The sequence below is a fragment of the Lolium rigidum genome, chromosome 5 (assembly GCF_022539505.1).
Source record: "Lolium rigidum isolate FL_2022 chromosome 5, APGP_CSIRO_Lrig_0.1, whole genome shotgun sequence".
Taxonomy (NCBI): Eukaryota; Viridiplantae; Streptophyta; class Magnoliopsida; order Poales; family Poaceae; genus Lolium; species Lolium rigidum.
Genome location: NC_061512.1, coordinates 214,714,138 through 214,778,755, shown reverse-complemented (window position 1 = coordinate 214,778,755; position 64,618 = coordinate 214,714,138). Strand labels below are relative to the sequence as shown.

At 43.1% G+C, this 64,618-nt stretch overlaps 2 protein-coding genes, 2 long non-coding RNA genes and 1 pseudogene across 8 annotated transcripts; 3 read left to right on the top strand and 2 right to left on the bottom strand.

The window, feature by feature from the left end:
• Nucleotides 1-6,730: 6,730 nt before the first annotated feature.
• On the bottom strand, nt 6,731-11,051 carry LOC124658212. The gene is made up of 7 exons (XR_006989071.1): nt 10,924-11,051; nt 10,142-10,288; nt 9,768-9,859; nt 8,353-8,437; nt 7,816-8,013; nt 6,999-7,159; nt 6,731-6,898 (listed from the first exon to the last, which is right to left on the bottom strand). It is a non-coding gene; the product is annotated as an uncharacterized LOC124658212 (long non-coding RNA).
• A 152-nt stretch (nt 11,052-11,203) lies between these two features.
• On the bottom strand, nt 11,204-13,143 carry LOC124658213. The gene is made up of 3 exons (XR_006989072.1): nt 13,051-13,143; nt 11,492-11,602; nt 11,204-11,371 (listed from the first exon to the last, which is right to left on the bottom strand). It is a non-coding gene; the product is annotated as an uncharacterized LOC124658213 (long non-coding RNA).
• Nucleotides 13,144-20,430: 7,287 nt separating this feature from the next.
• LOC124651155 lies at nt 20,431-22,945 on the top strand. Of its 5 annotated transcripts, XM_047190287.1 has the most exons (6): nt 20,434-20,556; nt 20,834-20,988; nt 21,720-21,829; nt 21,936-22,077; nt 22,452-22,637; nt 22,815-22,945. In XM_047190287.1, the coding sequence occupies exons 1-5, from the start codon at nt 20,487-20,489 to the stop codon at nt 22,599-22,601; spliced, it is 627 nt and encodes a 208-aa protein (XP_047046243.1). In that variant the 5' UTR covers nt 20,434-20,486; the 3' UTR covers nt 22,602-22,637; nt 22,815-22,945. The 5 variants fall into 5 exon arrangements, with proteins under 5 accessions (XP_047046247.1, XP_047046243.1, XP_047046242.1 ...); XM_047190291.1 differs by having other exon boundaries at nt 20,431-20,556; nt 20,861-20,988; nt 22,452-22,945; XM_047190286.1 differs by having other exon boundaries at nt 20,435-20,556; nt 22,452-22,945.
• A 906-nt stretch (nt 22,946-23,851) lies between these two features.
• LOC124657060 lies at nt 23,852-28,527 on the top strand (annotated as a pseudogene).
• An 874-nt stretch (nt 28,528-29,401) lies between these two features.
• LOC124653303 (glutamate receptor 2.8-like) lies at nt 29,402-36,736 on the top strand. The gene is made up of 5 exons (XM_047192375.1): nt 29,402-29,663; nt 30,698-32,034; nt 32,574-32,877; nt 34,587-34,993; nt 36,111-36,736. The coding sequence occupies exons 1-5, from the start codon at nt 29,402-29,404 to the stop codon at nt 36,606-36,608; spliced, it is 2,808 nt and encodes a 935-aa protein (XP_047048331.1). The 3' UTR covers nt 36,609-36,736.
• Nucleotides 36,737-64,618: the final 27,882 nt, after the last annotated feature.

Below are 64,618 nucleotides of genomic sequence, written 5' to 3'. Positions count from 1 at the left end.
CGAAGCTCACCGAGAGCGATGAGATGAATATGATCGAGCGCAAGTGGTTCGGCGACCCCGATGAGGATGGTGCTCAGCAGGATGGCGGGCCGTTCACGTCGGATAGCCTCAGCTTCGGCAGCTTCTGGGGACTGTTCCTCATCACCGGCGTCACCTCGCTCCTCTGCTGCACGGTCCACCTTGTCAGGTTCGTCGCGACTAACCGTGGGGAGCTCGAGCCACACTTGTCCTGGAAGGGCAGGATCTGGAGGTTGGCCAAGATCTTCGATAACAAGGACCCCTCGTCGCACACCTTCAGGATCAAGGACGATGGTGGTTCCGTGGCTGGACGGACTGACACCGTCGCCTCCCCTCGTATCGCGCACAGTGAGTTTGGCAGCCCGCTCAGCGCACCGTACACCAGCGAGTGGTCAGTGGGGACAGCAAGCCCGGCGACTGGAGAGATCGAGCTTGCCGCCGGTGGCGAAGATAGGGTAGAAGTAGCTGACAGAGGACGGTAACTGATCACTGCCATTCTACAACTCCTTTGCAGTCAAATGACAGTGGTTGTTTGATGCTCTGTGTCAATAGGGGATTGAGATGACGATGGACAGATAGAATGCATAAGTAAGCAGTGATCAATTACTGTAAACGGTAGATAAACAACTGTGACTGTATAGCAACATAAAAGTTGAGGAGCCACCTGTTTCGCTGGCGCTGTTCCACTTTTTCTAACAACAACCAATTCTAACTGCAAACCGATTACCGATCAAATCTTGCTAAACAGTTATTCGTCTGCTCGTGTTGTGCGCATTTTCCCTTGCTACGGAAGGGCCTTAACTTTGATCCCTGCAGAATGTAATGAGTAGCTGCTCCCATGATTTGTCAACTTCTGCGGTTAGCAGCTGGTAACTAAGTACGTACTAAAATTGTTAGCTAAATTAATATTTGGGAGACTGCCTGGGGCTTGGGGGTATTAAGATAGAACCACCACTACTACAGTGCAGATAAGCCAAAAATGCAAACAATTAAGCCAAACCCATAAAGAAAATTCCACAAAATCCCCTAAAATCTCAAGAGTGACAATTTTATAAAAAGAAGAATTGAATCAGAGGCAAAATAGAAACTATAATTTTTTTTAACATAGACATTTTTTGCGGTGGACACAGATTAAAATCTCAAGAGTGGACGACCTTGACCCGCACGCGCGCGCGTACAGATGAACGAATCCGTCCATGGCTCGTTTCAGTCGTGCGTGGTTGGTTGCAGAGGAAAAGCCGGCAATCCTCCAAATTAAAACGCATCTAAATATATCACTATCAAATTAATCTATACACGTACCTCAAACCGCCTGCATATCTGCATCTTGTTTTCCTTCTTCTTCTTTTCTTCTCTACTCCGTACAGGATCTGTGGCCTCAATCCATCTCCACTACTGCTTGGCCACACCGTCGTCAGCAGCCGCGTGACCAGATCAGGCCTAACAACTGCTAAACTCATGCATGATTCCTCCAATGAAGAAAACCACGAGAAAATAATCACGCAATGGACGAGTCGCTAATTCGGATGAATTACCTGCTAGCTGCTAGACAGGCCGGGACGGGGCGACATCAATAAATCAATCTCTTTAGGGTGCGTTTACCACCTCCGCACGCCCTCCGCCGTCAGAGCCTCTCTCCTCTCCTCTCCTCTCCGAGCAAGAGTCAAAGTCTAAGTCGGTCGCACGCGCCAGCCGCACGCGGTGGGTGGCGGTAGGCTTCTACTTATAGGAGAGATGTGGAAGGGTGTGTCGGAGCTTGGAGTTTGAGGGGAAAATCGTACGGCGGCGTGGCGGGAATTAAGCTGGCGTTTGGACGCTGGCGTGCATGCAGTTTCTAGTGATGCCTAATTTCGTTCAAACTTGGCGCCCATATTTTTAATCACCCGGCTCCTAATTTTCGTTTCAATTGGCACTCCCTTTGTTTACCTACATAGTTGAAGCACCACACCCAGCCCGGTGATTAGTTGCCAGTCTCGTAAAACCATGAATTAATCAGGGGATAATTTATTGCCTAATTTATCAACCTCGCCTAATTTTTGTTCCATGCATTGGCGCTCCATTCTGTACATGCAGAGTTGAAGCACAACAACCAGCCGGGTGATTAGTTCCCAATCTCTTAAAACCATGAATTTATATGAGATAATTTATTGCCTACTTTATCACCCGCTCCTAATTTTCGTTATCATTGGCCCTCCCTTGTTTATAGCAAATAAACATACCTATAAGTAGGAACTGCTCAACGCATCGCTCCTCCATTTATTGGGTGCCGATAAAAGCGTGATTTGTTTAGCCTATATCAACTCAACATTTATTGGTTTTCTATAGAAGTGGGATTCGCTAACCTATCGCACCCTTGGGGCCATGGATTCTTCTGCATGCAACAACGTATCCCAGTTGATAACATGGCAAAATAACCCACTACTCCCTCCACAATTTTTGGGAGTACTTCCTCCATAGTAGTACTACTACCAGTTTATTTCTCTCAATAAATGACACGCCGGGACCTAGGTGCTGGCTTATTGGGTCAGAAAAAAACGCTTGACGTGTTGTTCACGTTGGATTATCTCATTTGTGGCGGTAACTAAGGTATGAAGGCCAACGATCTAGGACGGAGTGGCCCGTGTCGCAGCTATCTCATTCCTTTGCAAGCAATGATTAGTGGGTTATAAATGGGAATAGGATCGGCCGACAGCAAATGTAGGCACATTTCGTATTAACTACCGATAATTAAGGTTGTGTTGAGTCTAACTCTTTGGGATTCAGTTCTCGTTCGGCAAGCAATTATTTTTCACCATCGCTTCGAAGGAAGAACAAGGGACATTGTTTAATCTTTCACAATAATAGCGTGGACAATTCAGTAGAAAAAGCAAGTGGGCACGTATGGTATCAAATCGCTAATTGGATGTGCGCTCGTGGTTATGGGCATTGGGAACAAAACATACTTGTACAGTCTAAGTCGGTCGCACGCGCCGGGCGCACGCGGTGGTTCTACCCCTCTCCATATTTATACACACGAGGCCAATGCCACAGTCCAATTTCATTCAAACTTGACGCCAATTTTTTAATCACCTGCTTCTAATTTTCGTTTTCATTCGGGCTCCTTGTTTAGATGCAGAAATGACGCGCAATAGCCAGGCGAGCGATTAATTGTGGACTTCGTAAAACCAGGAATCATAGGATAATTTATTGCCTAATTTATCAACCGAGCCTAGTTTTCTTCTACCTTGGCGCTCCCTTGGTTACACGCACTTGAAGCACATCAGCCAGCCAGGTGATTTGTTGCCAATTTCGTAAAACCAGGAATTAATTACGAGATAATTTGTTGGCGCTCCCTTGGTTACATGCATTTGAAGCACAACAGCCAGCCAGGTGATTTGTTGCCAAATTCCTAAAACCAAGAATTAATTACAAGATAATTTGTTGCCTAATTTATCACCCTCTACTAATTTTCGTTTCTAGTTAAGCTACCTTGTTTGCAAGGAATGGAAGACATTTGTGCGATTTAACCCCATGAAACCAGGAAAGTATTAAGTGGAGTCGGTGAACTAACATCCCTAAAATAAGAAACTGCTCAACGCTTGGCTCCTCTGTTTATTGGGTCCCTATAGAAGAAGCTTCATTTGTGAGCCAATATCACCGCACCATTTGTTGGGTGCCTATAGCACCCCTGGTGCCATAGATCAGCCTATCCTAACTACCAATTTGAGCTGATATCAGGCCAAAACAATAACCCACTAATAGGAATAACATATTTGCTTCCATGATTTGTCGGTGTACTATGTAGGCCCTCCATACCATACCATTTTTTTGTCTCAATAGATGACACGCTGCGACCTAGGAAAAACCTTTTGAGGCTTTGTTAACACTGCATTTTCTCTCGTTTCGGCGGTAGTTAAGGCAGGAAGATCAACAATCTACGAGTGGCCCACTCTTAGTGGGTTTTAAACACGAAACTTGTACACCGATAGTCTAAGTCGGTTGCACGCGCCAGCCGCACGCGGTGGTTCTACCCCTCTCCATATTTATAGACTAGAAGACACCTCGGATTCATTTTCGTTCGAATTTTCATATTTGGCGCCACTTTTTTTCAACCCTACAACTCGTACCGTTTTGCCGCTATTTTGATTTCCGTGGCCATCAGTTTCAGGAGAGAAGCAAAACGGACACGGAGCGGGCAATTAATCACCCTCCAAACTACTAGCAACTGCCTTATTTGGGAGAACGCAATTTGTGAGGCAATATTCCTTCTCCTTTATTTTACCCGGTTGGTTGTTCGGGGCACATGAAATCAGGAGTGTACTACGGCGGAGTGGCATGCTTTGTTTCCTCTCAAGTCAATACACGTCCAACAAAAGGAGATGCCTTATATCGAATGGTTTCTTGGGATGCGGCTTGCCTCGTTGCCTCTTGGTGCGACGAGCCGTGCGACCTTCCCTTCGTTCATCGTGCGGCTGCTCCCAGTTTTTTCAATCCCGCCAGATATTTTTTCTGTATTTACTCCGTATGTCCACCTCCCGCTCCACCCCGATCTCCACCTCCCGCTCGTTCCCATCCACTTCTTCCTCCTTGGCTCGGCGTCTCTGCGGAGTGCAAATGTCGTCATCTTCCTGCTCGTGAGTTGTGACCCCTGGGTGTGGCAAGACTCCGTCGTTGTGCATGGATGCGTTGCGCATCACGAGTCGGAGGTTGTATCTGATGGAAAGCATAGGTAACGTTGTGCTTGTGGGGTGGTAGCACGGAGCGCGACGAAGATAGACCGGACCTGGAGGACGTGGCCATGGCGGCGGGTGTTTCTGGAATAGGAGGGCGGAGTCGTGACTCGCGGCCCGGACCGTTCCTCAGCTGCAGCGGCCTCGTTGGGGACTCAAGATGTAGAAACGGTTCAATCTTGCTACAGTTACAAATCAAGATCCCCAGGGCCAACAATCCAGATTATCTTTATGAACCAAACACGCAATCGTTTCAACAAGAAAGGTTTGCAGAAAGACTATCGACACAAGAAATCAAGCATACTATACAAGTGTAGGTGCACAATATCAAGTGCTTAATACATCTACCAAATCTTGAGATGTTCAAATTGTCTTTATGAACCAAGCAAGATTCAAGATAAGCATGTACAGTACTACATAATTTTGTTCATGGGGAAACATCAGGAGTGCATCAAGGATCATGTACGCCACCTTAAGTAAGAAACACCAGGCGTCCAGCACAAATTAACTTCAAACATTGTCAAAAACTTGTATTTGGATTTAAAATTCTGTATCAATACAACTCATGGACCACGAGCAAGTCCGGCTTGCCAAAGTACATGTAGCTTACAAAACTAAAATGGAGACAACGCACCAGGTTCACGACATCAATAAGCTAGCTCATGTCTCTAGGCAACAAACATCAAACACGGAAAAACTGAATAAATAGTTACTCCATCTGTTGAAGATGCTCTAGGTCAGCATTTTGACATAACCAACTGCAAGCAACATCAAAGAGGAAAGCATGTTAGCCGGGCTGTTCCGACGTACATCGCCACTTCACACCTTCACAAGCGGCACGCCAACCTGCTGCTCCGTCGCCTCCAACTGCCACTGGTTTAACAAGCACACCTCCTTTCTCACCTGCATGACAACGGACCATCGAAAGTAACACCTCCACATAAGGCAACTGGGCATGCATAAGATAAGATGGCAGACTGAAATAGCAGGAAAGTAGCGAGTGGTTCGAGCCAAGAACCACAAGAAGCTATAACATGTACGAGATAATTTTACAGCCACATCGGAGGTACAGTGTCCGAGTCACCATCTACATGAAAATGCCCATATCTAAAAGGAAAATCATATGCAACTCAATGGCCATATGGTACATTCAAAAGGAGCCCATGCTTAAGCAAGGAAGGCAACTTGTTCTAGGCTTCTAGCCAAGAGTGAACCCGGATGCTTTTCATAAATTCATCTCTTCCAATGTAAAAATAGATGGTTTAAATATAATGGATCACATCGACTCCATAGTTTCTCCTAACGGTGGAAAAGTGCTTGGTAAAGCAAGAAACGGAAGTCACCTGGGATTGTTGCCACTGTCGAGTGTTTAGTGGAAATATCCCATCCAGACCTACAGAATATCAATTAAACGTTTCCTCTCAGTACCAAACATACCATCCGGATTGAGAGGAACGAGACACAGATTAATGCGTATATGATGCCAGGGATATAGCGAAATACGGTGAGTAGCAAGAAGATGCAGAACTTCATATGTCTTGAGATATATACAATAGGAAGATCAATATTGATGGTGGTATGCTACCAAGATATAACATGGTACTATCACACTGTTGTTACCAAAAAAATTGGATCACCAACACATTCCAGACGTCTAAAATGATCAAGGAAAAGCATATGAAGTTTAAAACGGCTGCCGCATCTGGTGGGGAATAAATCTCGCTGGTAGGATAAGTTGTGGTAAATATGCATTACTAGAGCATATTCTTCCAATTGGTACAAGGTGGGTTAAATTAAAAGCTCAATCATACCCATAATGACAAAGCCAAATCAGCCATAAAAATGAAGAAACCCCTGGCCATGCATCATGTATTGATGAACTATACCAGGTGCCAAAAGTTAGAACTATAAAAAGGGGGCCCAACAGCCAGCACATAACATAGTATTATTTAAATTAACATGGGAGCTGCACAGTAAAGGAAGTGGAGGAACTATTTAAGGGAAACTATACCATCTTGAAGCCGCAGCGACCTCAGGGTCACCAAATGCAGACACCGGGACCAGGTGCACCTCCATCTCCAGGAAAACCACCACCCATTCCCTGAGGCATACCACCACCCATTCCTCTAGCGAAGCCAGCCATTCCGCATGGCGTGCCTCCTGAGAAGCCCCTGGAAGATGCATCTCTAGATGAGCGGCTTGACAACTACTCCTTCCTAGCCTTCTTATAATCGGTTTGTTGAAAGAACATGTCATGAATTCAGATCTGACCATGAAAAAAGGTACGCCCTGGAGTGCGCATTTTAGTACGGAAATAACCTCTTCCTCAACATGCCGACGAAGCTGGTCACACTCAAATTTCTTTCTTCCGTCTACCGTAACCTTTCATCGTTCCTGTGGTGCTGCACAATCTTCTGTGGATCGGGATACACCTACAAGATCACCAACATCACACTCATATAAAAACATGCAATTTACATACATAGAGAACATAGTTATTGAATCATACTCGACCTTCATAGCTACCGAATACACATAAACCTGAATTGAAAGCAAGACAACCAGAATAAAGCAACCAAGATAAAACCAAAAGTACATGCTAAATCATGCCCACAATAAAGCCAAACAAGCCATAAAAATGGAACTTTGCAATGCATCAAGTACTGAGGTGACTATGCCACATGTCAAAAGTTATAACAACAACACGGCAATCAATAGCCAGTCAATCACGTCATATTAACAACTTCTTCCGTTCTCTAAAACGAACAACAGAACATAATTCGCCATAAAACTATACTATCAACACGTTTAGGAAGGACTGCTGTACTATCAACACATTTAGCACATCGCATTCAAACTTGATTTTCATATTCAAAAAGAAATGAGATAAACTTATCAGCGCGATATACAAATTACTTTAACACAAATACTGATTTTGTAAGTAGTAATACAAACAGAGGACACCAATCACTAGTTCACTCTATTTACCATCATCATACACTTCACGCATATATACTAGTTGAGTTTATCAAACTGCCATGCTGACATGAAGTTAAAATATGGTGGATTTAAGGAATCCATTACCAACTTTTTTTCAGTTACTCATAGCAATTGCTCGGGGACGTGGTCGTGAGAAGACGCCTGCAGCAGCTCCATGTGGACCGAGGCTGACCAGCGGGGATTTGTGGCTGAGACTGCAGTTGTTGCTGTTGTAGGTGATCACTTACGCCTGGCAGCAGGTTCCATTGGCCTTGACCACACAACGCACCCTTGCAGCAGGAACAACCTGAAATAGAAAGAGGCCAGATAAGGGAAAAAATATCTCTAGGATAGAAATTTGAAACGAATCTTTTAGAAGTACAGTTATCTCGAGCCGCAGATATGTGTTCATTGGAAGTACAAGGAAATAATCAGAGTTGTGATAATCATCTCTAGTGCTAGCATAAGGATAATGTCCATTAGCCTCTAGTGATCCAATATGGTCAAGCTGACAAGTTTTCAAAATCGAACATAATTCAATGGTAGAAGGAGAATAGTCCAACTCATGTTCGTAACTCACAATTAACAAGTACATGGGAGAAATGCAAACATACGTAAAGTGCTCCATGACCAAGTCTTCCTTTACCTAATGTGAAAGAGAAACGAGTAACTTTGTGTATCCGACAAAAATGGACTTCAAGCCAAGATTAGAAGTGGACCCTCCAGTTTCCCTGCCAAGCAACCCAAATAGCTAATGTGGAGGGGGAAACGAGTAAGCAATAATGCCAGAGGCCAAAATAGAGAAAAAAAATCTAACCAAATTAGAAGTGTCAAACCATAATCAAAAGTATAACTGACAAAAATGGACTTAAGACCAAGTAAAATTAGAAGTGGAGGCACTCAGTTTAACAATTTTGAATGTTGTGAGTATTCCTTCATATTAGTAAACATCACAGAAGCCACCAAGTATAAGCTTGATCGGACACAGAGAAGGAACATGTCAGAAGTCTTTCTATGCAACAAAAGTAGGAGCTGATCAGTTTAATAGTTTTTGAATGGTTTGAGTTTGTCTTCATTTTAGTAAGCATTTCTCAGGTTAGCGACACCATAAGTACCAGCAAGAGATTCTACAAAAATATAGTAGCAAGAGTAAAGGTTTCTTTGAACAGAAAAAATTTAGTTGTAAATGGTGCACACACAACAACAAATCTAGTGTGTGTCTCTGTCAAAACTACATGCTGCTGATATCGGTGGAAAATTCTCAACTAGAAAACACCAAAGCAGCTATCCAATAGATGCGTAGCACTACTTGCTGGACATTTTTCTCCTACTCATAGCCATGTCTAGTAATCCAGCTTATCACTTTTACAAGGCCAGTTCACTGTTGCACAACACATACACAGGAGGAAGCACGGAACAATACTAATATGAGGTGAGAAGAATGTACAGTGAACTCATAAGGGCAAACAACAAACCTTTCAAACAAAGGTTCGCTCATCCAAACAAACCTATGAGAAACAAGTGTGCACAAATGCAAACAAACCTATGATAAACAAGATCCAGCATAATTTCAGAAGAGAAAATGATGTTTCCTCAGATTTCCATTCACCACAAGGTGAAACAGATGACAACAAAGTAGTGGAGATCTGAAAACATGATTGTCTAAAGCATGATAACACATAATAGTTTCTAAAGATGATAGGAAGAACTACTTGATTATTCACTTTTCTGGTTCCTTGATATGTTTTCATATATATGGGGACAACGGAACAACAAGGGAATACAACCTATTTTGCATCAGATGTTTTCATATGGGGAGTATTTTAGATAATAGACATTATCCCAGCGACCTGTACATACAAATTTTCAATTAACATCTGTGTTCGGATCACAATAGAACAGTAATGCAAACAACAACTCAATTTGTAACTCGAATTGGTTGTGAACAATGCAAACAAGATACATACTATATCTTTTATTTGTCCCAAAGATATCAGATTCATAATCAAATACATACACTAAGTGCAAAAAGCATATGCATGCGTAGTAGCAACTTATTACCTACATAATTCAGACCTTGGATTTTCTGCTTCTCGTTTGCTACTTGGCCTAGCATAAAAGTATATTCAGCCATCCATGTTCTATATACATAGCTGGAGAAATCAAGTAACACCGATATAAGATACACATTATGGGAGAAGAGCAACTAGAGAAGACATCACTGGTCAAGTAAAATACCATCAATCACTAGTTCACTTTACCGAAAATACTTATACAACCACTGATTTGTTAGTAATATAAATAGAGGACATCAATCACTAGTTCACTTTATTTACTGGCATCAGACACTTCACGCATACTAGTTGAGTTTATCAAACCACCATGCTGACACGGAGTTAAAATATGGTGGATTTAATAAGGATTACATTACCAACCATTTTCAGTTACTCGTATCAATTTGTTGGGGATGTGGTCGTCAGAAGACGTCGACAAGAGATACAGGTGTACTGGTTCACCAGCAGGGATTTGTAGCCGAGGCCGAGACTGCAGTTGTTGCAGTAGGTCCCCTTGGTGCCAACAGCCTGAAATAGAAAGAGGCCGGATAAGGGGGGAATTCTCTCCACCTCCAATAACATCGATCCCTAGGTACTGCTTTACACATCAACCAGGACAATATAATTCATGTTTCAGCTAAGGAGCCTGTAAAGCTGAACATAGCTAACACAGAACAGATGCACCTCAGCAAAGCGGGGTTCTATATATCAGTTATCGCTATATATAGTAATTAGGGAAACTAAACAAAATAACCATTCAATTAAAAAAACCATCCAGTGTCATTTATACCATGTTTAGGTTCTGACAAGAAATTATATAAACCATCCATAAAACTGTAACGCTAAATTTTATGGAGCATCCATAGAAGGAAGCAATCTCTGGGTGGCCACCTTGATAATTAAAAGTACAATAATAGATTGTATATTGTAATGCAACACGGTGGCTTTCAATTATCTGGGTGTATCCAAATATGAGAGGAAACTAGACAATTGTGCAATTTAATTGTTCATAAATGATATAAAACAGGTGTAGTCGTGAACAGGGCCATTTCCAATGGTCAGAGTAATCATGCACTAAAGCATTGACAGTGGGCAGCAAAAATGATAGAATTTTTAAATCACATAGCACATAAAGGAGACAGAGGGGAGAAGAAGAATCACACCTATACCGTGCAGCCAGGACAGAGATGAAGCCGGAAGTAGGTGAAGCCGAGGGCCATCCAGGACTAACGCGAGACGAGAGAGACGAAGCCAGAAGTAGGTGAAGCCGGAAGTGGCATCAGACAACACAAGCATAACAATAATTAAAACTAGTACGTGATATAAAAAAAGTCGTTCCTGGCCATCCTTAATGTTTTCCATCAGCACACAGAGACGAGAGAGGTCAAAGGTTTATGCCTCCGGAGTATGTTTCACGAACAAAGACCCATACCTAGGTTAATTCCGATGATAATAGCCTTCCTTGCTGCCATAATCTCAGCTTGGAGTGCACCCTGAATATTGTCAAAGTCCTCCCAAAACGTTGAACAAAGCTTCTCCATCTTGATTCCCAAAGACAGGCCCCCGTCCACCAGATTTGTTGACTCCATGAAAAGAGGCAGCAATGTTGATCTTTACAACACAAAATAGGGTGCTAATCAACTTGATGAACATAAAAAATACCAGAAAGAACCCTACAGATATAAAATTATGGGAAACTTAAAATAACATAGCACAATAGGTGCTCCTTACCATGACAAATTCAATTCCATGTGGCTCGGGTAATTTAACTATCTTGCTTTATCCCTTCCGAATGTATGGGTACTGGTATGACGAATCAGTTTTGATGATGCCTTCTAACACCTGAAATAGCACATCAATAGCTGATTACTTACTTGGGAGGCAAACCCGCAAAAAACAAAGTTACCTACGAGACACACATGTAGAGAGAGGATGAAAGAAGGATATCAGAGAGGAGCATTTCGCCAACTCTATTATCACAACAAAGAAAGGCTTGGTTACACACTCCGGCCAATTCATCGCAAATAACATTAGAGTACTAAACAGACCAGACACAAGTCAAAAGATATATGGATACTAGCTACAATTTTCATTACACTACACTGCAGACAGGGCAAAAACAACAACAAATCGATCTCTCAGCAGCATACAACAAGGAAGATAACTGATACAGAAATGTGTTTGTTGGAATTAATTAAGAGCATCAAGTGTAATGGCTCAATAGATTCAACATAACTCAAAAAATTATATGAGTTATCAATGATCTAGTGACAAAGGTAGATCAAGTCATTACAGACCATGGTTTAGAAAAGCATTGCGAAGTGTATGCTTAGGCGTAAAACTAAGCGCATCGCTGGGGCAGGGGTAATTTGCACGCCTCCCAGCTGTCAGTATGGGCGGCGGAGAGGCCCGAGCACTAGGGCGTGTAGAGTGGTGTCAACGCTAGCGTGGGCGGCACTGTGGTCGCCACCAGCCGACGAGCTGCTCCTGCTCAGTCTGCTTGCCGCAAAATGTAAATAGGGCTTAATCAAACAATGTAATGTGCACCCGTGGATCACACCAGAACAGCCAACGTTTTCACACAGTAGCTACACACTTGGAATATAAAAATTATATCTTGACTGAAACTGATCATATTTGAGTGCAAATGCATCTCTGCATACATGATCGCATGAACCATTGGCACTTATATGTACACAGCAAGCCAATGAAAAAAGCACATTAATTATGCGCAAAGCAAGCTAGAAGACAACAAGTTTATCTGCAAACACTTAAGTATACAAATATACAATTTGAGAAGATACCTAGATAAATAACATAGTATCATGCCCCTAAACATATAAGCAGTACACCATGGACAATTATCAAAACACAAAAACACACCGAAGATTATCCGAGTAAATGAAAACTAACTTAAAGCTAGCACCCCAATAATATGTAGAGTTGTAACTAAACTGAACAATATAATTCAGTTACTATACAATGTTTCTCTGATATTTCTAAAGACTAGTCAATTTTAATTAAAATTGAATGAGACATGGTTCTCTGAATGCACATGTCCTTGTTAAATGTGAACACCAAAAGTGTATGAGAGTGCAGCATTCTTCAACAACATCTGTTATCCATCTCCCAAATTTCTTGAAGACGAACTCATATTATGGACTCCAGAGTGGCTCCACTTAACCCACAGAGATAAACCAATAAAACTTGTCACCAAGTATCCGACTGAAATGCTGGAAAATTATGAACAATATCACCAACGTTCTACACTGCAGCAAGGGGCAATTCACCTGGTTTCAGGCTGAACTCGTGGCGCTTGTAGACGGTCCAGGCCCCGAGGACGCCAACGTCCGTCAAGTTCCCAGGGTCATGGTTAGTTGGCCGGCTACATCGGCTTCGTCATGGTCCAGCCAACGTGCCACGGCGCTCCCTGGTTGATATGCAGTACATGTGGAGCAAATGAATTTCCACGAGAACACCCCCCTGCGATCAAAACAGGAATTCAGGGCCACACAATGAACACGCAAAAAGGGCACTAATATATTGAAGAGACAATTTTTTGAGAGATGAATTCAGCGATACGACAAACTTGCAGTTATATACAAGCACCAATAACACATCGCGGCCTAAAATCTCGCGTTTTTAGGCCTGGACAGGGAGAGGGGTTCGCAATCGGGGATCTTACAGCGGACATGGGTGAGCTTGACATCGGAGCCATGGATGAGGGCCTCCATCTCCGGCGCCGGATTGAGCCTCGCCCACTGCTTCGTGTCCATGTCAGGGAGTCCATCCCAAGCCAGGGAGGCCAGATCGCGCGTGGTGGTCGGAGAAGAGGAGGATGCCGGCACGCGGCTGGTCGGCCAGAAGCAGGTCGTCGTCGTTGTTGACGTCGGAGGCGAGCAGCAGGTGGGCCTACTTGTCGTTGTTGACGTGCCGCCTAGGATGTTGGGGATGATGGCCAGAAGCCGAGCGACGGCGGTCTGGTTCGTCGTCGACGCCGGCCGGCCGGCCGGCCCGGCAGGGGATATGTCTAGGGTTTGCGACTGAGGGCGGCTGCAGGGAGAAGGAGGCGGCAGCTCGTGAGGAAGGGATCGACGATGGAGGCGGGGCATGGGTGGCCGGCGAGCAGCAAGGATGGGGCTCCGGTGAGCAGCGAGGCTGAATTGGGCGGCGGCAGCTCGTGAGGAACGAATTTAAGCAATGGCAAATTTGGTAGTTGAGCGATATATACGTGCCCAAACTTTGGCATTTGGCATTTTGGTTTGGCTTTGATTGACATACTAACTAATCACCGAGATTTCCTGCCCGGCCGTGATATGCACCATTTATATCAATCGAATCCTATCACGCTCCTAAAACTAAGCACGATCCCAGGCACAAACATCGCCATCACTCGGCCCAAATTTAGTACTCCTCCGTCTTTAGATCATCTTCTATTTAACGAGTATAAGTAGGCGATTAATTCGTTCCTAAATATTAGCGAGAGGGCTCTAATGCCAAATTTTGGCGGACTGTGCGTGTGTACTCCTCCTCCGTGCTAATATTTCGGTTTGCCGCCACCTTGGCCGGATGATTGACATAACTAATCATCGATGTTTTGCCGGTTTCGTTGGGAAGCTATATATCAGTGGAGCTAGCTAGCATGCCTAGGGTTTATTTACCTCATCTCCATCTCTCCATCCCCCGATACCGATGCAATGTCACACATTGTTCCATTTTTGTTTTGTTTTTGCAAACGAGTAATGCGGCTATCTAACTGCGCCGCTCTTAATCGAGTCAGATCATCTAAAAAATGTACACCCTCAACTACATAAAGGATATCTTAGATTTGTCCGAATTTAGATATATATACACGGAAGCACACTCGTCATGGAAATGAGGTCAAACCACTACACCAAATCACCATGGTAGACTCCATAGCCATCAACCCTAGATCAATCTTTAAACCTCGTTGTGTACATCTATAAGACCGTCGAGTTCAACTTCTAAGTCTTGTACAATCTTATGATCCTACCAATAATAAAATCTTACAGAAAACTCTTCATCATTATCGTCGTGTCTTTGATTCGAATATGTTGCTCTGAGCCTCTTGCCGAAAACATAAACCCATCTCCGACCTCAAGATTGAGATTAACTTCGAATTGTGCAAAAAATCCTTAATCAAATAGAGAGTCTAATATTAATTAAGTTTTATAATAATGTAGCGCAAATGAAATAATAGAGGGCATATATTTTTGAATAATAAATTTTATTTTAGTTAACTTTTGTATTAATGTGTCGCACATATAACAATTAATAGAGTGTAATTGTTGTAAGAACCAAATACTAATTTCGAATAGCTAGGTGGGGGTTTCATATGTGTAGGAAGTTCCCTCGCGGTCAATTCCACTACTATTCTACAGGAGTCATGCTTAGAGAAAACCTAGATATTCGTGGCCTTTGTAGTCACCATAATCATGCTTGTAGCATTTATAATTACCGTTGCCGCCACCATTGCCACCCCATATGACTATCTTCTTGCCACCGACACTTCTATTCCACCTCACTGACCCTAACCACCCTAACCACCACCACCACCCGACACACGGGATGCTAGTTAATCTCGGACCCATAGCATAAAATAAGGGCATGTGACGACACATGGAACGCTAGGTGACCTCAGATGCCAACGGATGGTTCTATCAGTTTCTACCGGGCATGGCATCTACAACACCGTCGACTACATCTTCAGCAATGCCGCCGCCGTCTTCCTAGATTGGACCGTCCAAAACCATCTTTGATGGCTAGCTAGAGAAACACCATGACAAGTGCAGGGACACACCGACCCGATTCCGAACACGGGCACCACCATGCGGGGCAGCTCCATCGTGGTCGCACCGGAGCTCGCCAGACAACGCAACATTTGCCATGACCAACTACCTTGGACGGACATGGAAGCTATACTCGCGCATAGTGGTCATCGGTTGTGACGCTGCCAACTCCTACGGTGAGGGTGATGATGCTAGAGGCATGACATAGGTTGTTTCCCTAGTAGACATATATCTCGTGTGCTATGCGTGGGCGCGTTGCAACTGGTTGATGGCACACCGATCAATGATGCCCCCTTAGGGAGGCCGCATGCTAGACAATGCATGGCTAGCACATAAAATAATGATGCTCATAATCAAGAGATCACGCACAGATCCGTAGTGGTCGAAGGCGATGATCCATATTATTACTCGGTTTTATTAGCATTGTTTCCGAGGTGTCTATCGTGGGCCCCACGTAGTAACCAACGTCTAACCTTTGAATTTGTTAGTATATCAAGATTTTGCGTGTGGAGAAGGACCTTGTTGGTGGTTTAGTAATGGCAAATTCTGTTCACCCACATAAACGTATGTGGGGACTATGGCATGGACATCGTCGAATGAAGACGATCTAGGGAACACCACTTAATATGTTTTGGCCCCTACTTTCGCATGAGCCAGAGTACTACGCTTCTTTCTTTTGCAGGGGAACGAGATCACAACTTAGGGTATGATTGGTTGGTTGCATTGGCAGCTAATGATCCACCCGCTCCGCGAGCGAGGACATTGTCCATAATGCATGTCGCAGAAACAAGTGAATAGACACTCTAGGTACATGCGATCTTGCGGCACGTATTATGGAGCGGAGGGAGTACTTTAGATATTATCACCACCAACATATTCACCTAGACCAGTTCCCACCTCATAGGTGTTGCCCCGAGTGGCGGAGCCAGCCAACTTGTACAGCCTGGGCAAAATATAAAGACATGAATCTAACTATCATTTTTTTGCCAATGAAAACCATGTACACAACTATCAAATTTGTTAGTTTTTTTCCATTGAATTCCGTGACTGAGCCCGGGCAGCTGCCCCAGCTCGTCGGGGGTGGCTCCGCCACTAGTTGCCTCTTTTGCAGAGTCACATTACCATGTATATACATACATTATAAATTTATAATAGAGTGTAGTAATTGTAAGAACAAGATAATTTGGGATAGCCATGTGGCCCTCACGGTCAATCCGCTACTAATCTACAAGTGTCATGCGTAGAGAAAACCTAGACATCCTTGGCCTTTGTCGTCGCCACAATCATGCTTGTACCATTTATAATTACCGATGCTGTCACCATTTCCATCCGGCCTTACCCATTTGACTATCTTCTTGCCACCGACACTTCTATTCCACCTCACCGGCCCCACCCACCCCTAATTAACCGCCACCACCCCGACACATGGAATGGTAAGTGATCTCAGACCCCCTAGCATAAAATAAGGGTGTGGCACGACACATGGAATGTTAGGTGATCTCGAACGCCCGCGGATGGCTCTACCAATTTCTGATGATGGGCACATATAATAATTAATAGAGTGTAATTATTGTATGAACCAACTAAATATTTGGGATAGCCCCATGGGGTCCGTGTTGGAAGTTCCCTCACCGTCAATTCCGCTACTATTCTACAAGTGTCGTGCCTAGAGAAAACCTAGACATCATTGGCCTTTTTCGTCGCCACAATAATGCTTGTACCATTTATAAGTACCACTACCGCCACCATTACCATCTAGCCTGACCCATCTGACTATCTTCTTGCCACTGACACTACTAATCCCCCTCATCGGCCCCAACCACCCAACCTCCACATCACGACACATGTAATGCTAGGTTATCTCGGGCCCCTAGAATAAAATAATGGTGCGTGACCCCAACCACCGGGTATGGGAATTCGGCGGCACAATTGACTACGTTTTCAGCAACACCACCATCGTCTTCCCGAACCGCACCCTCCACATCCATCTCCAAATGGCTAGCTTGGGCAACATCATGACGGTGCGGGCACACACCGACTCGGTCTAGAACACGGGCACCACCATGCAGGGCTGCTCCATCGTGGTCGCACTAGAGCTCGCCGACAACACGAACTTTGCCACGCCCAACTACCTCGCCGGTCGTGGAAGCTATACTCGCGCACAGTGGTCACCGGTCCTGACTTTGCCAATTCCTCTAGTGAGGATGACGAAGTTGGAGGCATGACATAGGTTGACATAGTGCCCGTGTGTTATGTGTGGGCATGTTGCGGCTAGTTGATAGCACCTCCATCAATGAGTGGCAACACGTATCGATGGTGACCCTTTAGGGAGGTCGCCGACTAGGCAATGCATTTCTAGCACATAATCTAATGATCCTCTAAACGATGTGATCATGGAGAGATCCATAGTGGTGTCGTAGTCGGTGATCCATAGTATTACCAAATTTTATTATCACTGTTTCGTGATCGATGTGTCTATTGCGAGAAGGTAGCAGATCCACATCGGAGTTGTGGGCTTGTCCGCCGGGCACGGTGGGTTTGTCGTGCACCTAGTGTAGTAACCAACGTCAAGCCTAACAATCGTCTTGCCACCGACACTTCTATTCCACCTCACCGGCCCCAACCACCCTAACCACCACCAATCGACACATGGAATGCTAGGTGATCTCGGACCCCTAGCATAAAATAAGGGTGTGTGATGACAAATGGAATGCTAGGTGACCTCGGACATATGCGGATGGTTCTATCCGTTTCCACCGGGCATGCGACATCTACGACACTGTCGACTACATCTTAGGCAACACCTGTATCATCTTCTGGATTGCACCCTCCATAGAAAGCTCCAAATGGCTAGCTAGAGCAACACCGTGACGGTGTAGGGACACACCTAACTGATCTAGAACATGGTATCCCCGATGCAGGGCTGCTCCATTGTGGTCACGCCGGAGCTCGCTGGTAACACGACCTTTGCCGCGACCAACTACCTCGTCCGGTCGTGGAAGCTATACTCGCGCACGGTGGGCATCGGCCGTGATGCTGCAAACTCCTACAGTGAGGATGACGAACCTCGAGGCATGACATAGGTTGTTTCCCTAATAGACATAGAGTGTGTGTGCTATGTGTGGGTGTGTTGCGGTGGCAACATGTGTCGATGGTGACCCCTTACGGAGGTCGCAGGCTAGGCATTGCATGTCTAGCTCATAATCTAATGATCCTCAGATCACGCAGAGATCCATAGTGGTGTGGCAGGCGGTGATCCATAATATTACCAGGTTTTATTAGCACTAGGTCGTGTTCGAGGTGTCTATCGTGAGAAGATAGCAGATCCATAGCGAAGTTGTGGGCTTGTCCGCCGGTGTGGTGGGTCTATCGTGCGCCCAATGTAGTAACGAACGTCTAACATGTTTACCGAGTAGATCAAGAGTTTGCATGTGGAGAAGGGCTTTGTTAGTGGTTTAGCAATGTCAAATTATGTTCACCCACGCAACATATGTGTGGGGACGACGACATGGACAATGCTCGAATGACGACGATACACCTATATCGATCAACATTCTAAGGAGCACCACTTAATACGCCGAATGCGTTTTTTTTTTCTAAAGTAAAATCCATGACACCCTCCAAAATCACGGAAATTAACCCCAGAAATCATTTGAGAGGTTATTCTATCTTCTTTCATATTTAAGTGAATTCTGACCAGATTTATACTAGATTTGGATTTTACCTGAAACTTGTCTAGAAAATCCAGGATAATTATATTTCCTTTTTTTTTGACATGGGATAATAATAATTGTACTACTTCCTAAATCAACGTAGAAGGCCCTAAAATTTTGTACCATGTATGGCTAGTACTACTACTTTAGCTTTCGGAAATGGGCGGGAAAGAGGTTAGCCGAAGTAGAATAATCGTGGGTGGGAGTCCATAATCAAATTGGGCCAAAGTTGTGCCCGTAGGCCTTGTTTGGGTCACACGTTCGGTAATCAACAACCCTAATCCCCATTCTCCACTCGCCAATCCGCCGCCACTCCTCCCTCGCCGGCCGCCGCCACTCCTCCCTCGCCCGCCGCCGCCCCGAGCCTCCTCCCTACGACCCCACTTCCTCCCGCAATAGATCGACCACCACCGCCCCAGCGTCGGCCACGAGAGAGGCGGCGCAGCCCGGACCATGGCGTCGCGGCCTGCCTGATCGCCGGCGTGCGCGTGCACCATTGCGCGCGGCTCCGTCGATCACCTTGTCCGATGCAGTTCTCCACGCTGGCGAGGTGTCTCCGGCCACCAGGACGCGTCGGCCGCCAAGTCTCCTCGGCCTATGTCCTCCACGCGCTGGAAGGAGGGAACGGCGCTGTTCGGTGGTCTCCCCCAAGCCCGCAATTCCGGCAGCAGCTGCACCTGCTTCCTCCGCCTGACCGCCTGTGATGTCCCCGACGGACGGCGTCTCGTCCGACTCCTCCGTCCAGTCCAGAGACTTGCTGCGGGAGACCTCCACATCGTGGAGGATCAAAGCTCGATTTTTTGTCTGTATATATGCCAGCCTAAGGGCTCTAGTTGAGTCCTCTGTAATTAGGATGCACACCTATGTTTAGCAGCATTAGGCCTGTTCAGTGTTGGGTAATTAAACCATGATGCACGAAAAAGAAGAAGTAGCTACATTAGTGTTTGGTAATTAAACCATGATGCACCAACAAGATAAAATAGCGACATGAACATTGTTGATGTTAATTTCCAGTGCCTTGCCCTGAGAAATATGAGCTCTATTTTTTTGTATTATGGTGCTGATATCTTGCCTCATTTTAATTTCCAGGTTCTGGGAGTCTGCACGTGGCCAGGTGATGTCATTGCAAGGAACTGAAGGTAGGCGTCCATGGCATGAAGGAGCTTGCCCCAAGTCGCGAGCTGCGGAAGGCTGTCGTCCTCCATGCGCTGCAAGGAGGGCGTATCGGCGGAGGAGGAGGGGAATGGACCAGAGACTTGGTGCAGGATCAAAGGTCGATCCCCCCCCTCCTGTATGTCAGCTTAAGGGCTCCATTAGTGTCCTCTGTAATTAGGATGCACACCTCTGTTTAGCAGCATTAGGCATGTTTAGTGTTCGGTAATTAAACCAAGAATCCTAAAAGAAAACGTAGCTAAGTAGCAGCGGTGATGTTTATTTGTAGGAGAATGTATTTTGTATAAAAGTATTTCCATTATTTTTCAGTGCTTTGCTGTGAGAATATAAGCTCTGTTTTATTATGGTGCTGATATCTAGCCTCATTTTAATTTTGGGCTTCCTGGACGTCTGTGTGTGGCCAGTGATGCTATTGCAAGGAACTGAAGGAGGTGGGTTCAGAGGCGTCCACGGTGTGCAGCAGCTTGTCCAAGGCCCGCCGCGGCTACCTGGAGGATGCCGTTTCCGGAGATCATCGACATCAGCAACAAAGGTCAATTTTTTTCTCTTTGGTCGCCTATGGTTTTGGAAGTGATTATTTTGATTGTTGTTGAGGTATTGTGCCAATCGTTGGTGTGTGGTACAACATGTTGATATATTGTGTAAAACACTGAGCTTCATTTACTTGTTGCCGTACCTTTGTTCTGCCCGTTCATAATTCATTGCATATAGAAATAGAATTTTTAACCTGCTTTACTATTCAGCTAAATGAGTCTGTCTGCCCACTTATTGTATTTGTTGAAATGCAAATTAGCGCAATTGTTTCTTACATATAGCGCAGAAATTTGTAGAGGGCGAGAATCTCTGCATTTTTATGGTTAGCATTGAAACTTGATAAATTATTATGTTTCCGCAATTGTTGTTGCTCTGGCCATAACATTCAGTAGTGTACCCTTTCCTTTTTATTTTAAAATGGGATAAACACAACTACTCTTTCGTGATGCACATTGCAGAGCCATTGTGGTTCTGGGACCCAATGCGCTTTCAACAACTAACTAGCACATTTCTGGTAACTTCAATGTTTTGGTGCAACCCTTAAGCATCTTTGTGATAGTGATGTTGCTGTTATTTATGGTAGGAGGCATCTTATTTCACTCTGAACTTTCTTTTGACAGAAATGCCTGTTGGTGTTGCTTACTATCACGTGAATGCTATTAAGATTTCATACTTCTTCAATACTTCCCTCGACATATACGTAACTTCCTTTTCTTCCTGCCTTTTCAGATTGGTTGGCTATATCTTTCTTCGAGCCGCTGCCTGTTACTGATTTTGTTGGACAGCTTCAAAACACAGATATCCACTCGAGTTCACTCGCAGATGCTGAACGTGTCAAGGTATGCTTGGCTAATACTTTGTACTACTCATCATCATTCTATCCATCTGCTTTGATTAGAAAGAGCTGGTCTGTTTATTTAGCCAGTCATACCTTTATGTGAAAAGTGGTCCCCCCAGGCCCGCCATTCCGGCAGCTACTGTTCGCCGGACTCCTCCGCTGGTGATGTCCCCGATGGCCGGCATCTTCGCTGGATTCCGTGGACCAGAGACTTGGTGCAGGAGGCCTCCACGTCATGGAGGATCAAAGGTCGATTTTTTTCCTGTATGCCATCTTAAGGGCTCTCCATAAGAGTCCTCTGTAATTAGGATGCACACCTATGTTTAGCAGCATTAGGCCTGTTCAGTGTTCGGTAATTAAACCAATATGCATGGAAAGAAAAGAGGTAAGCCGAAGTAGAATAAAATAGCTCGGTGTAAATAATATGTTCTTGCTAAAAGTCGTTCCATTTTTTGAGTTTAATCAAATGTGCTTGCATGTATGGATGGCAACTTGTTTCAGTCAATGAAAATTGTTGTGCGTTGGCAATTTGGCAGTAGATGTGTAGGAAATAGTATGTGTTCAATTATTTGCTTGATGTTTGATATGCACAGGCAGTGATGAAAATCATGCATAATTTTCAGGTTGAAAGCATGTCGGAGGAGGTTATGAAGGGCGAGAACAGGCGTCGGAGTGGAACCGGGAGGAGGAGGTGTGGTGGCGAACACCATCAGCGACATCCAAAAGTGCAATGTGGAGGCGCTCAGGTAGTTGCGAATGGACTAGTGTACTGAGTGCGATTGTTTTAGTGTACGGAGCTTCCGTTTGTTCTTGTAGATTTAATGATTGAATTGGTTCTGTATTGGTTGGACAATAGTTCAAATGGTACCCTAAATCTTATTTTCTTTTCATGTCCCCTAGTGTTGTTTTTTGTTCATTGACACCATGATGTTCTTATTTGAAGATTTACATCTGATGCACGTTGTTCTGTCATACTTGAACTTTTGCTTAAACTATCATCCCCTTATTATTTTGTCGCATGGAAATGGTGTAGCATGATTCCAGTCTATGCCTAAGTTGTCGAATATTGGATGCTTAAGTTGTGTACATGTGCATTAGCGGCTGTTATTTTGGAGTCTATTATAAATATAAGCGTTTGCTTTTTGTTGAGCTGACCATGCTTTGATCTTACTCGAGGATAACTCGGAGGGCTAAACAATGAGAGCGGTGGCCTTGGTCTGACCCCATGTGTTTAGGCAAGATTCTGGTTCCTCTCTGTGATTTCTTACTCTTGTGCATGCAGTTGACCATGTAGCATCTCCACATGCCCATTGCTGTCCTGGAGTATCCAGTTCTGTGTCAACATAATTTATATGGTCTAGTAGTGTCACGGTTGTTGTTGTTGTTGCGGTTTGTATTCAAGTCGAAGGGGTTTTATTGAAGCGTGTGTTTCATTTTGTTGTTTTGCTACCAACAATCAATGAGATAAGTAGAGCCATTGCTAGGATTCGGTGAAGTTGAGGAAATTTTTGGGTTGATTTCTGGTAGTACTGGTATCATGCCGTTGCAGGTGCTAGTTGATATTCTCAGAATTTAACATGCTAGTCAAGCTGGACTGCGTGTTTGAATAAGATGAGATTCAGGTATGCCGCTTCAGGCTGATCGATCGAGTCGATCGTCAGCGTGGTCTTTAAAGACGTGGACGTGCATTCGGCCGCGCGCGTCGCCAGCTGGCCGGACGGGTGGCTCGATCCGATTCCTCCGGCGCGCGCGAGAGTACTACCTAGCTTTTTTTGAGGGAAAAAAAAAAGAAGAAAAAGGGGAAATGTCGCGACAGAAGTGTGCGCGATCATTCTTCGGCGTACTCGACGTGATTTTTTTTTTTTTTTTTTTTTTTTGTACTCGACGTGATTTGTTGGAAGCGCTCGATCAGCACACGAGAGATCATTCTTTTCTTTGGGTGGATGGTGAGAGTTTGCCCACGCGCGCGCTCCAATTAATGCACGTCTATTTTATTTTTAGGAGAGACGTCTAGATTAGGTGAATGGCCTCTCCACAGCTGTCGGCAGGGTGAGGAGCAGGAGGTACCTGTACATGCGCTTGCACCCGGAGGCCGAGATGGGATGCATGCTACGCCGTGTGGGCGTACGACGCCGCGCGCGTGGGCCGTCGCGTCCGCGGCAGAGCGGCTCAGCTCGAGCGACCTGTCGTCTCCAAGTTGATGTCAGGCGAAAGTTTCCTTGGCGCCATCAACGACACAAAGTTCGAGGGCCTCGCCGGCCGGTTCAACCTCACCAACGGCGAGCTCGCGGTGCCGGCCTTCGAGGACAACGGGAAGGAGAGGAGCCTCGGGTTCTGGACGCAGCAGCACGGGCTCAGCCGGCACCTAGGCCGCCGTTCCAAGGCATTGAACGGCGAGCTCAAGCCGGTGATCTGGCCGGGAGACTCGACGGAGCGGCCAAGTGGGTGGGTGCAGCCGACGATCGCGAGGAAGCTGCGGGTGGCGGTGCCGGGGAACGTGTCGGACAGCTACCGTCCGATCGTGCACCTTGACGTGGACCCGGTGACGAACCAGACGACGGCCGGCGGGTTCGTGATCGAGGTGTTCGAGGCGGCGGTGCGGCTGCTGCCTTACGCGCTGCCGTTCGAGTACGTCAGGGCCAAGTCCATGCCCTACGACGAACTCGTCGAAGCAGTTGGTAATGGGGTAAGTAGTTAGCTAACTAATCGATCTCCTTCATTTTGCTGTTACAATGTTTACTTATCATTACATTGTTCGTAATCAAGAGTTTTTACAATGCACGGTAAATATCGGGCATAGAACTGAAGTGGACTTCCGTAGCCATCTGATGGAATCATGGAAGTAACTGACCAGCATATAGACCATAGAATAACGGATGTATATGTGTGTGACTGAGCCGAATATTTGGACATAGCATTTTCAAATTTCTGTGCCTAATACTTTGACTAGGAAGAACATTCATAGCCATTAATTAAGCTAGTTGACCGTTGAACATTGACATTGTTGTTATCAACTTGGTTGCAATCATGCATGGACCAGAGGCTAGTTCAAAAAATGTCTCTATCGTAGAAGATCATACAACAACAAAAACAATTAAGCCAAATTGTAGGTAACACAAATATTTCGAACCTTGAAATGTCTAAAACTTCGGATTTTTCTTGGTCAAGCTTCATTCAATTTAGAGGGTTTTTGACTAAAATCGAACTCTGTTTGAATCTGGAACAAAATATGGAGGTGCCAAGTATCTAAGTACCCACCAAAACAACCAAAGTTTTGACTAAATTCCGAGCCCTGCAAACTACGAAGACTAAGATAAATACTTACTCCCTCCGTCCACAAATAAGTGGACGTGCAGATTTTTTCAAGACATGTTATCAAGTAAACAGACAGGTATATTGGAAACATGTAAACCAACATATCTCTCCTCTTTAATTATTTCACCTCCAATAAGTTAAGAGCATGTATAAAATGGAGATAACATGTGGTGAATATTATTAGGTTTGATTTTCGTGCGATGAGCGAGAAGCAATTTTTACTACTTTAAAATGCATTGGAAAGTTAGAAATACACTCTTTCAAAGATAAAGTTTGAGGCTAAACGTCCACTTATTTGTGGACAAAGGGTAGAAGGTTTTGTTGGTTCTCAGTCGACTGATAATTAAGTTAGATCTTAGTAAAATTTTGAGATGTTCCTCTTAGTAAAAAAGTTTGAGGCTAAACGTCCACAATTGATGTTCCTCTAGTTCCACATAGATTGCAATCGAGCATAAAATATTCACCAAGGCAAAAGTCATTTGTTTTATGTGTCTTTATATGTGCAGTGAATATGTTTTTTCTCTAGTTTGTTTTTAAAGAGTGTCAGTCTGCTTCAAAGTTCATTAAAAAGTTAGATCTGTAATTAACACCACCGGCCACTAGCCACTTGGTCCCATAGCGGCACGACCAAAGCACAATATGACGCGCGACCAACGTTAGTCCACTATGTCATGCTGACTATATCACGCCCATATACAGATCGACATACTGAACGTTTACACATCGTCTGAACGCATGCTGCACAACTTACCGAATCTGCAGTAGTATACTATAATACTACTTAGGGCATGAGCAATGGTGGCATACACAACTAGCTGCTCCATTAAAAAAGTTGTCAGAAGCAACATGATCAATTTTATCTCTTCAATGGAAGCTACTACTTTAGCCAGGAAAAAAAATAGAAGGGACCCCATAAATATGACACTATGTATCTCTTTCTCTCTCCAAAAAGCATGCTTTTTGGGCTTAAGATCCCACTTCTTGAAGAGGAGGCTGCCTCCTCATCCGAACCTACTTTGGACCACCCGAACCTAACTAAAGGTGTGAGGCAGTAGGTCTAGGGCAGTGCATTGGGCATGCCCTTACGAGCTTGTAGTAGGTGGCCGTGCATGTTGCTTATTTTAGGAATCGAATCACTCTACTGATTCATGGCTGGTGTTAAGCGATTGGCTACCTAAGTTCACTTAAGTATTTTAGCATTGTTCAGAGTCTGCATCAATATTAGCATTCCAACGTTTCAAAATTTTCCTAAGCAAACGAATTTTAAACTGAAATCTGTCAATAGGTTAGACAAGATGATGGGGAGTCCAGGTTTTATGCACCAGTTCTGTAAAACCCTCTTTTTTTTAGTCACCAATTTTCGAACTGAATTGTTTGATAGTGGGAACAGTTAGAGCACCGGTATAAAAAACCAAAGGAGTATGATATGTACGGCCATCACTTTTTTATTTCAATAAGGCTCAATTTGTTAATCAAGTCATTAAAAAGGTTAGACCAGTGTTGGTTGATATTTCCATTATTTTTTACTTTACTTTCCCTAATGAGATTAAAATCACCCCCAATTAGGGTAGGTCCTGACCAACAACTAAACACACCGTGGAGTTCATAAATGAAATCAACCTTATGCTCATCATAAGTGGACCCATATACAAAAAAGAATATCCAAATTTTTGCATCTCGTTTACATTTAATAATTCAAGAGACAGAAAATTCAAAAACATTAATAATGTCAAACATGTCGGTTCTAACACCAACAAGTATCCCCCAGCAGTTTGGACTGCTGGTAGACAGTTCCAAGTGAATGAATTCACTTCTCTATATGATTGTGGCTGAAACTGACCTTTCGTCTGGTACTTACGTTGTGGGTGTAATTGATATCTTCTGATATTAATATATTCCCTTTATCGAAAAATTTGCGTTGTGTGATGAATGATTTTGATCCAACATGATTGTGGGTAAACTGACCTTGCCGATCAACTCTCTTTCCGCAGACGTTTGACGCGGCGGTGGCAGACATCACCATCACCGCAAACCGGTCGACCTACGTGGACTTCACGTTGCCTTATGAGGCAACGGCCATCGCCATGGTGGTGGCAGTGCGCGACCAGCGGAGCAACAAACGGACGTGGGTTTTCCTCAAGCCGCTCCGTTACGACCTCTGGCTCGTCAGCGCCGTGTTCTTCCTCTTCACCGGCTTCGTTGTCCGGGCCATCGAGCACCGTGACAACGATGACTTCCGTGGTCCACCCTCCTACCAGGTCGGCACCCTCCTCTACTTCGGCTTCTCCACCCTCGTCTTCGCCCACAGGGAGAGCCTGAAGAGCAACCTGTCGCGGTTCGCCGTGCTGGTGTGGGTGTTTGTCGTGCTCATCCTGCAGTCCAGCTACATGGCAAGCCTCACGTCCATGCTCACAGTGCCGCAGTTGGAGCCGAGCGTCGCCGACTATGGCGCACTGCTGAGGGGCACGGAGAAGGTCGGGATCATGAATAACTCATTCGTGCTTAGGGCCATGACGGCGTCTGGTTTCCCGCAGGACAGGCTTGTGCGGTACCCGAGAGCACAGAGCTTCCATGAGGCGCTGCTCAATGGCAGCATCGGTGCCATCGTCAACGAGACGCCCTATCTCAGGATCTTCCTGAAGACCTACCGCGACAACTTCACCATGACCGGCCAACTCAACAAGACCGGCGGCTTTGGCTTCGCGTTTCCGAAGGGGTCGCCATACGTGACGGACTTGTCGCAGGCGATCCTGAAGCTCACGGAGAGCGATGAGATGAACATGATTGAGCGCAAGTGGTTCGGTGACCCGGACGAGGATGGTTCTCGCTGCGCAGGACGGCGGGCCATTCACGTCGGACAGCCTCGGCTTCGGCAGCTTCGGGGACTGTTCCTCATCACCGGCGTCACATCGATCCTCTGCTGCACGGTGCACCTTGTCGGGTTCGTCGCGACTAACCGTGGGGAGCTCGAGCCACACTTGTCCTGGAAGGGCAGGATCTGGAGGTTGGCCAAGATCTTCGATGACAAGGACCCCTCGTCGCACACCTTCAGGATCAAGGACGATGGTGGTTCCGTGGCTGGACGGACTGACACCGTCGCCTCCCCTCGTATCACGCACAGTGAGTTTGGCAGCCCGCTCAGCGCGCCGTACACCAGCGAGTGGTCAGTGGGGACAGCAAGCCCGGCGACTGGAGAGATCGAGCTTGCCGCCGGTGGCGAAGATAGGGTAGAAGTAGCTGACAGAGGACGGTAACTGATCACTGCCATTCTACAACTCCTTGCAGTCAAATGACAGTGGTTGTTTGATGCTCTGTGTCAATAGGGGATTGAGATGACGATGGACAGATTGAATGCATAAGTAAGCAGTGATCAATTACTGTAAACGGTAGATAAACAACTGTGACTGTATAGCAACATAAAAGTTGAGGAGCCACCTGCTTCGCTGGCGCTGTTCCACTTTTTCTAACAACAACCAATTCTAACTGCAAACCGATTACCGATCAAATCTTGCTAAACAGTTATTCGTCTGCTCGTGTTGTGCGCATTTTCCCTTGCTACGGAAGGGCCTTAACTTTGATCCCTGCACATCATCGTCTGCACGTATTGTGCGCACAGCCACTTCCATGCCACCCTCCTCCCTACCGCAACACGGCTCATACGATGGTGCTTTTCTTCCCAAGGAACTGACAGATGTTCTGTCATTCGTAGGCTGTGATTTGGCTTGTTACCCAGTTCTGCCAGCTGCAAGCTGAACCTTACTCCACAGCAGTATGCCATACTCAATGGCCATTGACTAACTGATTACCCCTTTTCTTGAGAAGAATTGACTAACCACAGTTATCTTAGCACCTAGGAGAGCCGTGTATGTTTCAAAACCAAACCTTCCACAGTTATCTAAGGTATCCTTGACTTCTTCCTCGCAATCCCATTTCTTAAGGATCAAAGATTCAACAGATGGAGGAAGTTATCAGGCTCATTCTTCTTCAGTTTGTCACAGGAAATTTCCTTGAATCTGCAGAGCCATCACTTCAAAGCCCAGGTATCATTCACTTTATACATTTATAAATATAGAATGATAGGTACTTCAAGAAGATAGCCCGAACAGACAGTTGACATTATAGCTCAGAGCTGACCAAGACTTGGTTAGAATAATGCCAATGAGAACGATTATTGCTCTGTGAGTGCGATAAATAATAAGAATCATAACTATAAGAGACTATGCACTGGCCCCATACATCCTGTAGAAACAGCTCGAGGATGGACACAGCAGCTAAGACCACCTTGTTGTTGTTGTTGCCGTTCCTCAGCTTCAGTGTTGCTCAAAATGTAACACAAAGTGGAACGGGAATACTCAATGTTGGAGCTATCCTCGATCTGCAGTCTCTGGTGGGCAAAATAGCACGTACTAGCATTCTGATGGCTATGGAGGATTTCTATGCAGTCCACAGGAATTATACAACAAAGCTGGTTCTCCACATCAGGGATTCCAACGGAGACAATATCCGAGCTGCATCAGAAGGTACATATAAAAAACTGTGAACATCTAAAAAAAAAATTGTTGGACACAATAAATTACTGTTAAATTGGATTTCTGTGATAAGGCCAAATTCTACACAGTTCAAATTCTGTTGCAAAGTATATTGATAACCGATTATACCAAAACATTTCAGAACTTCTTTTTACCAAAATTAAATAAATCGTAGAAATAGATTTTATCTACAGTGAAATGAATCAAATAAACAGTGCATTTTTCCTTAATTTCATTACTACACTTATATTGCTACACTTTTCTAGTGCCACTGCAAGTCTGAAACAAATTAAGGGGTTTTACGAAATAGCCCCGAAATGGAAAACTGTTTTTTCGAGGAAACGCCAAGCTTGCGTTTTAATATATCGAAAAGGTAGAGTTTTACAGGCCTAAGAAAAGGCCACCAGCAACCAAGATAAAACAGCAAAAACACACCCAGGTTAATAAAGAAAATAGGGGATTAGTGGGCATCCCAGTCTGTAGGTAAGCAAAGCCTTAGGCAAGAGGCGCCGGGGAAGACCTGTATGCATCAATTGATGCAGAGGCAGGGGATACCCCATTTCCAAAAAAAAAAAAGAGGCGTGGGCGAAAACCCAAAGCTTAGCATCATCCTTGATTTGTCTAAGCAAAGAGGTATTGCAGGCGTGTGTGCCTTCGAAGGTGCAGGCATTGCGATGCTTCTAAATCATCCAAGAGGTAAGCAAGACCATTGAAGCGGCGCCCTTGCGTCGCCGGAGCAAGGCGGCCGGAAGGGAAACTGAAACCAAGCAAGAACATCAGCCCAGACCTGCCAAGAAAAGGACAAATGTGAATCTGTTGGATTAAACTATAGGCACTTTCCCATGAACATGAGTTCTTGATATATTTATATTACTAAATATATGAAACCAGTACTTTAAAAGCAATGATCATAGAGCCCAAGTCATTATACTGAGCTATAACACCATGGCTCGGCTAATGTTTATAAATGCACCAAATATCTTGGTTTCTTCAAATCATTTCTTTTTCTTAATTGGATCGCGCAGCTGCGGACCTTCTGGAAAACTACTCTGTAGGGGCCATCATCGGTCCACAAAAATCTTCAGAAGCAACTTTTGTGTCTGATATTGGGAACCACAGTAAAGTCCCTGTTATCTCCTTCACAGCAACGAATCCCGCTCTTTCATCTGGTAATGTGCCATATTTTTTGCGAGCAACTCTAAGTGATGCTGCTCAGGTAAATAGCCTTGCTGCTCTCATTAAGGCATATGGCTGGAGAGAAGTGGTGCCCATCTATGAGGAGACAGACTTTGGCAGGGGCATTATACCTTACCTGGTTGATGCCCTCCAAGAGTTTGGAGCTTCTATGCCATATCGCAGTGGCATCTCTCAATCAGCAAACAGTGACCAAGTTGAAAACGAACTATACAAGCTAATGACAATGCAAACAAGGGTTTACATTGTGCACATGTCATCAGCTACTGGCTCCATTCTCTTCACAAAGGCCAAAGAGTTAGGAATGATGAATGAGGGATATGCGTGGATTTTGACAGATGGGATAGCAAATATTGTTAACTCACTGAACCCCTTGGTTCTTGACGCAATGGATGGTGCATTGGGTCTGAGATTCTATGTGCCTAGATCAAAGGAACTTAGTGATTTTACTAGAAGATGGACTATGAGGTACAAACAAGAAAACCCAAATGATCGACCAACGGAGCCAAGTATTTTCGGGCTCAGGGGTTATGACACTATTTGGGCTTTGGCACAAGCAGCAGAAAAGGTAAGCATGACCAATGACATGTCTCAGAAGCAGCAACACAGGAAAAACTCGACGTGTCTTAGAACTTTGGGTGTGTCAACAATTGGTCCAAAACTCCTGGATGCAATCTCACGGAACAAGTTCAGAGGCTTAAGTGGCGATTTTGACATTACAAGCAGGCAATTGCCATTCTCCATATTCCAGATAATTAATGTGGTTAGAAGAGAGTCAAAAGAAATAGGTTTCTGGACAGCAAAGAATGGAATTGTGAGGAATTTGAATCAAAATGGATTCAAACACACCTATCTAAACTCTATACCTGATCTCAATCCAGTTTTTTGGCCAGGAGAAGTGCATGTAGTTCCTAAAGGCTGGCAAATTCCCACTAATGGAAAGAAACTCCGAGTAGGTGTGCGGACAAGTGGATATCCTGAGTTTATGAAGGTGGAAAGGAATCCACTAACCAATGCAACAACTGCCACTGGGTATGCAATTGATGTATTTGAAGAGGTGTTAAAGCAGCTCCCATATGCAATTACTTATGAATATGTAGCATTTGATAGTGCACAAGGAGTAAGCAATGGTAGCTACAATGATTTTGTCTACCAAGTTCAACTTGGGGTAAGAAATTTGGTTTCCAATTGCAGAAATTGGGCATGCTCCTTTTTAATTTTACTAATTTTACTAGTCCCATCAGTACAATTTAATCATGTTTTAGCAAACTTATTTAGTCTGAAATTATAACTCATTTTGTTTTCTAGGCAACAATTTCCACCAATTAGTCTAACTGAATGTTGATTGGTAAAAATATTAGATAGGTGGGTATAGACTATAGAACGGATAATTATGTGAAAATCGAAGGCATCACCTCCCTCCTTGTATGTGTGTATCGCCGAAGGACTGAATGCATGGATTGTTACTAATTATTACTAACTATATGATCCTACCAGTTAAGGTACAAACTAACTAGATGCATGCCCGAAACATAGATGACAGTATTAGTACTTTTTTAGATTATTATGATAGAAGTGATTGTTTGCTGATGGTTTCGACGAGCCCTTAGAATTCACAATTTTAGCTTGAGTAGTATATTGAGCATGTAATCAATGATTGAGAGACATGGCTACGGACTTATGCAGCAATAAATGATATGCTTGCAGGTATACCAAATAGCAATTGGGGATATAACCATCAGGTATAATAGAACTTTCTATGCTGACTTCACACTGCCTTACACTGAATCTGGAATAGCAATGATTGTGCCAGTCAAGGACAACACGAGTAAGGATACATGGATATTCTTGAAGCCATTAACTACTGACCTGTGGATTGGAAGCATCGTGTTCTTCATATTCACAGGTGCTGCCATCTGGCTATTGGAGCGACGAATTGACAATACTGAACTGACAGGCTCCATTTCCCGCCAGCTCGGGATAGCAATATATTTCCCCATCTTTGTAGATAGTAAGTGACGATGTCATCAAATATATTAAATGTTCTTTTTCCATACAAAAATTGCATTTTCCACATAATAGAGTCTCAAACAGGATAATTTAGGAATTTCTTAATAAGTTTTCCTTGTTTTCAAAAAAAAATAACCTGAACGAGCAGGAACCAGTAAATAACTAGGTAATATGTTTTTCATGTCTTATACCACAAGTCTAGGAGTACAGAACGTAATGAGTAGCTGCGACAGAGAGGTTGTTTTGACCAGTAGCCTCACTGTCCTGGAGCCTACTGTTTAGGGGGACGTAGCTCACCTTCTCAACACGGTCCAGGTGGAGGCCCGGGAGTGGGCAAAAGCAGGAGTGAGGGGTCTCCCCGCCCATGTCTACTTCCGGCTGCACCACTTAGTGTCTAGGGGGCATCGTATTGTACAATAGTGACCCACTTGCATCTCTATTGTAATTCCAAGTGTTATCCTTCCGTGGACTTCTACATAACTCCCTTTTCTATCAATGCATCGAGACGCAAAGCTTTTGCGTTTTTCTCAGATAAAAAAGGTACCCAGAGCCATGATCCAGGTAGTTCAGGGTTGGAATAACAGATGTGCTTCTCTGACCAACTGACACAACTCGCTCACTGACCATGACCAAAATCCAAAATAGCACCTATGTGGACACACTTGCTAAAATAACACTCAGTTTGTTCAGAGTTAGACTCGATAGCTTTATGTGCAAATGATAGAGAAAAGTGACCAATAATTGTGACCCTCTTGCCCCTAACAGTTATTCCGGATACACAATGCACTTACTTGGCCTTCTTCCCATTCACCTGACAAATTCGTATTCCCATTAATCTCCAATTCTCTACATTGCATTCCCACACAAGAATGGGCCAAAAAACAATGCAAGTTTCTTGCTGCTGCTGTGGATGGAGCAACACCGGGCAGCACACATACTTCTCCTGCAAGGAGAAGGGGGGTGCAGGGGATGCTGCCAAGGATCAGTTTCTGGGGAAGGGCAGAGGCCTCAGGGGAAGAGGCACTGCAGGGGATGGGGCTACACTGGCCAGAAAACAATGCAAGTTTCTTCTGCTGCTGTGGATGGAGCAACACTGGGTAGCACACCAACTTCTCCTGCAAGGAGAAGGGGATGCTGCTGACAGCGCCGAGGATGAAAGAGTTGCTTGGGACGGGCAGAGGCCTGAAGGAAAGTATGGGGTGACACTGGGAGGACGCCTGCCTTAACACGCGGAGGGAGGGAGGGGGGGGGGGCACTAGTTCAGGTAGTTCAGGGAGGAGGGGGATGGGGAGCCAGGTACAGACTGCAGCAAGAAAAGTTGTGGATTCAGGATTCAGCTTTACACATGGTGCTTTAGGTAAGACAACAATGGAACAAGAAACAAACTGCATTTTTTGTTTGCATACAGAAAATATGGTGGATACGCAAGTGAAATGAATGGAGACAAAACAGTGGAGGTTAAGTGCCTAACAGAGGACGAACTGAGTGTTATTTCTGCAAAATACCAATGACTTGATTGTATAAAGACAATTTCCTATATTCAAAACCTGGTGCTTTGTGACTATTTATCTAGTGCTTCGTGAAATTACTCAATGTACATTCATGGATTTTTTTTCTCAGTATATAAATGAAGGAATCTATCATACAAAGAGTAAATTTAGCATTCATTATCGATTTGAAGTTGCTCATACATGGTTATTCATTTTGCAGAGGAGAGGGTGCAAAGTATTTTGTCTAGATTGGTTATCATTGTATGGTTTATAGTTTTACTCGCTATTACGTCAAGTTATACAGCCAGTTTATCATCGCTACTTACTGTGCAGCAACTTCAACCGACAGTAACTGGTGTTCATGAACTCCTTAGGAAAGGAGAATATGTAGGATATCATAATGGTTCTTATGTAGGGGACCTATTAGAACAGATTGGTTTTGACAGAAGAAAGATCAGGTCCTACAATAATCCAGATGATTTTGCCGATGCACTCTACAAAGGGAGCAAAAATGGTGGTATTGCTGCACTCATACATGAAATTCCATATATCAAAATATTCCTCGCTACGCATTGCAAAGGTTACACAATGGTTGGGCCAATTTACAAGTCTGAAGGGTTTGGCTTTGTAAGTTAGCTACACCACATACATGTCAGTACATTATATTTTTTTACCTCTAAGTATAAATTCTAGGAAATATATACTTGAAAACTGCTTAGGCTTAAAGAAAAATGACCAATTCATAAAGGAAGATACTTATCAAAACGTAGAACACATATGGAAATACGTGCATACATTAACAAAGTTGCTGCATGACCAATGCACACAGTGCTAAGATCCAAGATGAGAAGCAAACAAGTGCACTCAACAAAGCTATGTCTGGTATGAACTCATCATTCTGCACAACTATGTACCACAATTCGAACTTACAAAGACTTTAAGTAACTTACACTCGAAGAAATTTTCTTTGCCAAGTAACTTATAGTAACAAAAACTATTGGAAGTGTTGTTAAGTTTGTACTATATGGTGCACATTGTTTGTACAACAAACTTAATAGGGGCATGGAAGTTCTAACTTCTGAACATATAGGTACATTGGACTAGGAAATTTGCAGCAAACACCATAAATTTGGTACTACAATAAAACTTACCGAGTAAGAGATCCACTATAAGCTAGGCACTTAGGCAATAGAGAGACCTATCACCAAGACACCAACAGAAATTTCATATCCTAATTTGAATGACAAGGAGAACCTTAAAACAAAAAAATCAGCAACGGTACATATCTTTTAAAAGGAAAGGCAAAGGGTTACTATTTACTGAAATTTATGTTCCTTCCAATGTCGAAAAAAACCTTGAGCATTAAATGATGGTATATTGCTCTTCATAACATTATTCTGAATATTTTTCATGTTTGAACTTAACAAGTATTTACTAGATCACCCTAATAATGTGTCAATACATGTTATAGAATATGGCTAGTCTCATAGAGCCTCTTCAAATGCATATCAGATTCTATCAACTAAACATCAAAACAACATCTTCTCCAGAAAAACATAACTCACAAGCACTTGTTTGCAAAAACTACAAAGTGCAGTAAGTAACATGCGATTTATTTACATTAACTACATTTTTTTTTGAATTTAAGAAGAATCTTAGAATAAACAACTATGCAATTTATTTGACTTACTATATTTTTTCTTGCAAAAATTATATGAATTCTTATGTTATACTACTTCTTTAGGCATTCCCCAAGGGATCCCCTCTGGTCTACGACTTTTCAAGGGCAATCCTCAGCATAACAGAGGGAGATGCCATCATTCAGATGGAAAGGAAATGGATAGGAGACCAACCTTCCTGTCAGAATGACGGTGCCATCATCGGCTCCAGCAGATTAAACTTCAAAAACTTTTCAGGATTCTTTCTACTCACGGGAATTGCTTCAACTTCTGCCCTTTTGATAGCCCTGGTGATGTTCTTCTACAAGAAGCACAAGATAAGGAATAGTACAGGGCCCGATCAGATTCAGATAGAATATGACGCAGAGTATATAAATGAACGAACTCAAGAAAGGACTACAGAATCTAACCCGTCCCAGAACATGCAGTTAACTGTACCAGATGATTCAGATAGCTACGCCTGCCAACAAGAGATGGAAATATCCAGAGAACTAAGTCCTAGTTCAGAAGTGCAAACAACTCCCGATTTTACACCTCATGGAACATCAAGCAATGGTTTGTAGCGCCATGCTAATCAGCTATATTCAGGTTCTCAAGTCTGCTGAATGGGAGATTTGATAATAAGCCCTCCAATTCATCTGCCTTTGACCATAACCCCTCTTCTTCGTTGGTATGGATAATAAGCCCCCTGTTTATAATAACCCCTCCAGCTCGCCTGGCCGCATACGTCTGGTCATATGTTGTTGTTTTGTGTATAATTGTGTGCCTAGTATATACGAATGCTAACAGTAATGCTTGCTACCTGCATGTCAATGCAACTGTAAGTTTATTATGTATTCTCATTTTACTCAGGTTCCAAGTGTAAATCAACAATCTATCAGCGTAAGTCAGGGTAATCCAAGGAACTACCAAAACATATAGATTATAGATTTTGAAGATAAACTTTATCATCTACTCTTTTTATGTTCAATTTCCATACCACTTTCAGAGAGACAAGCATAACAAACTTGTCATGAGCACGTGGTGATCAATGATTACCGGTGTAAAACACAAAGGCTGGTTCAAATTCAGCCTCCATTTAATAATAAGTGACAGACCACTCGAAAAAGAAAAGTATTTTAGGCAGGATAACCTGAACTGCAATTTGGCACCTGTGCACTGTGTCGCTTCTCGAGGCCATCTCAAAGCATCATCCCCTTTCCTTACAGATTCAACCATGAACACTCTACAGCTTTTCTCAACCTGAAGCAATGCTCACATATATTGATCAGGGGTAAAGAACCCAAAAGTCAGCAAACCAAAGTTAGTGAATTTCAATCTCAATCGAATGCTCACATTGTACAACAGTGTGTGCAGTAAAATCTCGTAGGGTGAAATAGGAAGGGCTGAAATCTCCACTACGCTCACCTCGCCTCCCGTAAGTTCCTAGGAGTGGAGGAATCCTCATCGCTCGCCCAAGCTGCGGGCATGCCGTCGCCAGCGGAGGAATCCTGATCTCCGTGGGGTTTCCCGCGACCTCCGGTGGTCAGGCCGACGGCGGCCGCCGCCGCTCCTCCAAACTCGGAAGGATGCGGCTTCCCTGCTCGAAGAGCGGCGACATTTTTGCACGGCCGGTGTGGGCTAGCACTTGGGAATGGGCCCGGGCCCCGGGGTGAGTGTTTGTCGTGGAATGATTCAGCTGGGCTCAAACCGGGTACGTTGCATTTCTCAAAAACAAATCTTGTCAAGAAAAAAATGCTTGGCAAATCCTCCAATGCAACGGGCTGGCCCACCAAGCTTGCAAGTGCAGCGACCAAAGACACCGGAGAGGATGAAGATGCCGCAGCGACGACTGCGAGGACCTCGCCGCCAACAAGGGTTGTGGCATCGATTACTAGGCGAGGAATGGACCTCACCGGAGACGGAGACGAAGTGGCTTGTTGCGGCACTGTGGGCGGAGCTGAGGAAGAAAACTTAGGACTTAGGGTGGGGTGGGGGTGCGAGTGCGGGGAGCTTGCCGGCGGTAGGATCTTAGGTTTGGGTGTGGGATGCGGGGGAGCCGGCCAGAGATGGAGGTGGGGGTTGACAGCATCGGGCACCTTAAAAGCAGGGTTTCCCCTCAATATATAGAGGTGGAGATGCAATCTTGGCCATAGAATAGATTTCCCTTTGATTCAAGGACTCTTGGGCACATCTACAACCTTCCTAGGACTCTCATATGTTCTTTATGAGCTCATAAAGTTGTGGCTTGACCGAATCCATCAAGTATGCCAAGATTTTGTGCCAATCATGTCACCAATTTTCAGAATCCTAAAACTGTTTGTCCTCCGCAGTAATATGGCCGGACAGGAGAACTCGGAGTCCAATTGGGGCGAGTTTTATGTCTAAAACAAAGCTCATAAAATTCCCCACAACTTTGTCAATTGGCACGTTTTCATTTTGACGTTGTCTTCAGGGTCTACCGTGGCGATGGCGATCTTCAAGAAAAGTTCTGCCTGGACAGATTCCGGGAAACTCTAGATTTCACCATAATTACCGGTTTCCTTCCATATTTTCCTATTTCCTACACAAAAAAGTATAAAACAACAACTTGTGCACTTTTGCAACTATTAATATGTTAGTACCAATAAATATACTAAAGTTGCATAATAAAATGATTTTGACACAATAAATTACAAAGTTTATGTATGCATTTTACATGCATCACCCTCCCGCGGAGTCGGGGCTAGCCATGCTCAGTGGGCGGGGGAGGGCACACCGTGGTAGCCACAGCCGCGTCCCCTCCTACCGCTGCGCCAACAACTGAGCATGCCTCGTGTCCTTCGTCGCGCCCCTGCATTCCGTTGGGAGCGATCGGATCACCAGCAGCACCACGGAACATCCCTTCAGCTCCGTTGTCGGGATGGTTGCGCCTCCTGCGCAAGGCGGGAAGGGCTCGGTCCATGGCGCTTGACAGGATGAACTAAAGATGAGGTTGTGTGAGAAGGATGGAGTGGGAAGGGGGAAGCCTCGACTCTCTTTATAGCTTGGCGAGGGAGGGGCAAGGTGGTTCCCCTTCGCCTCTGCGCGCGGTGCAACTACGAAGTATCACGGAGAAGGAAATTTTGGTGGGACCGGGTGAAGCGGGCAGTCAATGTGCCTGCTCCGTCCCCTCGGTTCTCCCGTGCACTCAAGTGCACTGCGCCGAGCGACACATCCCCGAAGACCTCCCATTGGCCATGGATCCACGCGCTCGAGAGAGGTTGTATCCTAATGACTCTATCCCGGAGGCCCCGGGGCTAGCGGGGGGAGGGGTATTGGACCACTGATGGCACGGGAGCCGCTGGGACGCTCCTGGGGGCTGCTGTCGACGGGATAAGAATCAGCGTTCCTATCCTGCCGTGCGCGTGGGTGGACATATGATGACCCACAAGTATAGGGGATCGCAACAGTCTTCGAGGGAAGTAAAACCCAATTTATTGATTCGAAACAAGGGGAGCCAAAGAATATTTGTAAGCCTTAACAACGGAGTTGTCAATTCAGCTGCACCTGGAAACAAACTTGCTCGCAGTAGTTTATCAGTAGCAACAGTTTTATGGCAGTAGCAGTAGTGAAATATAAGCAGCAGTGTGATGACCCACAAGTATAGGGGATCGCAACAGTCTTCGAGGGAAGTAAAACCCAATTTATTGATTCGACACAAGGGAAGCCAAAGAATATTTGTAAGCCTTAACAGCGGAGTTGTCAATTCAGCTGTACCTGGAAATAGACTTGCTCGCAATAGTTTATCAGTAGCAACAGTTTTATAGCAGTAGCAGTAGTGAAATATAAGCAGCAGTGTAATAAAGACAGCAGTAGTGATTATAGTAAACAACAGGATTAAAATACTGTAGGCATAGGGATGGATGAACGGGCGCTGCATGGATAAGATAACTCATGTAATAATCAAGGCTATGCATTTGCAGATAATAATAAAACGGTATCCAAGTACTAAACAACCATATGCATGTGTTCCGTATATAGTCGTACGTGCTCGCAATGAGAAACTTGCACAACATCTTTTGTCCTACCAGCCGGTGGCAGCCGGGCCTCTAGGGAAACTACTGGTAATTAAGGTACTCCTTTTAATAGAGTACCGGAGCAAAGCATTAACACTCCGTGAACACATGTGATCCTCACATCACAGTCTTCCCATCTGGTTGTCCCAATTTCTGTCACTTTGGGGCCTCAGGTTCTAGACAGCAATATGTGTATACAACTTGCAGGTAAGATCATAAAATAATGAATATCATCATGAATCAATAACATGTTCAGATCTGAAATCATGGCACTCGGGCCCTAGTGACAAGCATTAAGCATAACAAGTTGCAACAATATCATCAAAGTACCAACAACGGATACTAGGCACTATGCCCTAACAATCTTATGGCTATTACATGACAAATCTCATCCAATCCCTACCATCCCCTTCAGCCTACAGCGGGGGAATTACTCACACATGGATGGGGGAATCATGGATGGTCGATGGAGAGGTGTCGGTGGTGATGATGGCGATGATCTCCTCCAATTCCCCGTCCCGGCAGGGTGCCAGAACGGAGTTTCTGATCCCGAGATTGGGTTTCGCGATGGCGGCGGAGTTCTGGATGTCTTCTGGAAAAGTGGTCGAACCCCCTCGCGTTTTTAGGTCATATGCCTTAAGTAGTCCAGAGGAGAGTGATACGTCTCCAACGTATCGATAATTTCTTATGTTCCATGCTACTTTATTGATGATACCTACATGTTTTATGCACACTTTATGTCATATTTATGCGTTTTCTGGAACTAACCTATTAACAAGATGCCGAAGAGCCAGTTGCTTGTTTTCTCGCTGTTTTTGGTTTCGAAATCCTAGTAAAGAAATATTCTCGGAATTGGACGAAACTTTCGCCCGGGGTCCTATTTTTGCACGAAGCTTCCGGAAGACCGAAGACCTAACGAAGTGGGGCCACGAGGCAGCCAGGGGGTGGCCGGCGCGGCCCGGGCCCCGGCCGCGCCGACCTATCCCCCGGGCCCCTCGTGTGGCCCCTCGCGTTGACCCTCCGCCTACTTAAAGCTTCCGTCGCGAAAACCCCGGCACCGAGAGCCACGATACGGAAAACCTTACGGAGACGCCGCCGCCGCGAATCCCATCTCGGGGGATTCGGAGATCGCCTCCGGCACCCTGCCGGAGAGGGGATTCATCTCCCGGAGGACTCTACACCGCCATGGTCGCCTCCGGAGTGATGAGTGAGTAGTTCACCCCTGGACCATGGGTCCATAGCAGTAGCTAGATGGTCGTCTTCTCCTTGTTGTGCTTCATTGTTAGATCTTGTGAGCTGCCTAACATGATCAAGATCATCTATATGTAATTCTATATGTTGTGTTTGTCGGGATCCGATGGATAGTGAGTACTATGATTATGGTGATTATCAATCTATTGTTCATGTGTTGTTTATGATCTTGCATGCTCTCCGTTACTAGTAGAGGCTCTGGCCAAGTTTTTACTCTTAACTCCAAGAGGGAGTATTTATGCTCGATAGTGGGTTCATGCCTGCATTTACACCGGGACAGTGACGAGAAAGTTCTAAGGTTGTGTTGTGCTGTTGCCACTAGGGATAAAACATTGATGCTATGTCTAAGGATGTAGTTGTTGATTACATTACGCACCATACTTAATGCAATTGTCCGTTGCTTTGCAACTTAATACTGGAAGGGGTTCGGACGATAACTTCGAAGGTGGACTTTTTAGGCATAGATGCGGTTGGATGGCGGTCTATGTACTTTGTCGTAATGCCCAATTAAATCTCACTATATTTACCATGTCATGTATATGCATTGTTATGCCTTTCTCTATTTGTTAATTGCCCGACTGTAATTTGTTCACCCAACATGCTTTTATCTTATGGGAGAGACACCTCTAGTGAACTGTGGACCCCGGTCCTATTCTTTACATAGCATACAATCTACTTGTTTTACTCGTTTTCTTTGCAAACATCTTCCACTCGATACGTTTAATCCTTTGTTACAGCAAGCCGGTGGGATTGACAACCTCACTCGTTTCGTTGGGGCAAAGTACTTTGGTTGTGTTGTGCAGGTTCCTAGTTGGCGCCGGAATCCCGGTGTTGCGCCGCATCACATTTCGCGACCATCAACCTTCAACGTGCTTCTTGGCTCCTACTCGGTTCGATTAAACCTTGGTTTCTTTCCGAGGGAAAACTTGCTACCGTGCGCATCATACCTTCCTCTTGGGGTTCCCAACGAACGTGTGAGTTACACGCCATCAAGCATAATTTTCCGGCGCCGTTGCCGGGAGATCAAGACACGCTGCAAGGGGAGTCTCCACTTCTCAATCTCTTTACTTTGTTTTTGTCTTGCTTTATTTTATTTACTACTTTGTTTGCTGCACCTAAACAAAACACAAAAAAATTAGTTGCTAGTTTTACTTTATTTACTGTCTTGCTCTCTATATCAAAAACACAAAAAAATTAGTTACTTGCATTTACTTTATCTAGTTTGCTTTATTGTCCTGCACTCTATATTTAAAATACAAAAAAATTTAGTTACTTTTATTACCATGTCTAGCTCTGAACCTGTTACTTCTTCACCTGAGGACTTAGTTTTTACTTTCAAACAAGGGGATGAGGAGAGTTTTAAGGATGCTTGGTCTAGAATTTTTACTTCTTATCGTAAAACTGAACCTCAAATGACTCTAAGTTTGCTCCTTAGTAATTTTTATTTTGGTCTTATGGTTCGCTATAGATATGCTTTGGACACTTTAGTAGGAGGAGATTTCCTTCATTGTAATGGGGATCAAGCTTTTAATGCCATAAAGAAATTGGTTGCATCACATGATTCAGCTAATAACTTTGATTCAGCCCTTATTAGCATTTATAATAGATTGAACAATCTCGAGATAAGTGCATCTCGCTTAAATGACAATTATCACTATGTTCGTAATCGTCTTGAACAAGTCTTAGAGAATCCTAAACCTTCATTATGGGACCCTTCTGTTAAAATTGTTATCGGTGATCGAACTCTTCATGCCTACTGTGATATTATGTATGAATTTTGCCTTATGCCTGAAAACATTTATAAATCTTTGAAACTTTGGGGAGTCGATGAAGGGGGAGAAGAAATAGCTCTCATTGATAACTCTATTATAATTCCTAAGGGAATAGCTGCAGGTGTACATACAACCATTCATGGAAGAACAATATCCATTGATTATCTTATTATTGAAACAGGAAAAATCATACTCGGAAGATCCCTGCTGAAACTATTGGGAGCAGTCATTGATGTGGGAGAAGGCACGCTAAAATTCACCTCTATACCAGGGGGAAATCATATATTTCCTAAACCAAAAGGAAAGAAAAACAATAAGAAAGGTAAGGGTGAAGCCCAAGGTAAGGTTGGCACACCGTCTCTCGATGTTACTTGATTTGCACTTTCGCGCCTAGCTGAAAGGCGTTAAAGAAAAGCGCTTATGGGAGACAACCCATGTTTTTACCTACAGCAATTTTTTGTTTTGTTGAGTCTTGGAAGTTGTTTACTACTGTAGCAACCTCTCCTTATCATGTTTTTGTGCCAAGTAAAGTTTCTATGTCAAAGTTGATGTTATATTTGGGATTACTGCGCAGAAACAGCATTGCTGTCTGTCACGAATCTGGGCACAGTCCTCTGTAGAAAATTCGAAAAAATCTGCCAATTTACGAGCGTGATCCTCAGATATGTACGCAACTTTCATTAGTTTTGAGTTTTTCCATTTGAGCAAGTCTGGTGCCATCTTAAAATTCGTCTTTACGGACTGTTCTGTTTTTGACAGATTCTGCCTTTTATTTCGCATTGCCTCTTTTGCTATATTGGATTTATTTCTTTGATCCATTAATGTCCAGTAGCATTATGCAATGTCCAGAAGTGAAAATAATGATTGTGTCACCTCTGAATGAGTGAATTATTAATTGTGCACTAACCCTCTAATGAGTTTGCTTGAAGTTTGGTGTGAAGGAAGTTTTCAAGGGTCAAGAGAGGAGAATGATATACTATGATCAAGAGGAGCGAAAGCTCTAAGCTTGGGGATGCCCCCGTGGTTCACCCCTGCATATTTTAAGAAGACTCAAGCGTCTAAGCTTGGGGATGCCCAAGGCATCCCCTTCTTCATCGACAACATCATCAGGTTCCTCCCCTGAAACTATATTTTTATTCAATCACATCTTGTATTCTTTGCTTGGAGCGTCGGTTTGTTTTCGTTTTTGTTTTTGTTTGAATAAGATGGATCCTAGCATTCACTTTGTGGGAGAGAGACACGCTCCGCTGTTGCGTATGGACACATGTGTCCTTAGGCTTTACTCATAATGTTCAAGGCGAAGTTTCTTCTTCGTTAAATTGTTATATGGTTGGAATTGGAAAATGCTACATGTAGTAATTCTAAAATGTCTTGGATAATGTGATACTTGGTAATTGTTGTGCTCATGATTAAGCTCTTGCATCATATGCTTTGCACCCATTAATGAAGAAATACATAGAGCTTGCTAAAATTTGATTTGCATATTTGGTCTCTCTAAGGTCTAGATAATATCTAGTATTGAGTTTTGAACAACAAGGAAGACAGTGTAGAGTCTTATAATGTTTACAATGTGTCTTTTATGTGAGTTTTGCTGCACTTGTTCATCCTTGAGTTTGCTTCAAATAACCTTGCTAGCCTAAACCTTGTATCGAGAGGGAATACTTCTCATGCATCCAAAATCCTTGAGCCAACTACTATGCCATTTGTGTCCACCATACCTACCTACTACATGGTATTTCTCCGCCATTCCAAAGTAAATTGCTTGAGTGCTACCTTTAAAATTCCATCATCCACCTTTGCAATATATAGCTCATGGGACAAAATAGCCTTAAAAACTATCGTAGTATTGAATATGTACTTATGCACTTTATATTTTATTAAGTTGCTTGTTGCGCGATAACCATGCTTCTGGGAACGCCATCAACTATTGTTGAATATCATGTGAGTTGCTATGCACGTCCGTCTTGTCCGAAGGTCTATCATTTTAGTGGTTGGAGCATGCAAAATTGTTAGAGAAGAACATTGGGCCGCTAACTAAAGCCATGAACCATGGTGGAAGTTTCAGTTTTGGACATATATCCTCAATCTCATATGAGAATAATAACTTTGCTACATGCTTATGCATTTAAGAGGAGTCCATTATCCGTTGTCCATGTTGTCCCGGTATGGATGTCTAAGTTGAGAATAATCAAAAGCGAGAAATCCGAAATGCGAGCTTTCTCCTTAGACCTTTGTACAGGCGGCATGGAGGTACCCCTTTGTGACACTTGGTTGAAACATGGCATGCGAAGATCCGGTAGTCCAAGTTAAGTAGGACGAGGTGCGGGCACTATTAGTATACTATGCATGAGGCTTGCAACTTGTAAGATATAATTTTCATAACTCATATGCTTTATTACTACCGTTGACAAAATTGTTTCATGTTTTCAAAATAAAAGCTCTAGCACAAATACAGCAATCGATGCTTTCCTCGTTGAAGGACCATTCTTTTACTTTTATTGTTGAGTCAGTTTACCTATCTCCTTCCACCTTAAGAAGCAAACACTTGTGTGAACTGTGCATTGATTCCTACATACTTGCATATTGCACTTGTTATACTACTTTATGTTGACAATATCCATGAGATATACATGTTACAAGTTGAAAGCAACCGCTGAAACTTAATCTTCCTATGTGTTGCTTCAACACCTTTACTTTGATTTATTGCTTTATGAGTTAACTCTTATGCAAGACTTATTGATGCTTGTCTTGAAGTATTATTCATGAAAAGTCTTTGTCATATGATTCACTTGTTTACTCATGTCATTACCTTTGCTTTGATCGCTGCATTCATTACATATGTTTACAAATAGTATGATCAAGATTATGAAGGCATGTCACTTCAGAAATTATCTTTGTTATCGTTTTACTCGCTCGGGACGAGCAGAACTAAGCTTGGGGATGCCGATACGTCTCCAACGTATCGATAATTTCTTATGTTCCATGCTACTTTATTGATGATACCTACATGTTTTATGCACACTTTATGTCATATTTATGCGTTTTCCGGAACTAACCTATTAACAAGATGCCGAAGAGCCGATTCGTTGTTTTCTCGCTGTTTTTGGTTTCAGAAATCCTAGTAAAGAAATATTCTCGGAATTGGACGAAACTTTCGCCCGGGGTCCTATTTTTGCACGAAGCTTCCGAAGACCGAAGACCTAACGAAGTGGGGCCACGAGGCAGCCGGGGGGTGGCCGGCGCGGCCCAGGCCCCGGCCGCGCCGACCTATCCCCTGGGCCCCTCGTGTGGCCCCTCGCGTTGACCCTCCGCCTACTTAAAGCTTCCGTCGCGAAAACCCCGCATGCGAGAGCCACGATACGGAAAACCTTACAGAGACGCCGCCGCCGCGAATCCCATCTCGGGGGATTCGGAGATCGCCTCCGGCACCCCGCCGGAGAGGGGATTCATCTCCCGGAGGACTCTACACCGCCATGGTCGCCTCCGGAGTGATGAGTGAGTAGTTCACCCCTGGACCATGGGTCCATAGCAGTAGCTAGATGGTCGTCTTCTCCTTGTTGTGCTTCATTGTTAGATCTTGTGAGCTGCCTAACATGATCAAGATCATCTATATGTAATTCTATATGTTGTGTTTGTCGGGATCCGATGGATAGTGAGTACTATGATTATGGTGATTATCAATCTATTGTTCATGTGTTGTTTATGATCTTGCATGCTCTCCGTTACTAGTAGAGGCTCGGCCAAGTTTTTACTCTTAACTCCAAGAGGGAGTATTTATGCTCGATAGTGGGTTCATGCCCGCATTTACACCGGGACAGTGACGAGAAAGTTCTAAGGTTGTCTTGTGCTTGTTGCCACTAGGGATAAAACATTGATGCTATGTCTAAGGATGTAGTTGTTGATTACATTACGCACCATACTTAATGCAATTGTCCGTTGCTTTGCAACTTAATACTGGAAGGGGTTCGGACGATAACTCGAAGGTGGACTTTTTAGGCATAGATGCAGTTGGATGGCGGTCTATGTACTTTGTCGTAATGCCCAATTAAATCTCACTATATTTACCATGTCATGTATATGCATTGTTATGCCTTTCTCTATTTGTTAATTGCCCGACTGTAATTTGTTCACCCAACATGCTTTTATCTTATGGGAGAGACACCTCTAGTGAACTGTGGACCCCGGTCCTATTCTTTACATAGCATACAATCTACTTGTTTTACTGTTTTCTTTGCAAACATCTTCCACTCGATACGTTTAATCCTTTGTTACAGCAAGCCGGTGGGATTGACAACCTCACTGTTTCGTTGGGGCAAAGTACTTTGGTTGTGTTGTGCAGGTTCCTAGTTGGCGCCGGAATCCCTGGTGTTGCGCCGCATCACATTTCGCGACCATCAACCTTCAACGTGCTTCTTGGCTCCTACTGGTTCGATTAAACCTTGGTTTCTTTCTGAGGGAAAACTTGCTACTGTGCGCATCATACCTTCCTCTTGGGGTTCCCAACGAACGTGTGAGTTACACGCCATCAGAGAGCGTCGGGGGGGGGGGCCGAGGCGCCCTCACCATAAGGCGGCGCGCCCCCCTCCTTGGCCGCACCGGCCTATGGTGTGGGGGCCGTGGGCCTCCCCCTGGCCTGCCCTTCTGGCTCCGTATCTCTTCTATAAAAATAGGCCCTTTGCAATTGTTTCTGGGGATTTTCCTGAAAGTTGATTTTCTGCACAAAAATAAGACACCAGGGCAATTCTGCTGAAAACAGCGTTAGTCCGTGTTAGTTGTATCCAAAATACACAAATTAGAGGCAAAACAATAGCAAAAGTGTTCGGGAAAGTAGATACGTTTTGGACGTATCAACTCCCCCCAAGCTTAGCTTATTGCTTGTCCTCAAGCAGTTCAGTTAACAACTGAGTGCGATAAAAGAACTTTCATGAACATATTTGCTGATATGATGTAAATATTCTCATTATATGGACTAGTACTTAGGCAATTCATAATATGATAAATGCAAATAAAGTCATCTAATAGCTGCATCAATCATGAAAGAGATACCAACAAACTAATAACAAGCATCATGAAACACTTCTATAAGCAGGATTGCAATGTTCATAGAAATATATCATAAAGTGGTATCTCGCTTGCCCGTATTTGTACAGCAAAACATAAATGTCCAGACACCTCTGAAGTTCATGGGAAGACTAGAAGTAAAAACTATCAACGATAAAAGCATCAAAGTTATACCACAGTTAACTATATTCTGGGACAAGCATATTATACTAAGAATGACAATTATGCTCTCAAGAAGGTGCTCAAAGAAAGGATGGTGACTCAACATAAAAGTAAAAGATTGACCCTTCGCAGAGGGAAGCAGGGATTAACATGTGCTAGAGCTTTTCATTTTTGAAACAGAAGTAAAATTGTTTTGAGAGGTGTTTGTTGTTGTCAACGAATGGTAGTGGGTACTCTAACTACCTTGTAAACCAGACTTTCAAGAGCGGCTCCCATGAAGGACGTTGTCTCTACCAGCAAGGTAGATCATCCCTCTTCTCTTTTGTTTACACATGTACTTTAGTTTTATTATGGATGACACTCCCCCCAACCTTTGCTTACACAAGCCGCGGCTAACCGAGTCCTCGGGTGCCTTCCAACATTCACATACCATGGAGGAGTGTCTATTTGCAAATTAAGTTTCTTACTGATAGATCAGGGCAAAACGTGTGAAGAGAATTATTAATGAAGGTTGTAATTAATTGGGGCTGGGCACCCCGTTGCCAGCTCTTTTTGCAAAATTATTGAATAAGCGGATGTATATGCCACTAGTCCATTGGTGAAAGTCTGACTGACAAGATTGAAAGGTAAAACACCATATACTTCCTCATGAGCTATAAAACATTGACACAAATTGAGAAATAGTTTGAAGGTTTTAAAGGTAGCACATGAAAATTTACTTGGAATGGTTTGAAATGCCATGCATAGGTATTTATGGTGGACAGTCTGGAATAAATTGGTTTTCAGGGATTTGGAAGCACGAGCAGCATTCCCGCTCAGTACAAGTGAAGGCTAGCAATAGACTGGGAAGCGACAATCAAGAGCGCAATAACTGTCATAATCATGCTTGCGACAAAATAAAATTAACGGAGGCATAAAAGTGATACAAGAACTCTGAAGCAAAGTAAATCATCAAGGCTTAACTGACTTTTTGTTTTTCAGTCATATGCATGCGTGAGCATGTGCCAAGTCAATCCAAATGAATTATTCAGAGGAGGATACCACATTGTCATACCTATCTATGAATAAAACAATGCAAGCAGATATTCATGACATGCTACTCATTATTAATAAATTGGAGCTAAACATGAGAGATCATGAACTACTAGACTTTCATTAAATGACATATACCTCACATGAACCTGCTAAGTATGCTCACATGGATGAGTATCTGTACAAAAATGAAAACAAATAGAGTTCATACCAGCCTCTCACCACAGTCGAGTTGCCGTAGATTGTCATTATTGTCTTTCACTTGTGTGGCTTGAATAATATGGAATGAAAACCAAGCTCCAACCACCGGAGACTGCTGAACTCCCTAATAAACTTTAGAAAACAGAATAAGAACAACAAATATTTTTGGCATTTTCGATATTATAGTCACCGAACGAAAGTAAAATCTTTTTGGATTTTCTCATAACAAACCAACGATAGCAAATAAGGCAAAATAGGAACAAGGAACCAAATAAACAAATGACAAAGAGAAACAACATAAATATTTTTGGTCTTTTTGTGTTTTAGGAAAGAAACAAAGCAAAAACAAGAGAACGAAAACTAAAAGAATCACAGAAAAGCAAAGTGGCAGAAATCTACCAAAACTTGACATCAGTACAGTAATCAATTTTTTGGAAAATCTTCTGCTGCTCAACTCGAAAAGTGCTCAACTAATTAAAGTTAGATAATAACCTGGGGAACATGCACAAAAATTGGCAGCTCAAAATAACGTTCTGGCTACTCACAGCAATTTTTTCAGTATCAGCCCAGAATCTGTTTTTAGACAGCACTTCCCCAAATATCATCTTCCTCATATTAGAGGCACCCATCGGCACACAAATGAAATAAATAAGTAAAAGTAAAGATTACTACAGTAGTAACAACCTTCGAAAACTAAAAATGAAATCTTACTGAAATAAAAATAACCGAAAGAGAAACAACCAAAAGAAATGAAACAAGTATATACACATGACCGGCAATTGTAATATGCAATGAATGAGTGATGCCGGCATACCTCCCCCAAGCTTAGGCTTTTGGCCTAAGTGGAGGTCAATCCCACGGTGTCCATGAGGTGGCGCCTCCGTAATATGATGAAGGAGGATCCTGTCCTTGGTACGAACTGGAGGACGCACCAGGATATGTGACATTGTAGCCATCAGAGGGCTCGGCGTCCTCGGAGTCGTGCTGCTGGTGAAAGCCAAGTATCCTCAGCTAATCATCCACCTCCTCCTTGGAGCGCGACCACGGCCTCCTGCGAACACTGAACAAATCGGCCTGCGGCAAAGGGATTTCTCTCTCATCCCCGTCAATAAACAATATTCTATAGACAATATTTTCCAAATTAGAGTTAGTTGTGACAAATTGGTGCCTCTTCATAGCAGCAATATCAAGCTTAACAGGGGTTAATATCTCATCACTTGGATCAATAGAAAGACCTAGATGTGCAACAATACGTAAAGCAATAATTCCTCCATTGATAGGTCCCTTACTAGATAAGCGACGAGCAATGAGAGCACTAAGATGATAAGGTGTACTCCCGGGTGATACGTCCATTTTGCATCACTATTTTATATCATAATTTGCTGTTATTCATTGATATATTTCATATTTAGAGATGATACTTATGTTATTTCATCTATTTTGCATGTTTCGTGATCATTGGAGAATTATTCACCGGAGCCAGGATTCTGCTGGAAAAAGCACCGTCAGGACGCCATATTTCTGAAGATCAACAATTGACGGAAATTACACGAAAATTCCTATTTTTCCAGAAGACGAAGGGAGCCAAAAGGGGGAGCCGGGAGGAGCCACCATGGGCCCCCCATAGGCCGGCGCGGGCCCTGGCTTGGCCGCGCCGCCTTGTGGGGAGGGGGCCCACAGCCCCCTCTGGCCGCCTCTCCTTCGCGTACTTCTTCGTCCCGAAAACCTAAGCCCCGGGGAGTTACGGAGAATTGACAGAGCCGCCTCTGCGGGGCGGAGAAACACCAGAGAGAAAAGAGCTCTCCGGCGGGCAGGAATCCGCCAGGGAAATTCCCTCCCGGAGGGGGAAATCGACGCCATCGCCATCGTCATCGAGCTGGACATCATCTCCATCGCCATCACCATCATCTCCATCATCTACACCGCCATCTCCACCGCTGCATCTCGTCGCCGCTGTAACGATTTGGGTTGGATCTTGATTGTTTGATAGGGGAAACTCTCCCGGTGTTGATTACTACTTGTTATTGATGCTATTGAGTGAAACCATTGAACCAAGGTTTATGTTCAGATTGTTATTCATCATCATATCACCTCTGATCATGTTCCATATGATGTCTCATGAGTAGTTCGTTTAGTTCTTGAGGACATGGGTGAAGTCTGGATGTTAGTAGTGAATTATTGTTGAGTAGTATTCAATGTTATGATATTTAAGTTGTGGTGTTACTCTTCTAGTGGTGTCATGTGAACGTCGACTACATGATACTTCACCTTTATGGGCCTAGGGGAGTGCATCTTGTATTCGTTTGCTAATTGTGGGTTTGCCGGAGTGACAGCAACCTAAACCCCCGTTAGTATATCGGTGCAGGAGGGATAGCAGGATCTCATGGTTTAAGGCTGTGGTTAGATTTATCTTAATTACTTTCTTGTATTTGCGGATGCTTGCAAGGGGTATAATCACAAGTATGTATTAGTCCTAGGAAGGGCGGTGCATTAGCATAGGTTCACCCACACAACACTTATCAAAACAATGAAGATTAATCAGCCGTATGAAGCGAAAGCACTAGACTAAAATCCCCGTGTGTCCTCAAGAACGTTTGGTCATTATAAGTAAACAAACCGGCTTGTCCTTTGTGCTAAAAAGGATTGGGCCACTCGCTGCAATTATTTCTCTCGCATTTTATTTACTTGTACTTTATTTATCTGCTATATCAAAACCCCTTGAATACTTGTCTGTGAGCATTTACAGTGAATCCTTCATCGAAACTGCTTGTCAACACCTTCTGCTCCTCGTTGGGTTCGACACTCTTATTTATCGGAAGTACTACGATACACCCCTATACTTGTGGGTCATCAAGACTATTTTCTGGCGCCGTTGCCGGGGAGTGAAGCGCTATTGGTAAGTGGAATTGGTAAGGAAACTTTTACTGTACGTGCTGATTTTGTTTCTGCTTGCTACTATAAGTCATTATGGAGAGATCTTCCCTTGAATTTCTATTTGGGAAATCTACTACTACTGCAACGGTAGTGGATGAGGCGCCAGGTGAGGAAGTAATACCATATAAAATACCTATGAAAATTATTGAACGTGTTGTGGATAACCGCTATGAAGGGGATGGAACTGTTCATCCTGGAGATCATTTACTGTTTTTACATGAATTATGCGGGTTATTCAAATGTGCAGGTATTTCAATGGATGAAGTTAGGAAGAAATTATTTTTTATGTCGCTATGTGGTAAAGCGGCGCATTGGTATAAACTGTTGAAGGATGGGCGTTCTCTTGATTGGAAGGATATTGTGCCTGTATTTTACTCTAAATTCTATCCTCCAAGTGAAATTCACAAAGACCGCAACCGTATATATAATTTTTGGCCTCATGATGGAGAGAGTATTGCCCAAGCGTGGGGGAGATTGAAGTCTTTAATGCTCAAATGCCCCATTCATGAGCTTCTTGGTAATATTATTATTGATAATTTCTATGCAAGACTGTCTTTTCAAGATAAAACCTTGCTGGATACTTCTTGTTCTGGATCACTCACGAGCAATAAAGAAGAGTTTAAATGGGACCTTCTTGATCGAATCCAAGAAAATACTGAAGGATGGGAGAACGACAAAGGTAGAGTGTCAGGTATAAATTATAATTATGAATGCATTGAAACTTTTATGGATACCGATGAATATCGTAATATGAGTGCTACATATGGTCTTGACTCTCAAGTTGTTGCGAATATTTATAAAGCCTTTGCCTCTCATTTTGAATTGCCTAGGAAGAATTTTGATAAGTATCATGAACCATATAAAGATAAAGTTGATTCACCTAAAGGTAAATGTATTGAAATTAAAACTGTTGATCATATTCTTCCTGAAGCTTATATTGAAAAAACTCCTTTTCCTGCTAAAATGAAGGAGTATTCTGTTATAACTAGTGTAGTTAATAAAAGTGCAAAGAAACCTATAGAACCTGAAGAACAAATAAAAGTTGAACCTGCTGTTGCAATAGTTAAAGATCTTGTTACTGAAAATGTGGAAGATGGTCATATTATTTTTTGTGAAGATGCTTCTAATATTGTTTCGCATCCTAATAAGTCTATGAAAGCCAGTGTTCCTGTGCTCTCTGTTCGAATTGGTGATCATTGCGATTATGGTTTATGCGACATTGGTGCAAGTATTAGTGCCATTCCTTATGAGCTCTACACGGAAATTATGCATGAAATTGGTTCTTGTGAACTCGAAGATATTGATGTGGTTATTCAGCTAGCTAATAGAGAAACTATCTCTCCCATTGGTATTGTTTGAGATGTTGAAGTTCTATGTGATATCGAGGAAGAAAGGTTATTGGAAATATTGAAGAAGCACCGAGGAGCTATTGGCTATACTCTTGATGATTTGAAGGGGATTTCTCCCGCTATTTGCCAACATGCTATTAATATAGAAGATGGTGCAAAACCTGTTGTTGAACATCGGCGTCGTCTAATTCCCAAGATGAAGGATGTGGTAAGAAATGAGGTATTAAAACTTCTTGAAGCAGGTATTATATATCCTATTGCTGATAGTAGATGGGTTAGTCCTGTGCATTGTGTTCCTAAGAAAGGAGGTATAACCGTTGTGCCTAATGATAATGATGAGCTTATACCTCAAAGATAGTTGTAGGGTATAGAATGTGCATTGCTTTTAGGAAAGTGAATAAAGTTACTAAGAAATATCATTACCCTTTACCTTTTATTGATCAAATGTTAGAAAGGCTGTCTAAAAATACTCATTTCTGTTTTCTTGATGGATATTCTGGGTTTTCACAAATTGTTGTTAGAGCTAAAGATCAAGAGAAAACCACTTTCACTTGTCCCTATGGAACTTATGCTTATAGGCGTATGCCTTTTGGTTTGTGTAATGCTCCTGCTACTTTTCAAAGATGCATGTCTGCTATTTTTCATGGCTTTTGTGAAAAGATTGTTGAGGTATTCATGGATGATTTTTCTGTCTATGGGAATTCTTTTGATAATTGCTTGTGAAACCTTGATAAAGTTTTACAGAGATGTGAAGAAACTAACCTTGTTCTTAATTGGGAGAAATGCCACTTTATGGTTAATGAAGGAATTGTATTGGGACATAAAATTTCTGAGAGAGGTATCGAAGTTGATAGAGCTAAAGTTGAAGCAATTGAGAAGATGCCCTATCCTAGGGATGTTAAAGGTATTCGTAGTATTCTTGGTCATGCTGGTTTTTATAGGAGGTTTATTAAAGATTTCTCTAAAATTTCAAAGCCTCTTACTAATCTTCTTCAAAAAGATGTACCTTTTGTTTTTGATGATGATTGTAAGAAAGCTTTTGAAACTCTAAAGAAAGCCTTAACAACTGCTCCTATAGTTGAACCGCCTGATTGGAATTTACCTTTTGAAATTATGTGTGATGCTAGTGATTTTGCTGTAGGTGCTGTTCTCGGACAGCGAGTAGATAAAAAATTGAATGTTATTCATTATGCTAGTAAAACTCTAGATGCTGCTCAAAGAAATTATGCTACAACTGAAAAAGAGTTATTAGCCGTAGTTTTTGCATGTGATAAGTTTAGACCCTATATTGTTGATTCAAAAGTCACAATTCATACTGATCATGCAGCAATTAGGTACCTTATGGAAAAGAAAGATGCTAAGCCGAGGCTTATTAGATGGGTTCTTCTTTTGCAAGAATTTGATTTACATATTATAGATAGGAAAGGTGCTGATAATCCTGTTGCTGATAATTTGTCTAGATTGGAAAATATTACTTATGATCCTGTTCCTGTTAATGATAGTTTTCCAAATGAACAATTGGCTGTAATAAAGGTGAGCTCGCGAGAGAGCCCTTGGTATGCTGATTATGCTAACTTTATTGTTTCGAAGTATTTGCCTCCAACCTTTTCAGCTCAAGCAAAGGAGGAAATTCTTTTATGATTTGAGGCATTATTTTTGGGATGACCCACACTTATATAAAGAAGGAGTGGATGGTATTATGCGAAGATGTGTCCCAGAATATGAACAACAAGAGATATTGAGTAAATGCCATGGGAGTGCTTATGGAGGACATCATGCCGGAGATAGAACCGCACAAAAGGTTCTACAATCAGGTTTTTATTGGCCAACACTTTTCAAGGATGCAAGGAAGTTTATCTTATCTTGTGATGAATGTCAAAGAGTTGGTAATATCTCTAGACGCAATGAAATGCCTATGAATTATACTCTTGTTATTGAACCATTTGATTGTTGGGGATTTGACTTCATGGGTCCTTTCCCTTCTTCGACGGTAATACTCATATACTTGTCGTTGTTGATTATGTTACTAAATGGGTAGAAGCTATACCTACAAAAAGTGCTGATGGTGAGACCTCTATAAAAATGCTTGTAGATGTTATATTTCCTAGATTTGGAGTACCTAGATATATTATGACTGATGGAGGTTCTCATTTTATTCATGGTGGTTTTAGAAAAACTCTTGCCAAATATGGTATTAATCATAGAATTGCTTCAGCTTATCATCCTCAAACTAGTGGGCAAGTAGAATTATCAAATAGAGAAATTAAAGCTATCTTGGGAAAGACTGTTAATAAATCTAGAAAGAATTGGGCTAGTAAGTTAAAGGAAGCATTGTGGGCTTATAGAACTGCTTATAAAAATCCTATGGGCATGTCTCCTTATAAAATGGTTTATGGAAAAGCTTGTCATTTACCTTTAGAATTAGAGCACAAAGCTTATTGGGCTGTAAGAGAACTTAATAAAGATTTTAAACTTGCCGGTAAGAAAAGGTTGCTACAATTGAGTTCTTTAGATGAATGGAGAAGTGAAGCTTATGAAAATGATAAACTTTTTAAGGAGAAAGTTAAGAAGTGGCATGATAGAAGAATTATTAAAAGAGAATTTAATGTTGGAGATAAAGTTCTATTGTATCGGTCTCGTCTCAGATTTTTTGCAGGAAAATTACTCTGAAAATGGGAAGGACCATATGTTATTGAGGAGGTATATCGTTCAGGAGCAATAAAAATTAGCTCTTTGGAAGGTAACGCCACACAGGTAGTGAATGGACAAAGACTCAAGCATTATATTTCTGGAGATTCTTATAATGAAGATATCGATATTATTCAAGTGATAACTCCGGAAGCTTTCATCAAAGATCAAATTGACGAGTTCTGCGAGTTCGACTTTGAATAGGTAACAGTTTTAGTAATGAAAAGTCCGCGTTTAGCTTTCCGAACAATATTTCTGCTGTTTTTGGAAAATATGAAAAATTACGGGATCGAAACGGAGTGGAGGAGACGCGCGAGGGCCCGTCACCATAGGCCGGCGCGGGCCCCACCCTGGCCGCGCCGCCCTATGGGGACAGCCCCTCGGCGTCCCGTTTCCACTCGTTTTCGGCCTGGAACCTTCCTTTTGTCGTAAAAATATTTGCTATATAATCCCCCGGATCTCCAGAGGTCCGTATATAGTTTTCTCGTCGTGTTTTGTTTCGAGCTGTTTTCTGCCAGGATCTGTTTTGATCTAGAAGCACTATGGTCTCCAACAACAAAGACAAGGAGCCTTGGAAGGAAGAGATGGATGAAAGGATCGATAAGGAGAAGAAGAAGATAGCATCAGCAAAAGGAGAGTGGGAAACTATGGAGAGTAAGCCAATTTTGGTGGGATCGGTTAACACTGGGCGTTCTTTTTCTCGTAACTTGCAGGGACTTCTTCCGCCTGCTCTGAGCCTCGACTCTTTATCTTGTGTGGAGGAAGCAATACGGGTTGCCGATGAGTTTTGTGATCAATCTCGTGCTCTAAGAAGGGAAGTGGAGATACTTCAGGAGGAGAACCAGCGACTTCGCAGAATGCTGGAATATTACTCAATTCCCAGCACGAGGCCGCCACCGCCACATTCGAGATAACAATGAATCTCTTCAAGTTTTGGTGCAGAATTGCAAAACTGAGAAGCTGAAGCTGAAGGAGATCCTTAAGAAGCGCGAGAAGAATCCATCACCATCACCGCCGAAGGAGTAACTCATCATCGGTATTGGCATCCCCTTGGTTTATTCCAAGCTTGGGGGAGTGCCGCGGTATCACATCATCATTACCTTTATCTTTTACTATCAAGTAGTGTCATATCATGAGTAGGGAAGTTATCATATGGAATAGTTTGCAATTGTCAACACCCGGATTTTTAAGTCCAGATGCCTATTATGTCATTCATCGCAATCCCAGGAATATTGTTTTTGCGAGACATAATAGCTTGATATCACAACACATCATTCATTACAACACATAATCGTCTTACAACAAAGGATCACAGGATCCAGTCTTAATACAACATAGTGGATCTAGAGATCCTATTACAAACACATAGCGGAAGCGAAGTAACGGTCGCGGTCCATTTGTTCCACAGGCAACTGTTGACGTCAGGAGCAGTCCTAGTTGTCGTAGACGTTCTGCTGTCCATCTTCCTCGTATAACTGTTCACCTTTATAATCTGGCCATTTGAATAGCCAGGGACAAAGCCATGAGTACTTTTAAAGTACTCGCAAGCTAATACTAGTGTAAGCACTATCAATTGTGGTAAGGGGAAACTAAGCTCTAGGTTTATTTGCATAAAGCCAAGTTTATTTCATAAATTTTTAGTAAAGATGCTTGAATCGCTAAACTAACTCAAGTGGGAACATTAGTGTCATTCCCACAACTCGGTTGTGGTTCCAGTCAAAGTCACCATTTACCGGTCACAATCCAGTCATCGGTCACATGTCACATTTTTGGAAAATGGTCTGATGACGGAACAGTATGGCCTTTCCAATCGTCCGTAACCGTGGACACGGCTATTCGAATAGTTCTACACTCTGCAGAGGTCGTACACTTGTGCCACAATATTTGCAATAATCCGTCAGGGTTAATCGGCCCTGATTTATCATACTCCGTATGCGGACTACCAACCATAACCTTTCACTTATATACTCTAGTACAGGCACCTCTCCCCATGAGCTTGGCCTCCCAGTGAAGACACACCGTCAGCCTGGGAACTGCACAGGGCTTGGGCCGGACAATTCACCTCATTTCACGTCATTTCATATCATCTCATATTTCTTTGGAGGCAGCCCTTGGCATAACCCCGATGACGCTTGTTTTAGAGGGAACCCATACTAAAGCACATAAATTTCTAGTTAAGCCCTTACCCATGTTGGGTATTGTGGGGGTACTTTCGAAATTGGAATGGTATCGCATCCGAACCCAACCATCAGTTTTATATCAAAAATCACCATCTTCTCTTGGTCATATTCACCTTCAAAGTTATTCAATGGAATGAACCATCATTCCAAGGTTTCAACTTCATTTCAAAGTCACAAGTTCCCATCTAGAGTAGTCCACTTTTTAATTGATTAGCACTAGCGACTATTTCATGAGGGGTGCTAAGTATCTTGGAGCTTGCTAGGCTAAATGTGATTCTCTTGTACTACTCTATAATTCGACCAAGTGAATCATAAACCAAAAAGTAACTTTGATAGATAAAATCAAGTAAAGCTTGTAAAGTAAAAACTTTGGGATAGGTTCGGGAAGTAAAATGTAATGATGCCTTGCTCTGGTAGAGCTTTGCACCATGATGGTTAGCAAGTTTATCAGCTTGCATTAGTCTAACTTGCAAGAATATTAGCTTGCCTTGGTTGGTGAGGTGATCAAAGTGTTCTTCTTCTTCCTCTTGGTAGAATACCTCCTCCTCTTGATAGTCTCCGGTACTAGCGTCTATAAACGAGTACGAGAATACAATCACCAAATAATACTTAAGTACTCTTAATTAGCCTTAGTGGCTCACACAATGCTCTAGCATCAATACTTAACATTTATTACAAGATTATGATAGGGTTTCCTTATTTAGTAGAAAAATAATTTCCTCTTATTAAAAATGGAGTTAGGGTTTCTCTTTAGTTTGGGAGAAAATAATTTCCTCTCATTGAATCTTCTTAAGATTTAATTTCTCTTATGAATAATATATGACCTAGGTTGACCAAAGTCAACCTCTTCATACTTATCATTTGAGACAAGGATTTAAATGAGGTTCCATACCTCATGTTATTTAATACTAACCTGGTAGTGATTTAATGCCACCAAATAATTCAATATGAGGTTACATAGACCATGATTACTACCTCATGTTGAATCACTTGAGGACAAGATTTAAATGAGAGGAGTATCTCTCATATGATTTAACACCTAGTTGTAACTAATTTAAAGGACTATTATTGAGGTGATTTAATATTCTCAAATAACCAGGGATGATCCCATGTTGACCAAGGTCAACACTTCACACTTAGTATTTGAGAAAGTGAGTTAAATGAGATTCCTCATCTCATGTGATTTAATTAATCTTTGGAGAATTTAAATATTATTTAGATTTAAGATTTATAAGGGAGCAAGTATGAGCTTAGGAAATTAAAAGTCAATACATTACTTCCTATTATTTGAGAAAGATAATTTAAATGAGGTGAGCACCTCATACCATTTTAATAACACCTTGCAATGGTTTAATATTATTAATTAATCTAAGGTGAGTTTTAATTGACCATGGTATCTACCTCATATTAATTTGGTTGAGGCAAGATTTAAATGAGGCCTAAGTATCTCATATGATTTAATAGATAGGTTTGACATTTTTAAATACTACTTATGAGAATGATTAATTATTTTCAAATAGTAACCTATGGTTCATTAATACATGTGTTATCAATTCTTATTGAACTATTTGTGACTAATGATTTATGTTAGAAACTATACCTCATATAAGTTAAACTATCATCTAAATGATTTAAAATCTCTAAGTAACTAAGCATGAGACTTACTTGACCAGGGTCAATTCCTCTATTTGAATTACTTAAGATCACAATTTAAATGAGAGATAAGCCCTCATACTATTTAAATAATTCTATGTGTATGTATTAAATGAACTAGAAATATCTCCATAGCCATTATTTAACTTTAGTCCATGATCATGCAAGGCAACTATGCTATAATTTTACATAAACAATTCTATTATGTCAAATGTGATTTATTAGAGTTGGAATCAACTAAAAATCATTTCTAGATAATTTCTAATATTTATTTGAAGCCAGAAAAGGTCCTGCCTTGTTATTTTTATCATTTAAAATTAATTACGAATTTGGACATAAGGCCAGTGGCATTATTTAGATAATTTCATGAGCTTTCCAAATATATAAAATTTGTTAAATTTGGTGCAGTAGATTTCCAACTACTTAATTTTGAAGTTGGCACCAGTATTGAATTTAGCTAAAAGGATTAAATCGAATTTGAATTACTGGGCTTGGCGGGAAAAAGATACGGGCTAATTAGATTAAACAGACTGGGCCGGCCCAACTAACGCTGACCATGCAGCGGGCCGCCTGACAGAGGGTCCCACGCGTCAGTCTCTTTTTAACCCGAAACGGTACCTGTGAACGCGAGCCGATGGATCAGATGGAGATCGGACGGTCGAGCGTCGTCGTCGTCGACGGGGGAGAGGACCTTGCTGCGCCGGCGAGGTAGGGGGTCGGAGGGCGCGCTAGGTCGCCGGCGGTCGTGGGAGGGGGTGAGGCGAGGTTGTCGAGGGTGTAGAAGACCCTGGTACCGTGGCGAGGCTCGGGGCTGCTCCAATCCATGGCGATGGTCTGCGAGCTCCGGCGGGTGTGAGCTTGCGATTGGGGCTGCTCCGGCGATGTGGGGCTAAATTGAGGTGAGGAGAGGGATCAGTGAAGGGAGGGGAGCAAGGTGTGTGAAGAAGTTGAGCGCTGAGGTGCTCTATTTATAGCCGGCGAGGGTGGCCGTGAGGTGCTACAAGGGAGCGTCGACGGCGTGGCTTCTCCGTCGATCGAAAGGGCAAGCTATGATGCGCGTGGTGTAGGCGACGGCTAGGAGATGCTCTGGGTGTAGCTGTTGCGTCCAGGGCGTGATAGGATCGCTCGGGTGCATGTACTTTGTACCCCAGTACTCGCGGCATGATTCCGGCGAGGACGACGGTGACGAGGCAGCTGCGATCGTTCGAGTGTGTCTACGCGTTATAGGTGAGGGTGGTAGTGCTCGTTTCAGACGTAGGCATGCAGGGGAAGGACGGCGTCGATCAAGTGCTCGGCGTACTGGCGCGTTCCAGAGCCGTGTAATCTTTGAGCTAGAAATGTTACTGGCATGTGTAGGAGAATGAGAGCTACCTATTTGACATGGTAGGGCTGGCCAGAGAGAGGTAGAGAGGATGAGTGGCAAAGGGGGTGGCATGGTGCACGGCATGGATGAAAAAGTGACCATGCCCTTGCTTTCAACAGAGCCAAAGTGCTTGGCTTGATGCAGAGAGGGTACAAGGGTGTTGATGATCACAATTGGAAAGAAGTTTAGGCTAAAATCTGATGGATAATAGAGTGTAGGCTAAATTCAGAATCCTGCCTGCAAGGTGTTCGATGAAATGGCCGCATGAAGAAAAAGTTAGAATTTTGCAATTCTTTTTGGTGGAGTTCATTTATATAATTAATGTGATGGAATGGTGGTTGTGGTGCTCATTTTGGTGAAGGTTTACAAGAATTCCAAAATGGGGTCATCTTCACATAGTTTGAAAGTCTCCACTTGTCCAAATCATACTGGTCAACCTAGTCAACATTAACCCTGATGGTCAACATGAAAGTTTTTGACCTTGATATGGTCTTGGATGACATGGCCTTGGTTGACTAAGTTAGGTTTGAGAATTGAGAAATACAGAGGGGTAAAGTGGGGAACATTTTATAAAATGGCCAAATGACCATTATCACATGTATGTTGATTTTGTGTTTTGCTTTGATTTGATTTTGGTTTCTTTGATGCAATTGTGTTTATTTATCATATCTAAACATTTTACAAGCAAGAGATCAAGCAATGGTGGCCTTGGTTGAAGATTTGCAATTTGGCATAATGTGTATGTGAGTGAAATTTGGGAATTTTCTCCCCATTTGAATTATCCCCTTTTTATTTGACTTTTGTTGACTCTAGTGTGGTTCTCATTAGTTTAGAAACATTTTAAGAGCATTGAACCCAATTCAAATGGTCTTATTCAAAGATTTGCAAATTTGGCCTTAATACATAGGAGATGAGGTGTCACTTTTTACTAAATTTGTAAATAGTTGATTTTGCTTCACTTGGTCATGGGTTAGGGTCCATTTAGTGTTATATTGGGTTGAGAGATGGTTTCACACCATTTAGTCAAGGTTTAGAGACATAGGTCAAGGTTTGGTGAAATGACCATGTGTCACCTATGCTTTTATGCATATGGTGCATTTGAATTTTAATTTGACTTGGCTTGATTCAAAAGGTGTTGTGGATTGTTTAAATGGTATATGGAGGTGATCCAACCATCCACACAAGTCCTAGGGTTAGTTTTCTTAAATTCCCATATTTACTATTTTACTCTCATATGCCTCCATGGCATTTTTAGTTTCTTTTTATTTTATTTGGTTTCAACTTGGGAATGATTTAAGAAATACTATATAGGGTTTATGAGGCTTTTCCAATCCTCTAGATAAAGTGAAAAGGTCTAGGGTAAAGATTTATAATTATAGCCATAGGCACATATGCCTTTTTTTCTCTTTTAACTTCCTTTTATTTTATTTTAATTAGGATGGTGAGGAGAGGGGTGAGGTTCTAGGGTTTAAGATTATTCCAAATACTAATAACAAGCAATCATGGCAAGAGCACAAGAATTATGCAAGATTATTATGTACCACTCTTAATTTAATAAAAGTTTTTGTTGGTTCCAAAATTTGGAACTAGGGGAATTTATTTATTTGTTTTGAATTTTTGGGATGTTACAAACCCTTCCCCCTTAAACAAATCTCGTCCCGAGATTTTAAGAAAAGTTAGGTTCCTAAGAGAGATTGGGCATTTTGATTAATAGGAAGGCATACTTGTCAGGGTCTGGGGTGCTTCCTGAGCTTCAGTGGCAGTCATGTGGTAGAAACGGCCGTTGTTGTTATTCTGGTTCCTTCTACCTGCGAAGCGGCGCTGTTGCTGGGCAGGTGCAGCGGTGTTGGCAGCGATCTTGGCAAACTTCTTGGGGCATTCCTTGGAGTAGTGGCCCACAACTCCACATTCATAACAGTTTATAGTGGACTTGTCCTTCGGGGTGACGGGGATGGCATTGCTTCCAGTTCTCGGGCCAGTGTTGGTGTTGATGTTGTTCCCATTGTTGTTGTGGCTGTTGTGGTTATTGTTGTTATTGTTGTTGCCTCCGGGCTTCGGGGGTCCTCTGTGGTTGTTGCTGTAGTTGGGGCGATAAGTCTGCGCAGGTGGCCTGTTGTTTCTGGGGGTGAATCCTCCAGAGGGGTTATTGCGGTGCTTCTGGGTATGGTGGGGTCCACTCTGGTTCATCATTCTGCGCTTGCGGTTCTCATTGGCCTGATGCAGCTTTCCTTCCATTTGTACGGCTGAGTCCACGAGGGCTTCAAGGTCAGCGAACGGAATATTCACTAACACAGTTTGCATCTCGTCGTGCAGTCCGTTCAGAAATCTTTCCTTTCTTTTCTCATTTGTGTCGGTCTCATCCGGGGCGTACCTTGACAGAGTGAGAAACCTGTCGTGGTATTCCACCACGGACATTCTTCCTTGCTTGAGTTCGCGGAACTCGTCTCTCATTTTCTTGATTAATCCTTGGGGCACATGGTACTTGCTGAACTTCATCTTGAAGTCTTCCCATGTCATCATTTGTCCCGCATTCATTGCACGGGCACTAGTCCACCAGGCTCTTGCAGGTCCTGACAGGTAGTGGGTGGCAAACAGTACTTTTTCTGCGGCTTCTACTCCCGCAACTTCAAGGTTGTTCTCTATTGTCTGAAGCCAGTCATCAGCATCGAGGGGCTCTTCGGTTTTGCTGAACATTGGAGGGTTGGTGTTCTGGAAATTCTTCAGCTTTGACCCAGGGTGATCGTGGTTTCCATGGCCTTGATTGTTCTGAGCTATCTGTTGCAGTGCAGCAAGGTTTGCTTGGCGTTCAGCTCTTTCGGCTTCCCAGTCTGTCATCATTGTCTGCAGTAGTTGCATCATGGCATCCAGATTTGCGTTGCGATTTGGGGGTGCCATCTGATCATGTAGATAT

What these genes read in the sequence shown, in the direction of transcription:
- LOC124653303 (XM_047192375.1), top strand. Translation starts at nt 29,402, where the DNA reads ATGGACACAGCAGCTAAGACCACCTTGTTGTTGTTGTTGCCGTTCCTC. An exon ending in TATCCGAGCTGCATCAGAAG is followed by an intron (nt 29,664 to 30,697) that starts GTACATATAAAA and finishes TGGATCGCGCAG; the next exon opens with CTGCGGACCTTCTGGAAAAC. An exon ending in AGTCTGAAGGGTTTGGCTTT is followed by an intron (nt 34,994 to 36,110) that starts GTAAGTTAGCTA and finishes CTACTTCTTTAG; the next exon opens with GCATTCCCCAAGGGATCCCC.
- LOC124651155 (XM_047190287.1), top strand. Translation starts at nt 20,487, where the DNA reads ATGCGCTGCAAGGAGGGCGTATCGGCGGAGGAGGAGGGGAATGGACCA. An exon ending in GACTTGGTGCAGGATCAAAG is followed by an intron (nt 20,557 to 20,833) that starts GTCGATCCCCCC and finishes TTTTAATTTTGG; the next exon opens with GCTTCCTGGACGTCTGTGTG. An exon ending in CAGATGCTGAACGTGTCAAG is followed by an intron (nt 21,830 to 21,935) that starts GTATGCTTGGCT and finishes TTATGTGAAAAG; the next exon opens with TGGTCCCCCCAGGCCCGCCA.